The 71,160-nt window shown below is 43.8% G+C and overlaps 1 protein-coding gene across 1 annotated transcript; it reads right to left on the reverse strand.

Annotated features, from left to right (window-relative positions):
* Positions 1-22,356: 22,356 nt before the first annotated feature.
* On the reverse strand, positions 22,357-56,321 carry LOC134360171 (src-like-adapter 2). Its single transcript, XM_063074203.1, has 8 exons — positions 56,086-56,321; positions 43,604-43,729; positions 37,333-37,435; positions 35,911-35,997; positions 34,133-34,236; positions 29,132-29,281; positions 28,155-28,284; positions 22,357-26,557 (listed from the first exon to the last, which is right to left on the reverse strand). Exons 2-8 carry the CDS (start codon positions 43,680-43,682, stop codon positions 26,323-26,325), a joined length of 888 nt encoding a protein of 295 aa, XP_062930273.1. The 5' UTR covers positions 43,683-43,729; positions 56,086-56,321; the 3' UTR covers positions 22,357-26,322.
* Positions 56,322-71,160: the final 14,839 nt, after the last annotated feature.

The raw sequence follows: 71,160 nt of genomic DNA on the forward strand, positions 1-71,160 counted from the left end.
GGAAAACACAGCTGGAGAGGTAGTAATGAGGAACAAGGAAATGACTGATGAATTGAAAAAGTATCTTGCATCAGCCTGCACTGTGGAAGACACTAGCGGTATGGTGGAAGTTCAGGGGTCACAAAGTGTGTGAAATTAGCATAACTAGACAGAAGGTTCTTGGGAAACTGAAAGATCTGAGGGTAGGTAAGTTACCCAGACCTGATGGTGTACATCCCAGAGTCTGAAAAAGGTGGCTAAAGAGATTGTGGAGGCATTAGTAATGATCATTCAAGAATCACTAGATTCTGGAATGGTTCCAGAAGACTGTAAAATTGCAAATGTCACTCCATTATTCAAAAAGAGAGAGAAACTGATGAAAGGAAACTATACGCCAGTTAGTCCAACCTCAGTGGTTGGAAAGATATTGGAGTCTATTATTAAGGATATGGTTTTGGGATACTTGGAGGCACATGATAAAAAAAGGCCGTAGTCAGCTTGGTTTTCTCAAGGGAAAATCTTGCTTGACAAATCTGTTGGAACTCTTTGAAGAAATAACAAGCAGGATAGACAAAGGAGAATCGGTTGATGTTGTGTACTTGGATTTTCAGAATGCCTTTGACAAGGTGCCAGAAATGAGGCTGCTTAATAACTATGATCCTATGGTATTACAGGAAAGATTCCAGCATGGACACAGCAGTGGCTGACTGGCAGGAGGCAAAGAGTGGGAATAAAGGCAGCCTTTTCTGCTTGGCTACCGGTGACTAGTGGTTTTCCCCAGGGATCGATTCTTTCTACATTATACGTTAATGATTTGGATGATGGAATTGATGGCCTTGTTGCAAAATTTGCAGATGATACAAAGATAGGAGGAGGGGGAGGTAGTTTTGAGGAGGTAGAGAGGCTACAGAAGGACTTAGATTAGGAAATGGGCAAAGAATTGATAGATGGAATATAGTGTCAGGAAGTGTATGGTCATGCACTTTGGTAGAAGAAATGGAGAGAAAATACAAAAAAACTGAGGCACAAAGGACTTGTGCAGGATTCCCTAAAGGTTGATTTGTAGGCTGAGTCTGTGGTGAGGAAGGCAAATGTGAAGTTGGCATTCATTTCAAGAGGACTAGAATATAAAAGCAAAGATGTAATGTTGAAACTTTATTGTATAAAGCACCGGTGAAGCCTCACTTGGAGTATTGTGAGCAGTTTTGGGCCACTTCTCTTAGAAAGGATGTGCTGAAACTGGAGAGAGTTCATAGGAGGTTCATGAAAATGATTCCAGGTTTGAACAGCTTGTCATATGAAGAGCATTCGATAGCTTTGGGCATGTATTCACTGGAATTCAGAAGAATAAGGGGTAACCTAATTGAAACCTATTGAATGGTGAAAGGCCTTGATAGAGTGGATGTGGGGATGTGGAAATGTGGAGAGGATGTTTCCAATGGTGGGAGAGTCTAAGACTAGAGGACACAGCCTTAGAATAGAGGGATGTCCATTTAGAATGGAGATGAGGAGGAATTTCGTTAGCCAGAAAATGGTGAATCTCTGGAATTCATTGTCACTGGCAGCTGTGGAGGTCAAGTCATTATATTTAAGGCAGAGGTTGATAGATTCTTGATTGGTCAGGGCATGAAGGGATATGGTGAGAAGACGGGAGACTGGGGCTGAGAGGAAAAATGAGAGGATCAGCCATGATAAAATGGCAGAGCAAAATTGATGGGTCAAATGGCCGCCTATGTCTCCTGCTGATATGGCACTATGCATTGATGATATCTTTATAATGTATACCCAGGAAGTGACATTGGTGCAAGAGGAAGTTCCTGGGCTAGTTGTTCAACAGGCAGACATTGAACAGGAAATGAACACAACTGCTTTAAAACAGGTGCAAGATACATTAATTTTCTTTTCTTTTAAATGTACATGTGAAAAAAGGAACAATTTGGTCCATTTTCAAAAATAGTAGGTGTAATGTCAGAAAGTTATACAGTATAGTCATACATTATGGAAACTGGAGCTTCTGCCCACACTGATGGTCTATCACCCATCTAAATTAATCCCACACTAAATCCCATTTGGTTCTAACCACATTTCCATCACTTCATCCAGATTCTGCCACTCACTCACATGAGGGGCATTTTACATGGTGCATCAACTTGTAACTGGTAATTTCAGGATGTGGGAGGAAACTGGAGCACCCGGAGGAAGGCTACGCAGTCACTGGCAGAGCATGCAAACTCCACACAGAGAGCATCCAAGGTCAGGATTGAACCGGGGTTACTAGTACTGTGAGGCATGTCTCTGCTAGCCGTTCTACACAAATGGTAGAGTGACTAGAATCAATGCCATCCTTGCCATTTGGTTTAAGAACATTACAGGCCCTTCAGCCCAAGGCGTTGTGTCAACCTCTTAACCTACCTTAAGATCAATCTAACCCTTCTCTCCTACATTTAGGAGTTTAGTTCAAACAAGAGGACATGAGTTGACAGTTAAAGGGCAAAAGTTTAGGGGTAACATGAGGGGGAACTTCTTTACTCAGAGAGTGGTGGCTGTGTGGAACAAGCTTCCAGCAGAAGTGGTTGAGGCAGGTTCGATGTTGTCGTTTAAAGTTAAATTGGATAGATATATGGACAGGAAAGGAATGGAGGGTTATGGGCTGAGTGCAGGTCAGTGGGACTAGGTGAGAGTAAGAGTTCGGCACGGACTAGAAGAGCCAAGATGGCCTGTTTCCATGCTGTAATTGTTATATGTTTATGTGGTTATATAGTTTTGTTTTCTATTCTATCCTTGGCAATGGATTCCAGATTTATTTATCATCATCACTGTAGGCACAATATTCCTTGCCTAAAAGCCCCTGGTATCGCCTTATTGTGTGGCAACTACATTTCCAAAGCATGCTCACAATGGAATGTGTGGCAGTGATTATAGAGTGCTAGCAACATACATTATGTAGGAGTAGGAATCAGAATCAGAATTAGGTTTACTATCACCGGCATATGCTGTGAAATTTGTTAACTCTGCAGCAGCAGTACAATGCAATATGTGATAATATAGAAAACGCTGTGAATTACGTTAAGTATATATAAAATAGTTAAATTAAATAAATAGTGCAAAAATGGAAATAAAAAAGTAGTGATGTAGTTTTCATGGGTTCAATGTCCATTTAGAAATCCCTCCTGAATTGACAAGGCTAGAACGAGAGAATTTATCAATGAGACGTACAGTGCCTATAAAAAGTATTCTCCGCCCCCCACCCCCCGGAAGTTTTCATGTTTTGTTGTTTTACAACATTGAAACACAGTGGATTTAATTTGGCTGTTTTTGACACTGGTCAACAGAAAAACTCTTCCGTGTCAAAGTGTAAACAGATTTCTACAAAGTGATCTAAATTAATTACAAATATAAAACACAAAATAATTGATTGCATAAGTATTCATCCCCTTTAATATGACACACCAAATCATCACTGGTGTAGCCAATTGGTTTCAGAAGACACAGAATTAGTTAAATGGAGATCACCTGTTTAAAGTGAAGGTGTTTCAATAGATTGTAGCAAAAATACACCTGTATCTGGGAGGTGCAAATGCTGGTGAGTCAGTATCCTGACGAAAACTACACCATGAAGACAAATCAACACTCCAATCAACTCCACGAAGAGGTTATTGATAAGCACAAGTCAGGAGATGGATACAAGAAAAAGTCACTGAATATCCCTTAGTGTACAGTTAAGTCAATCATCAATAAATGGGAAGAATATGGCACAGCTGTAAATCCGCCTAGAGCAGACCGTCCTCAAAAACTGAGTGATCGTGCAAGAAGGGGACGAGTGATGGAGGCCTCCAAGAGAACTTTGACAACTCTGGAGGAGTTACAAGCTTCAGATAGATAGATAAACACTTAATTGATCCCAAAGGAAATTATAGTGTCACAGTAGCTTTACAAGTGTACAGATATACAAATCTATAAATATTAGAAGACAAGTAAGAAAGAATTAAAAAATTACCTCAAACAGTCTAACAGGATGGGGTCATCACTCCCCCAGCTATAGGTTGACTCATTATAAAGCCTAATTGCCGAGGGTAAGAATGATCTCATATAGTGCTCTTTGGAGCAGTGCAGTTGTCTTAGTCTATTACTAAAAGTGCTCCTCTGTTCCACCAAGGTGGCATTCAGAGGGTGAGAAACATTTTCCAGAATTGCCAGAATTTTCCATAGGGTCCTTTGTTCTACCACAGCCTCCAGTGTGACAAGTTTGACTCCTATAACAGAGCCAGCTTTTCTAATCAGTTTACTGAGCCTGTTGGCATCACCCATGTTGATGCCACTGCCCCAGCGCACCACCACATAGAAGATTGTACTGGCGAAACCAGACTGATAGATCATGTGAAAGAAAGGCCTGCATGCTCTAAAGGACCTCAGTCTCCTCAGGAAGGGGCTCCACTCAAGCCTGTCATTCAGGTGCACCCCCAGGTACTTGTAGGTCCTCACCACATCCATGTCCTCACCATTAATAGTAACAGGGAGCAGTGCAGGCTTAGCCTTCCTAAAGTCCATCACCATCTCCTTTGTCTTACTAGTGCAGAGCTGCAGATAATTCAGTTGGCACAATTTGACAAAGTCCTCCATGAGAGCTCTGTATTCATCCTCCCATCCTCCCTTTATATACCCAACTATTGCTCAGTCATCAGAGAATTTCTGCAGATGACATGACTCAGTGTTGTATCTAAAGTTCGAGGTATACAGGGTAAACAGGAAAGGAGCCAATACAGTCCCCTGTGAGGCTCCATTGCTACTTATAGCCATGTCTGACACACAGCTCCGAAGCTGCACAAACTGTGGTCTGCCAGTCGAGTAGTCCATTATCCAGGATACAATGGAAGTGCCAACCTGCATTGAATGGAGCTTTTCCCCCAGCAATGAGGGCTGCATGGTATTGAAGGCACTTGAGAAATCAAAAAACATGATCCTCACAGTGCTGCTCTGCTTATCCAAATGGGAGTAGGCTCTGTTCAGCAGGTAAATGACAGCATCATCGACTCCAATGTAGGTAAACTGCAGGGGATCGAGAGCTGATCTGACCAGGGTTTGGAGGTGAGGTGAGACCAGACTCTCTAGGGTCTTCGTGATGTGTGAGGTTAAGGCCACTGGACGGTAGTCATTCAAGACTTTCAGTTGGCCCTTCTTGGGTGCTGGGAGCACACATAGTGTTTTCAACACAGTCAGGACCCTTTCTAGGCTGAGACTCAGATTGAAAATGCGCTGGAGAACTCCATACAGCTGCTCAGCATACTCCTTCAGGACCTTGGAGTTCACCCCATCTGGTCCCAATGCTTTGCCTTGTCTGAGTTTCCCCAGAGCCCTTCTCACCTGCTCAGTAGTGCAGGTGAGATGGGAGAGACTGCACATACAACTGTTGTTCGGGTGTTTCACCAGTCGCAGCTTTATGGGAGAGTGGCAAAGAGAAAGCCACTGTTGAAAAAAAACTCACATGAAATTTCAGCTAGAGTTTGCCAGAAGGCATATGGGAGACTCTGAAGTCAGCTGGAAGAAGGTTCTATGGTCTGATGAAACCAAAATTGAGCTTTTTGTCCATCGGACTAAAAACTATGTTTGGTGTAAGCCGAACACCGCACTTCTTCAAAAACACACTATCCCTACCGTAAAGAATGGTGGTGGCTGCATCATGCTGTGGGGATGCTTCACTGCAGCAGGCCCTGGAAGGCTTGTGAAGGTGGAGTGTAAAATGAATGCAGCAAAGTACAGGGAAATCCTAGGGGAAAACCTGATGCTGTCTGCAAGAGAACTGCAACTTGGCAGAAGATTTGTTTTCCAGCAAGACAATGACCCCAAGCATAAAGCCAAAGCTACACAGGAATGGCTTAAAAACAGCAAAGGTAATGTCCTGGAGTGGCCAAGTCAGAGTCCAGACCTCAATCCAATTGAGAATTTGTGGTTGGACTTGAAAAGGGCTGTTCACTCATGATCTCCATGCAATCTGACAGAGCACAAGCAGTTTTGTACAGAAGAAAGGAGAAAGGTAGCAATGTCCAGATGTGCAAAGCTGATAGAGACCTATCCACACAGACTCAAGGCTGTAAAAGGTGCATGTGCTAAATACTGACTTGAAGGGGGTGGGTAATTATGCAACCAATTATTTTGTGTTTAATAATTGTAGTAAAAATTTAGACCAACACCAAAGTGACCACACCACATTGGAAACAGCTGTATCCTCAATTCCCCCATTCCAGGTATAGATCATATCCAGGATAACTCTGCGTAACCCTGCTCAGAATGATGCTCAGAGTGGAGGAGCAACACCTTACAGTTCGTCTGGGTACCCTCCAATCTGATTGCTTTTCCTTCCAGTGAACAAAATCCCATCCCCCCTCCCCCCACTTTTGCTATTTCCAACTCTGATCTTTTACTTCTTCTCACCAGCCTATCACTTCCCCCGGGTCCCCTCCGCCTCCCCTTTCTTCTATTGTCCACTCTCCCTCCTATCAGATTCTTTCTTCTCCAACCTTTGACTTTTCCTATCCACCTGGCTTCACCTAACACCTCCAGCTAGCCTCTTTCCTCTCCCCCCACCTTTTCATTCCGGCATCTTCACCCTTCCTTTCCAGTCCTGAAGAAGGGTCTCGGCCCGAAACGTCAACTGTTTATTCTTTTCCATTGATGCTGCCTGACCTGCTGAGTTCCTTCAGGGTTCTGTGTGCTTTGCCCCAGAGTGATGTTGGTTACTTTCTTCAAAAAGTGAGAAGCTATCAGTGTTCTTTCGTTATTTCTCTTTTCTTTCATAGCCTGTGTGTGGGAGTGGTTAAGCTTATGTTTCTGCCCAGGCTAAACTCCCCTTCTTGCTGCGTTCCATTCGCTCTTGACAGCTGATCTGGGGGCTGGCACACAGGGTGGGTGGTTTAAGGTAAAGCAATCTTCAGCTCAAGATTTCCAGTTGCTGCTGTGCATGAGGGAAAGAGAAAGAACACGGATAGAAATGTCATAGATGATTCATCCTGAAAGTCAAAAATTTTTAAATCAATTTCACATACATTTTTAAGTGGCTTAATTTCTTCTAAACAGGGAGCTTTCATCAGCGATGTTAACCAGTCAGCTAGCTTGTGGCCTACTGCCTTCAGTGGGAAATAGACAGCAGATAAGTTGCAGGGAGCCATGTGGCAAGGAAACAGGCCCTTCAGCCCATCCAGTCTATACTGACCATCAAGTTGTATTGGCCATTGTAAAATGCCCTTACCGTGAGTGATTGGAGAGAATAAAGTGGAATTCAGATTCATTTTGTTTATCACATATCAGTGAAATGCATCTTTGCCCTAACAATGTACAGCTGGGGCAGCCCACAGGTGTTGCCTCACATTTTGTCGCCAACATAGAATGTCCACCATGTTCAGCAGGACAACAGCAACAAAACAAGACCCTTTCCTCCTTCCCGCATCGGAATCACGGGCATTTGCTGATTTTGCGGCAGCAGTAAAATGCCATACATAACAATAAAAACGCTGAATTAGGGTGAGTATGTATACATGTATTCTTTTGCACAGTATGGTGTGTGGATGTGTGTGCGCATGTACTGTGCAAAAGTCTTAGGCACTCCAACTATACATATGTTACTAAGACTTTTGGAGCGTTCTAGTTATCAGTGATATTAAATCTGCTTCTGAAGGCATTTGGCATACCTCGCCGTCATCGGCCAGGGCGTTGAGTACAAGAGTTGGGGATGCCATTTTGCAACTGTGCAAGTCACTGGTTAGGTCATACTGAAAGCACGTGCGGTTCTGGTCACCAGGCTAAAGGAAGGGTGTCATCATGTTGCAAAAGATCTGGAAAAGATTCCGAAGGATTCTGATGGGAATGGAGAGCCTGATTTATAAGGAGAGTCTGGATAGGCTGTGACATTTTCCCTAGCACAAAAGGCTGAGGAGTGACTTTATAAGGGTTTATAAAATCATAAGAGGCGTAGGTAAGGTGGATGGACTAAGATAGGAGTACCTAAACTAGAGGTCATGGATTTAAGGTGAGAGAGGAAAAGTTGAAAGGAGACCTAACTTTTTCACGTAGAGAGTGGAGGGTATATGGGATGAGGGGCCAGAGGAAGCTGTGGAGGTGGGTGGAATAACAATGTTTAAAAGACAGTCCCATACATAGGTAGGAAAGTTTTGAAAGATATGAGGCAAATGGGACTAGCTCGAGAAGGCATGGACAAGTTAGGTTAAGGGGCCTATTTCCCCACTCTGTGAGTTACAGGAAAAAGTTAGTAGGAAATTGGGATTGTTCTGTGAGCTGGCATAGATTCCATGGGCCAAACAGCCTTTTCTACATCAACTGAAAATATAATATTTATCTTATCTTTGACCCTGAGACATTCTTCAGATCATATACCCAGTCTTTGTTCAAAATTCAAAGTAAATTTATTACCAGAGTATGTATATACTGCCCTGGGATTCATTTTCTTGCAGGCATTCATAGTAGAACAAAGAAATACAACATAATTAATGTAAAACTATGCACAGACAAACACTTATAAAAAACCCATGTGCTAAAGAAGACAAGCTGTACACATTTCCAATGGTGAATGAGTCCAGGACTAGAGGACACAGTCTCAGAATAGAGGGGCGTCACTTTAGAATGGAGATGAGGAGGAATTTCTTCAGCCAGAGAGAGATGAGAGGAAAATGGGATCAGCCATAATTCGGCTCCTATATCTTATGGTCTTACGGTCTGTTGAGCAGGGTGAATGAGTCCAAGACCAGAGGACATAGCTTCAGAATAGAGGGACTTCCTTTTAAAATGGAGATGAGGGATTTCTTTAGCCAGGGGGAGATGAATCTGTGGAATTTGCTGCCACAGGAGGCTGTGGAGGCCAGGTCATTGGGTGTATTTAAGGCCAAGCTCTTGATCAGTCAGGGCGTGAAAGGTTATGGGGAGAAGGCAGGAGATTAGGGGTGAGTGGGAGATGGATCAGGCATGATGAAATGGCAGAGCAGACTCGATAGCCCGAATGGCCTAATTCTGCTCCTATGCCATATGGCCTTATGGTCGAAATACAATAAATGCACAAATAAATAAATAATAGACAACATGAGTTGTAGAGTCGTTGAAAGTGAAACAATGGGTCATGCAATGCTTGGATAAGGACATGAATGGCAGGGGTATGGAGGGTTACGGTTCAGGTGCAGGCCAATGGGACTAGGCAGAATAAGTCCCAGCAGGGACTAGATGGGCCGAAGTGCTCTAAGCCTGCAGCTCTCCAGCAGGGTCTGACTTTCCCCGCCTTTGACAGGAGCACCACTGAACCTTGAGTGGGGGCAGGCCTTCACTTTAGATAAACTTCAAAGTTCAACTGTGCGAGAGTAGCTGATCTTCAGATCAGAGCCCTGGCAGAGCTGCGCCTCGGCATTGCCAGTCTTTGGAAGTGGCACATAGTGTGAAGCATGGTTACCCAAAATAAAATGAACAGAATGGAAAGGTTGCAACTTTCTTTACATCCAGACTCCATTCCCTGGAGCGAAGGAGGTGGAGAGAGATTTAGAAGTTAGTTTATTATTGTAGCTTATACTGACACGCAATCAGAAAAAGCTTTGTTTACAGAGCGTTCAGATAGATCATTTCCTTCCTAGGTACATTGAGGTAACTCAAAAGGAATAAACGGTAACAAAAGGCAAAATATAGTGTTACGGTAACGGAGAAAGTTATTGTTCCTCTCCGCACCTTGTGGTGCATCAGGTGGCACTCTTGCTGTTTCTTTGCCTTTTCTCTTGTCTGTTTTTTTTCACGAGGCCGAGTTGCTAGCTCGACGCTCACCCCAGCACGGATGGAAAGCATGCAAGGAGCCGGCCGGATTCGAACCCAGGACCACTCACTGCAAAGTTCGGTGCGGATACCATCACACCACCAGCTGGCTTACAGAGAAAGTTCAAGTAGGCAAATAGAATGCAAGGGCCAATGAAGAAGGTTGAAAGATTAGGATAGATACAAAGGTTCATTTTACATAGAAACATAGAAACAGAGAAGATAGGTGCAGGAGTAGGCCATTCGGCCCTTTGAGCCTGCACTGCCATTCAGTATGATCATGGCTGATCATCCAACTCAGAACCCCGCCCCAGCCTTCCCTTCATACCCCCTGATCCCTTTAGCCACAAGGGCCATATCTAACTCCCTCTTAAATATAGCCAATGAACTGGCCTCAACTGTTTCCTGTGGCAGAGAATTCCACAGATTCACCACTCTCTGTGTGAAGAAGTTTTTCCTAATCTCGGTCCTAAAAGGCTTCCCCTTTATCCTCAAACTGTGACCCCTCGTTCTGGACTTCCCCAACATCGGGAACAATCTTCCTGCATCTAGCCTATCCAATCCCTTTAGGATTCTATACGTTGCAATCAGATCCCCCCTCAATCTTCTAAATTCCAACGAGTATAAGCCTAGTTCATTCAGTTTTTCATCATATGAAAGTCCTGCCATCCCAGGAATCAATCTGGTGAACCTTCTTTGTACTCCCTCTATGGCAAGGATGTCTTTCCTCAGATTAGGGGACCAAAACTGCACACAATACTCCAGGTGTGGTCTCACCAAGGCCTTGTACAACTGCAGTAGTACCTTCCTGCTCCTGTACTCGAATCCTCTCGCTATAACTGCCAGCATACCATTCGCCTTTTTCACCGCCTGCTGTACCTGCATGCCCACTTTCAATGACTGGTGTATAATGACACCCAGGTCTCGTTGCACCTCCCCTTTTCCTAATCGGCCACCATTCAGATTATAATTTTAGTATTATTTTGATCGAAGGATGACTGTACAAGTGGGTAGACATCAGTGACTTAGACTGGCACGAAATTTAAAAGGAGACAGCTTTATAGAGCGGGCAACAGAGTAGGAGGGCTTTGGTTTAAAGGGGCTTTGATGATAGCGGGTCGAGGCCAGGTAGGCTATCTGTGAAGAATAGAAACGGGAAGTACGTCTGAGAGGCTGGTGTTCTGTACTGGGTGTCTGATGTGGGAAGTCCTGGAGAGTCCCAGCCTCCCGACAGGCCGCATTTGCGCCAGGTGGGTCGAGTTGCAGCTCCTTAGGGACTGGGTTAGGGAACTGGAGATGCAGCTCGATGACTTTAGTCTGGTCATGGAGAGTGAGGAGGTGATAGATAGGAGCGAAAGGCAGGTAGTCACACCAGGGCCTGGGGAGACAGGTAAGTGGGTAACAGTAAGGAGACGGAAGGGCACAAGGCAGATTCTAAAGAGCCCCCCCTGTGGCTGTCACCCTTAACAATAAATACTCCTGTTCGAGTACTGTTGGGGGGATGACTTACCTGGGGGAAGCAACAGTGGCCGTGCCTCTGGCACAGAGTCCAGCCCTGGGGCTCAGAAGGGTAGGGAAAGGAAGAGGATGGCAGCAGTGATAAGGGACTCTATAGTTAGGGGGTCAGACAGGCGATTCTGTGGACGCAGAAAAGAAACACAGATGGTAGTTTGCCTCCCAGGTGCCAGGGTCTAGGATGTTTCTGATTGCGTTCATGATATCTTGAAGTGGGAAGGAGAACAGCCAGAGGTCGTGGTACATATTGAAACCAACAACATAGGTAGGAAAAGGGAGGAGGTCCTGAAAACAGACTACAGGGAGTTAGGAAGGAAGTTGAAAAGCAGGACCTCAAAGGTAGTAATCTCGGGATTACAGCCTGTGCCATATGACAGTGAGTATAGAAATAGAGTGAAGTGGAGGATGAATGCGTGGCTGAGGGATTGAAGCAGGGGGCAGGAATTCAGATTTCTGGATCATTGGGACAAAAAGCCTGTACAAAAAGGACAGGTTGCACTTGAATCTGAAGGGGACAAATATCCTGGCAGGGAGGTTTGCTAAGGCTACTGGGGAGAGTTTAAACTAGAATTGCTGAGGGGTGGGAACTGAACTGAAGAGACGGAGGAAGGGGCTGTTGGCTCACAAATAGAGAAAGCTTTGAGACAGTGCAAGGGGGAGGATAGGCAGGTGATAGAGAAGGGATGCACTCAAACCAATGGTTTGAGATGTGTCTATTTTAATGCAAGAAGCATCATGAACAAAGCGGATGAGCTTAGGGTGTGGATCAGTTCTTGGAGCTATGATGTTGTGGCCATTACAGAGACTTGGATGGTTCAGGGGCAGGAATGGCTACTCAGAGTGCCAGGCTATAGATGTTTCAGAAAGGACAGGGAGGGAGACAAAAGAGGTGGGGGCGTGGCACTGTTGATCAGAGATAGTGTCACGGCTGCAGAAAAGGAGGAAGTCATGGAGGGATTGTCCACTGAGTCTCTGTGGGTGGAAGTTAGAAACAAGAAAGGGTCAATAACTCTACTGGGTGTTTTTTATAGACCACCCAATAGTAACAGGGACATAGAGGAGCAGATAGGGAGACAGATTTTGGAAAGGTGTAGTAATAACAGGGTTGTCGTGGTGGGAGATTTTAATTTCCCAAATATTGATTGGCATCTCCCTAGAGCAAGGGGTTTAGATGGGGTTGAGTTTGTTAGGTGTGTTCAGGAAGGTTTCTTGACACAATATGTCGATAAGCCTACAAGAGGAGAGGCTGTACTTGATCTGGTATTGAGAAATGAACCTGGTCAGGTGTCAGTTCTCTCAGTGGGAGAGCATTTTGGAGATAGTGATCACAATTCTATCTCCTTTACCATAGCATTGGAGAGGGATAGGAACAGATAAGTTAGGAAAGTGTTTAATTGGAGTAAGGGGAAATATGAAACTATCAGGCCGAGTTCAGTCAACCTATTCTCATAAGGCATGCTCCCAAATCCAGGCAACATTCTTGTAAATCTCCTCTGCACCCTTTCTATAGTTTCCACATCCTTCCTGTAGTGAGGTGACCAGAACTGAGCACAGTACTCCAAGTTGGGCCTGGCTGGGTCCTACATAGCTGTAACATTACCTCTCTGCTCTTAAACTCAATCCCACGGTTCATGAAGGCCAATGAACCGCATGTCTTCTTAACCACAGAGTCAACTGCGCAGCAGCTTTGATTTTTGCATAGTATTTGTCAATGTGGAATGGAGATTGAGTTGGTAAATCTGGCAGGAGATAGATGTGGAAATATTTGGGCCTTGCAAGGTAACTCAGTTTCAGGACATTCCAAAGCAGAGAGAGCACCTCAGGGATGTGTGCTTAGCCCACCGCTCTTCTCTCTTTACACTTACGACTGTGAGACAAGACACAGCTGAAACACTATCTATAAATTTGCCAATGACCCAGCTGTTTTTGGCAGAGTCTCAGATGGTGACGAGGAGGCGTACAGGAGTGAGATAGATAGACTGGCCGAGTGGTATCACAGCAATAACCTTGCACTCAATGTCAGTAAGACCTGGGAATTGATTGTGGATTTCAGGAAGGGGAAATCGGGAGAACACTCACCATCCACATTGAGGGGTCAGCAGTGGAAAGGGTGAGTAGCTTCACGTTCCTGAGGGTCGACATCACTAAAGATCCAACATACTGATGAAATAATGAAGCAGCCATGCCAGCGGCTATATTTCGTTAGGAGTTTGGTATTTTATTTATTTATTTAGCAATACAGTCTGAGTACTTCCAGCCCTTTGAGCCATGTTGCCCCAGCAACTCCACAATCCCGATTAACACTACCCTAATCACAGGACAATTTACAATGACCAATTAACCTTGGTTCCTTGTCATAGCTGGGGTGGTAGTGGGGCTAAGCTCCCACTACTTATTAAACGCTCCCAATGGCATGCTTCTTAAATAGCCTCTGACAACCAAATCCAGCTCCTGGCCTTCATGTGTGGCTTAGCTGACAGGAGACGGGAAAAGGTGGGTTACTGTCACCTCAAAACCAGTTGCTTTGGCCAGATGGGGCTCGTCAGCCATTATTTGCATCTCATCTAGAGGGAGTTCTCTGATCTCAAACTCATACCCACTCATGGAGAAGGCTTTGGGAATACACCCCGAGGAAAAGTCTGGAACAGGAGTCCCTAAGGCAGTCCTATGTTGAGTTTAAAGCTGCCTATTGCATGGGCAACAGCTTGCTCTCCAAATTGTATTGCCCTGGCTTGTGTATGATGCAACATCCATGACCAACCTTGACCAACAGACGGCCTCCAATGAACCAACCTGGGACATCTTTGGACTGTGGGAGGAAACCGGAAAACCCATGCATTCCGCAGAAAGGACGTACAGAGACTCCTTACAGAACGGCGCCAGAATTGAACTCTCAACTCTGGAATGCCCTCAGCTGCAATAGCATTGTGCTAACCACTACGCTACCGTGGTGTCCAGCAAATTTCTACAAGTGTGCCTTCGAGAGCATTCTAACCGGTTGCATCACTGTCTGATACGGAGTGGCCACTGCACAGGATTGGAGAAAACTGCAGAGTTGTGGACTCGGACAGCTCCATCATGGGCACTAGTCTCCCCAGCATCGAGGACATCTTCAAAAGGCAATGCCTCAAGAAGGTGGCATCTGTTATTAAGGACCCCCACCATCAGGACGTGCCCTCTTACTGCTGCTATCAGGGAAGAGGTACATAAGCCTGAAGACATGCATTCAATGTTTCAGGAACAACTTCTTCCCCTCCACCAACAGATTTCTGAAGAGTCCATGAATCCATGAACAATATCTCAGAGTCAAAGTAAATTTTACTATCAGAGTACCTGTATGTCACCATTTGCAACCCTGAGGTTCATTTTCCTGTGAGCATACTCAATAAATCTATGGAAAAGTAACTACAACAGGATCAATGAAAGATCAACCAGCGTGCAGAAGACAACAAACTGCGCAAATTCAAATATAAATAAATAGCAATAAATAACGAGAACATGAGGTAACGAGATAAAAAGTCCTTAAATTGGTTGTGGGAACATCTCAAGGATGGGCACATGAGTGTAGTTATCCTCTTTTATTCAAGAGCCTGATCATTGAGGGATAGCTTCTTTCCAACTGTGATGAGACTGCTGAACAGATCCTGACCCGGAGCTGGGCCGTACCCTCCAAATAGCTGGACCTGCCTCTCGGTTTTTTTGCACTACCTTACTTTCTGTTTTTCTATTTTCTATTTATGATTTATAATTTAAAATTTTAATATTTACTAATTTTTGCTATTTTTAATATTTTTGATATTTAATATTTGTAATCCAGGGAGTGGGAAGTGCAGAATCAAATATCGCTGTGATGATTGTACATTCCAGTACCAATTGTTTGGTGACAATAAAGTATAAAGTATAAGTATAGTTACTGTTCTTGAACCTGGTGGTGTGAGTCCTGAGGGTCTTGTATCTTCTACCTCATTGCAGCAGCAAGAAGAGAGCAGGGCCTAGGTGGTGAGGATCTCTGATGATGAATGCTACTCTCTTACAACAGCATTGCATGTGGATGTGCTCAATGGTTGGGAGGGCTTTACCCATGATATACTGGGCTGAATCCAGTACATGTAGGATTTTCTGTTCAAGTGCATTGGTGTTTCCATACTGGCCGTGAAGCAGCCAGTCGACACACTCTCCACTACACACTGAGAGAAGTTTGTCAAAGTTTTAGATGTCATGTTGAATCTCTGCCGGCTCCTAAGGAAGTAGAGGTGCTGTTGTGCTTTCTTTGCAATTGCACTTGTGTGCTGGGTCCAAGCCACATGCTCTGAAATAGTAACACCCGGGAATTTAAAGTTGCTGACCCTCTCTACCTCTGATCCTCCAATGAGGACCGGCTCATGGACCTCAGGTTTCCCTCTCCTGACCTCCCACTGTTTTGTTCTAATTTTGCACTATTTATTTATCTCTTACATCTTCTTATTGCAATTTATGACAATTTTTAGACATTGCACTGTACTGCTGCCGCAAAACAACAAATTTCATGACATATGTCAGTGATATTAAACCTGATTCGGGTTCTGCGCCTACAGTGTAATAACTGCACACAGTACACTTCAGTAAGCTGATAAAAGCCTCACTCAGATCTGCTGGCACTGCCTGAGAGATATATCAGCAAGGACAATTACACTTCTCGAAAGAGCGATGCCTGAGATGGTAGATAGAGCCTCAGTTAAACTTCACAATCGTTCACGATGAACTGAGGTACAGGAAGCATACATCTAGCAGTGGTATGGGTTTACTTAGAAGATAGCGCGCTTGTTACTTATATGTTGAGACCTCAAGGTAGTTCTAAATAGAACATCTGTGAACCTGTTTGAGAAGCAGGTTCACAGAATTATATTTGGATTTAGACTGGTTTAGATTCAGCATGACATCTAAAACTTTGACAAACTTCTACAGATGCACTGTGAAGAGTTCCCGGCCTGGTACAGAAACATTAATGCCCAGGAATGGAAAAGCCCACAGAAAACAATGGATTCAGCCCAGTCCAACGCAGACAAAGTCCTCCCCACCAGAGGACACATTTACAAGGAGTGCAGTCACAAGAAAGAAGCATCCATTATCGGGGACCCCACCATCCAGGCTATGCTCTCTTCTTACTACTACCATTGGGCAGGAGGCACGGGAGCCTTAAGTCGCACATTACCAAGTTCTGAAACAATTATTATCCTAGAACCATCCGACTCCTGAACCGGCGTGGAAAACTTCACTCACCTCAACACTGAACTGATTCCACAACCTATGCACTCACTCTCAATGCCTCTACCACACATGTTCTCAATATCATTTATTTGTATTTTTTGTTTATTTATTTATTATTGCATTTGGACAGTTTGCCTTCTTTTGCACATTGCTTGTTTGCCAGTCTTTGTGCAGGCATGGTTTCACATCGATTAAGACCATAAGATATAGGAGCAGAATTAGGCCATTTGAGTCTGCTCTGCTGTTCACCATGGCTGATCCAATTTTTCTCCCATCCTCAAATCCTATTGTATTTCTTTATTTTCCTGTAATCAAAAATGAATCTTTAGGCAGTATATGATGACGTATACTATCTTGAGATTCACTATGGAGTAGCAGGTAGTGTTGAGGAACTTGGGAGTCTGCGGAAGGGCTTAGACAGATTAGGAAAATGGGATAGAAGAGGCAGATGGAATACAGTGTCAAGAAATGTATGATCATGCACATTGGTAGAAGTGCATAAAGGCATAGACCATTTTCTAAGTTGGAAGAAGTTATAAAATCAGAGGTGCAAAGGGACTTGTGAGACCTTGTGCATGATTCCCTAAAGATTAGCTTGCAAGTTGATTCTGTGGTAAGAAAGGTACATGCAATGTTAGCATTCATTCTGAGAGGACTAGAATATGCATTTGCACAGGATGTACTGCTGAGGCTTTATAAGGCATTTGTCAGACCACATGCAGAGTATTGTGAGACATTTGGGACCCCTTATCTAAGAAAAGATGTGCTGGCATATGAGAGAATCCAGAGGAGGTTCACGAGAATGATCTTGAGAATGAAAGGGTTAACATATGAGGAGAGTTTGATGGTTCTGGGTCTGTGCTCAGTGGAGCTTAGAAGGATAATGAGGAATCTCATTGAAACCTATTGAAGGCCTAGATAGAGCAGATGTGGGGAGTCTAGGACCAGTGGGCACAGCCTCAAAATGGAAGGATGTCCCTTTAAAACAGAGATGAGAGTGTGGTGAATCTGTGGAATTCATTACCACATCAGGTGTGAAAGTGAGCCCAAAGGTTGTGGAATCAGTTCAGGTTTGAGGTGAGTGAAGTTATCCACACTGGTTCAGGAGCCTGATAGTTGAAGAGTAATAACTGTTCTTGAATCTGGTTAGCGTGGGACCTAAGGCTCTTGTGTCTCCTTACCTGATGGTAGTAGCGAGAAGAGAGCACGGCCTGGGTCATGGGGGCCCCTGATAATGGATGCTGTTTTCTTGTAGCAGCGTTCCTTGTGGATGTGCTCAGTGGTGGGAGGCTTTTCCCTTCGATGGACTGGGCTGTACTGTGCCCACCACTTTCTGTGGTCTCTTCTGTCCTTGGGCTCAGGGGATTCCATACCAGGCCACCATACATGAAGGAATTACAGAAAGGGTTGTAGGCCTCGGTATTAAGGATGAGGAGTTCAAAACAGTGGCCTGAAGTCAATAGCTATGGAGTGGCCAGAAATTTCTTTTATCTTGGTGGGTGTTTCCAGTAGAACAGTGTGAGCTGCTAGGCCACTTCTGAGGGAAATGTCAATCACAGCGATCTAAGACAGCAACACACACAAAATGCTGGTGAATGCAGCAGGCCAGGCAGCATCCATAGGAAGAAGCATTTTGACTGTGCTTCTTCCTATAGATGCTGCCTGGCCTGCTGCGTTCACCAGCATTTTGTGTGTTGCTTGAATTTCCAGCATCTGCAATTTCCTTGTGTTTGCGGTCTAAGACAGGGGTCGTTTTGTGTGCCAGACCAAATAATGGCAAGCGGTTTCCTTTTAAACTCTTATAAAATGACTTTGTAAGTGTGGCACAGTTGAGTAGTGGCTAATATAATGCTATTACAATGCTAGCTGTGAGATCGGGATTCAACTCCCACCACTGTCTGCAAGGAGTTCGATGCTGTCCAATCACGAGAAGTGCCAGAGCGAGGTAGAACATAGAACATAGAATAGTACAGCACAGTACAGGCCCTTCGGCCCACAATGTTGTGCCGACCCTCAAACCCTGCCTCCCATATAACCCCCCACCTTAGATTCCTCCATATACCTGTCTAGTAGTCTCTTAAATTTCACTAGTGTATCTGCCTCCACCACTGACTCAGGCAGTGCATTCCATGCACCAACCACTCTCTGAGTAAAAAACCTTCCTCTAATATCCCCCTTGAACTTCCCACCCCTTACCTTAAAGCCATGTCCTCTTGTATTGAGCAGTGGTGCCCTGGGGAAGAGGCGCTGGCTATCCACTCTATCTATTCCTCTTATTATCTTGTACACCTCTATCATGTCTCCTCTCATCCTCCTTCTCTCCAAAGAGTAAAGCCCTAGCTCCCTTAATCTCTGATCATAATGCATACTCTCTGAACCAGGCAGCATCCTGGTAAATCTCCTCTGTACCCTTTCCAATGCTTACACATCCTTCCTATAGTGAGGTGACCAGAACTGGACACAGTACTCCAAGTGTGGCCTAACCAGAGTTTTATAGAGCTGCATCATTACACCGCAACTCTTAAATTCTATCCCTCGACTTATGAAAGCTAACACCCCATAAGCTTTCTTAACTACCCTATCCACCTGTGAGGCAACTTTCAGGGATCTGTGGACATGTACCCCCAGATCCCTCTGCTCCTCCACACTACCAAGTATCCTGCCACTTACTTTGTACTCTGCCTCGAAGTTTGTCCTTCCAAAGTGTACCACCTCTGGGTTGAACTCCATCTGCCACTTCTCAGCCCATTTCTGCATCCTGTCAATGTCTCTCTGCAATCTTTGACAATCCTCTACACTATCTACAACACCACCAACCTTTGTGTCATCTGCAAACTTGCCAACCCACCCTTCTACCCCCACATCCAGGTCGTTAATAAAAATCACGAAAAGTAGAGGTCCCAGAACAGATCCTTGTGGGACACCACTAGTCACAATCCTCCAATCTGAATGTACTCCCTCCACCACGACCCTCTGCCTTCTAAAGGCAAGCCAATTCTGAATCCACCTGGCCAAACTACCCTGGATCCCATGCCTTCTAACTTTCTGAATAAGCCTACAGTGTGGAATCTTGTCAAATGCCTTACTAAAATCCATATAGATCACATCCACAGACTAGCTTTCTCCTGCCCTTATATCTTATCTTCTTGCATCTTTCACCTTCCTGTCTGATTAACAGCACGCAGCATCTATAGTGTATTACTATGCCTGATCATGTTTTTTTTAAATTTCTACCTTGCTAATGTTTATTGCCTGGGTTGCTCCTTACTGATGAACTGAGCATTCAAAGCAAAATGTTTTTGATGTTGATTAATCATTTGTTTATGTCAAGTATCACAAAAAAATTCCACCCACGTTTGTTTGAAGCAGTGCAAGAGAAAAGTTCTTTGTGTGTGGGGAGGGGGGAAATTGCATGGTCATCTAAATTATTAAAGCTTGACTTCGTCATATGTGTGGGATGTTAGTGACAGAAACTCTCTATTCTGACCAGAATGATGAAACTGTTATGTTCTTGACACAGGACATGATGGACAGGTGACAGCATTGCACTAGAAATGCAAAACAATTTTTTTTTCCAGAAACAGAATCAGAATCAGGTTTAATATCACCAGCATATGTTGCGAAATTTGTTGTTAAGCAACAAATGTACAATGCAATACATGATAATAAAACTGCAAATTCCAGTAAAATATATAATATATTAAAAGTTGAATTAAATTAGTGCAAAAAAGTAGTGAGATAGTTCCCATGGGTTCAATGTCCATTCAGAAATCGGATGGCAGGGGGGAAGAACTGTTCCTAAATCATTTGAGTGTGTGTCTCAGGCTTCTGTACCTCCTTCCTGATGGTAGCAACGAGAACAAGGCATGACCTGGATGATGGGGATCCTTAATGATGGACGCTGCCTTTTTGAGGCATCTCTCCTCGAAGATGTCTTGAATATAACAGAGCCTAGCGCCCATAATGGAGATGACTGAGTTTACAAGTCTCCATAGCTTATTTTGATCCTGTGCCGTGCCCCCCCCACCGCACCTAACCAGATGGTGATGCAGCCAGTTAGAATGCGCTCCACAGTACACCTATAGAAATTTGTGAGTGTCTTTGGTAACATACCAAATCTTCTCAAGCTCCCAATGAAATATAGCTGCAGTTGTGCCTTTTTAAGCAGGTAAGGGAGCTGTCAGGTCAGCAAAAAAGGTAATTGCCTGCAGTCTGCCATCACTGCAGGCTGTGTACAGTAAATGTCCAGGACAAATATTACGGACATTACCCATCCAGCAAACTGTCTTTTCCAAGAGCTCCTTTCTGAAAAATGCTATTAAAGCAAAAACCTTGTGCCATCTTAAGTTTCTTCCTCCAAGCAATTAATCTGATCAAACCATTCTAGTTAGCCATTCCACCTCCCCCCCCCACCCCCCGACAGTACCATGCAAAAGTCTTAGGCATGTATATATGTATATACAGTAGCTAGGGTGCCTAAAACTTTTGCACAGTCATGTAGTAATTTTATGTATCGTCACAAAAAAAAACAAGTTTCATGACATATGTGAGTGATGATAAACCCAATTCTGATATTGGTCTCTGTTGTGGACTGAGAGTGGGAGGGGGCCTGGGAGAGGGGACTCATGGTTGGGAAAAAGGAAGGAAGAGGGGAGGAAGTGGGAAATAACAGAAAGACATACTGTATTGATCAATAAACCAATTGTTTGGAATTAGGTGACCTTGCCTGGTGTCTCAGGGCTGGGTGCGTCTGCACCTGTACCACCCCGGCCCTCTTTCTCTGCCACCTATCACCGCAGTGCGCCACCCTCGCCATTCCCTTTGCTCCCACCAGATTTACAAACTTGCTCTCTGCTTCATGTTGACAAATACTAGCCCGTTGTAACCAGGACATCTTCAAGGAGCGATGTCTCAAAAAGACGGCGTCAATGATTAAGGCTCCACCATCAATTCATGCCTTGTTCTCATTGCTACCATCAAGGAGGTGGTACAGGAGCCTGAAGGCACACACTGAATAATTCAGGCACAGCTTCTTCCCCTCTGTCACCTGATTTCTGAATGGACATTGAACACTACCTCACTATTTTTTTAAATTTCTATTTTTGCACTGCTTATTTAACACTAGTGTTTCCCTATTTTATTATCTATTGCATTGTACTGCTGCTGCAAAGACAACAAATTTCGGCACATGTGCTGGTGATATTAAACCCGATTCTGATTCTGAAATCAATACATTAAATGTACCATCAAACCAGTATTTTCTACTTACAAATAGTCCCTAGTTTTATATTATCAAAGTCAAGTTCAAAGTAAATTTATCATCAAAGTACATATACTACTCTGAGATTTCATTTTCCAGCAGGCATTTGTAGGAAAGTGCTGACTGGTGGTGTAGTGGCAACAGCACCGGACTTTGAGGTGAATGGTTCTGGGTTCGAATCCAGCCAGCTCCTTGCATGCTTCCCATCCGTGTTGGGTTGAGTGTCGAGCTAGCAACTCGGCCTCATAAAAAACAGACAAAAATGCCAGTCAATGAGCCACAAGGCACAGATGGGAACAGCAATTTACAGGTAAATAAAGGCTGTCTATCCTTGTCTGTCACCCAAGTTTGTTCAACTTTTCCTTATGCCCTCTAATCCAGGCAGCATCCCAGTAAACCTCTTCTGCACTCTTTCTAAAGCCTCTACACCCTTCCTAGAATGGGGCGGCTCAGACTATTTGTAAGTAGAAAATACTGGTGCCAGAGTGCAGTTTTTAACTATTTGTGGAAGCCGAAAGACTTAGAATCACAAGAGAGGCTTTATTACAAAGTTAGCTTTATTTACTGTTGCATTAGTAACAAGTCAACACATGATCATGACATATATGGAAATAAATTACTTAGAACAATCTTGAACACGGTGTAGGAAAGGTTTACAAATTCTGAGTTCTTCATTAAAGTAAGGCATATTCCTGATCCATAATGGCCTACTCCTGCACCTATTTTCTATGTTTCTATGTTTCTATAAGACTTAGGAGCAGAATTAGGCCATTTAGCCCATCAAATCTGCTCCACCATTCCATCATGGCCCTAGACTCTCCCACCGTAGGAAATATCTTCCCCATGTCCACTCTACCTAGGTCTTCCAATATTCAATAAGTCTCAATGAGATTTTCTCCTCAATCTTCTAAGCTGCAGTGGGTATGGACCCACGTTAATCCTTTCAAGCGGAGAATTTGAAGAATCAATTCATCCCTCTTCCCTAGATAAACTTCAACTGAAACAAATTATTCCCTGCCCACTGATATACAATTCCAAAAGGAATACTTCCAATGCCCCAAGCATCATCCTTCATTAATATCCACTTGAGGACATTGGCGGTGTGGGTTGCAGATAGTTGGGAGATCCAGTCTCAGAGGTGTGGATTGGGAAGATCATGAATTCCTTTGTGGAGCTCCCAGGGAGTGCCAGCCCAGTTCCTATGTGTACACCCACAATTCCAAGTCAAACCACTGAAAATTGTTCGAATTAGAATTTCCAATTCTCCGAAGTTGCCGCACAGTCTCTCAGAGTTAAATAATACTTCTTTGGACACTTGAGGTAACTTGGAAGAAAAATGTTAGAGACATTAATTGTTGCAAAATCATTGCATGTAGGTAGAAGAACTGCTGGATGATTAGAGGGACAAGAAACCTTAAAGAATATTTCTGAAAAGTGTTGGCAATCCTGCTGCTAGATATTCAGATATAAAGAAATTGTAGAACATAGAACAGTACTACACAGTGCAGACCCTTTGGCCCAAGATGTTGTGCATACACCTTAACCTACTGCAAGATCTATCTAAGCCTTTCCTCCTACATTGCCCTCCATTTTTTTCATCCATGTGCCTATGTGAAAGTTTCTTAAATGCCCCTAAAGCAGCTACCACTACCCATGACAGGGCATTCTATGCACCTACCACTGTGTGTAAACACCCTACTTCTGACATCTCCCCCTGTACTTTCCTCCAAATAACTTTATACCTCCACTGTATTAGCCATAACATCACAAGCTGAGGAATTTGATAATGATACCAGAAAGGCTGAAACACACCCAAACAAAAGACGACATGCTGTCCCTCCATTGCATTGGACCTCATTATAACGGTGTAGAAGATCATAGCAAGGTTCTGTAGGTCAAAAGAGGAATAGGATGAAGATTTAAAGTGACAGGAAATGGGAGGCTTGGAATCACTCCTAAACACTGAGGGCAAGGTAGTCACCCTACTTGGTTTGCCTAATACACAGGAGATCACATTGTCAACACTGAATGCAGTGCACTACATTGGTAAGGTGGTGGGGTGGAGATACATCTCTACCAAAGGGGGTGTAAGGTGCTCCTTCCCTCTGCTAGCCTGCAGGTCACCCTTGGGCAAGGTGAAGCACCTGCTTAGTCCTCTGATCAGGGTCACGTGAAGCCATGGGAGCAGGTGGTGGATGGTCATATGAGCAGCTGGTGCAGATCACAAGTCCTGATTATGTGATCACTGACACCAGGCAGACAATCTCTGAAGAGAATTGATAACGGCTGGGGTCACCCGTCTTATAAAGACGCTGCCCAGCTGGAAGGTGGTACTGGCAGGACCAATTCTGTATAAAAATTTGTCAAAAACAATCATGGTTATGGAAAGATCATGATCACCCACGTCTTACCAATTGAATAACTGCGGTGTCAAACCTCTGTTGCTATCTGAGTGAGGAATCTATGCAACAATGGCAGTATTGTGCACAGTCAATGCAGTGCCTGGTGTTGAGTTAGCAGTAGAGCTCAGCAAATTTCTGCAGAGTAGGTGGAATACTGACAGGAGATACACTGATGAAATTTTCCATTCAGTGGCTCACTTTTGTCTCACAGGTTCCTGTGAACAAGATCCTGCTGGTTCGACAGGAAGCACCTTTGGGTCACTGATAATGAAAAGATTAATACTACATTGTTCATAGTTTGCTCTGCAGATTATTTTTTTTTAATCAAAGTTGCAATTTGATTCTAGTGGCTGATACCCCAAAATATTTCCTAACTGTCAACAGAAACTGAGAGTAAGCATCAATTGTGTCTCATGGTGTTTGCAAGGGTCCACACTAACCTAAATCTGCTTTGTTTTAGTTAATAAAAATGATCGGGAGCTTGGTGAAGATCTCTCTATACTGTATCAGATCAATTGTAAGAATATGGTAAGTGTACATGTGGCAAATCGATCACACAGTAATCTGATTGGACCTCCTCTGCGTGGTAGGCGCTCTCTTTTGATGGGAGTTTTCAAGTGCGCATGTTTTTTTTCCATTGGTGGGCATTCAATCCCATTGAAGCCCGTGGAGAATAGGGTGTGGATATGACCCAGACATCAACAGAAGTCTCTGGAAGGTGCAGAAGACCTACTGGAATATTTCCAAGGATGAGGGAAAAACTGGGGTTATTCTCCTGGACCAGTGATGGTAAAAAGGAGATTTAATAGAGGTGGACCAGGACATGATGGGCTTCACACAATGGCAACTGCTCCATTGAATATCTCGTGGATATCTTGGGGCTCAGGGAAGGTATAAAATTGAGAGGTACATGATACAGGGAAATTGTGAGGAAAATCTTTATTGCATAAAAGATGATATGAACTAGAACTTCATCCTCATAAAGCTAGAAGGTTATTCAAGATTAAATTGAATAGACACTTGATGGAAAATAATTTGCAGAGCAGAGAAAAGGCAAGAGAATGGGCTTGTGAAGCTGTCATGAACTCAGTGGAGTGAATGGCCTTTTTTAGTGCAAACTCAATTCTATGAAAGGGAAGACTTTCAGACTTGCCATGACTCTATGTTAGACTGTTGGCAGGTGATCTGTGTATTAGTGACAGAAAGTGTAATAGATCCACAGTGACTTTCATTGCAACCTCTTGCAAATGAGTCACATTCCAAAAGGACAGCAAATCGATCCAACCCAAGCTTCTAATTCTGGAGTTACCAGGGAGTATGCTCTTCGGACACCCAAAGAGTAAAGGGAGTTAAAATGGATTCTGGTTTCCCCTTCTCTATAACAATTCTCTATGATGACATGGAGATGGAGTAAAATACACTCAGAGGCCACTTTGTTAGGCATCTCCTGTGGTCTTCTGCTGCTGTTTGACATGCTGTGCATTCAGAGATGTTCTTCTGCACACCATTGTTGTAACACGTGGTTATTTGAGTTACTGTCACCTTCCTGTCAGCTTGAACCAGTCTGGCCATTCTCCTCTGACCTCTCTCATTAACAAGGGGTTTCCACCTACAGAACTGCCACTCAGTGGATTTTTTTTGTTTTCTGCACCATCCTCGCAAACTCTAGAGACGGTTGTGCAATAAAATCCCAGGAGATCAGCAGTTTCTGAGATACTCAAATCACCGATCTGGCACCAACAATTATTCTAAGGTCAAAGTCACTTAGATCACATTTCTTCCCCATTCTGATATTTGGCCTGAACCTCTTGACCATGTCTGCATGCTTTTATGCATTGAGTTGCTGCCACGTGATTGGCTGATTGGATATTTGCATTAGCAAACGGATGTGCCTAATAAAGTGGCTTCTGAGTGTAAAAGGCCACGTAACTGGCCGAGGCAAATTGTCACATGATCATAATACAATGCAGTGGCACAAGTAGGACGTTGGGTCTCTTTCACCGAGAAAAACAATACAGGTAAAATTAACAAGCAGCTCAACTGCTCTGGAATATTAAATGGTAAATAAATTAAAGTGAGCACAATGAAGTCCTTGACAGAAATGATCCATCTTCTTCACACTAGTTATCTGGCAGAGCGGAAATCAAGGACAGCGAAGTTCCCATCCCTGTTCTGACCAGCCTGTCTCTGGCTGCTTCGCAGCCGGGTTTGCAACGTTTTCAACCGAGTTTTTCTGTCACTCATCTCATCCAGTCTCATCTCCTCGGTCATGTACAGGTAAGAGTTGATGGCTTCCCGCAGACCCACACTGACGGGCGACTCTTCTCCCGACTCTTTGTCATTGTCTATCAAGACGGAGCTGAAAAAGAAAATGTAGGGTGGTGAACAGTGGTGAGGAAAGAATATCATCCAGTTATAGTTTGGTCTACAGAGGAGATACAGCAGAACAGAGGAGATACACTCAGTGCCCACTCTATCAGGTGCAAGAGTGGAATCCAGTGTTTTCTTCTGCTACCGTAGCCCATCCACTTCAAGGTTCAACACGTGCATTCAGAGATGCTCTTCTGCACACCACTGTTATAAGCATGGTTATTTGAGTTACTGTCACCTTCCAGTCTAGTCATTCTCCTCTGATCTCTCTCATTAGCAACGTGTTTTTTGCCCACAAACTGCCACTCACTAGATTTTTTTTTTTGTTTTTGCACCATTGTCCGTAACCTCTAGAAACTGTTATGCATGAAAATCCCAGGAGATCAGCAGTTTCTGAAATACTCCAATCACCCCTTCTGGGGCTCCAACAATCATTCCACAGTCAAAAATCACTTGGATCACATTTGTTCCCCATTCTGATATTTGGTCTGAACAACAACTGAACCTCTTGACTATGTTTGCATGCTTTATGAATTGAGTTGCTGCCACATGATTGGCTGATTAGATATTTGTAATAGTGAGCAGGTGTACAGGTGTACCTAATAAAGTGGCTGCTGAGTGTAGAGGCAGGAGATGACCACTTAACCCATTGAAGTTATCCACCATTCAATTAAGATCAAGTTGATCCTTTCCCTCAGCAGCACACACAAAATGCTGGAGGATCCCAGCAAGTCAGGTAGCATCTACGGTGGGGAATAAGGAGCTGACATTTTGGTCTGAGACCTTCATCAGCATCTGCACAATCTTACAAGATCACAAGACAAAGGAGCAGAAGTAGGCCATTCAGCCCATCGAGTCTGCTCCACTCCACCATGAGCTAAACTATTCTCCCATCTAGTTCCAATTTCCTACAAGAAATTTCCTCTCTTTCATTTATTTCTTTTCCTCAAGCCCACTTCCCTTCCTAATCCAGATATATCTTTTATTTCCTCAACACCCTCAAAGACTAAGCATGCACAGCCTTCTGAAGCAAGGGGAAACTAAAATTTCACGGGTATTTACGTTGGGAAATTTTTCTTCAAGCAGCAAAGATGTACAGGGCATTGAGGCCTCCAGTGTTGGCCTCCCTCCTTAACAAGAGATGTGCCTGACTTAGAGGCAATTCAGAGAAAGTTCACAGGGTTGATTCCTGGAATGAAAGCATTGTCCTTTAAGGAATCACTGAGCTGGGGATGGAGGTCAGGAAAATGGAGTGATTTCTTCCTGCAACATGCAAGGCCCTAAAATTGTGACAGGATACAAGTTGTATAGACATTTACTCTCATCAGGGAATCCACAGCTAGACTAGGAGGAATTGCTATTTCTCTGTCGGTGATTGGGAAGTCCAGAAGTTGAAGGCTGGAGGTCAAAGTCCCGTGATTGGCAGGTCCTGAGATCAAGGACCACCACGTTCCTATTGCTCCACTATCGCTAGTCCCAATGACTGAGTTCCTTTTCTTTCTTCTTGGAGAGCTCTGGAGTGTTTTGTCTTTGGATAAGCCTGTGCTGATGAGGGACATTGCCAGTGGTGTGCCTGTGTCTCTTACCTGTCCACCTCACTCCAGTTCAGCTGAGGTTTCCGCACCACGATGGGATCTGGGTGTTGTTGCTGGGAGGCCAGGAGCCCCTGGATGTGACACGGCTCCTTCAAGGTGCAGCACAGTCCTTCGCCACATTCTGCATGGGGGCGGGGGGGGGGGGGTCCAGAGAACAGGACATCAGCAACAGTACCACACAGACAGGCAAGCATCCCTTCCAGACACTGACGAATTTATGCTCCTCATGAGTTTAAACGGTGGCTATATATACAATTGCAACCTTTAAGAGGCATTTAGACAGGCATGAACAGAATGACAGAATGGAGGGATAGAGAATATGCTCTAGTTGATTAGCAACAAGACCAACGCAAATATTGTGAGCTGAAGGGCCCATTCCTGTGTCATACTGTTCTATGTTGTGAATGATCCTGGGAATGAAAGAGTTAAAACACGAGGAACTTCTGATGGCTCTGGGCCTATACTCGGAGTTTAAAAGAAAGGGGGGAAAAGTCATTGAAAACTACTGAATATTGAAAGGCCTAGATAGAGTGGATATGGAGAGAACATTTGCAATAATAGGAGAGTCTAGGACAAGAGGGTACAGCCTCAGAATAGAAGGATTTCCCTTTAGAACAGAGATGAGGAGGTGGTGAATATGTGGAATCCATTGCCATAGATGGCTGTGGAGGGCCAGTCATTGGGTACATTCAAAGTGGAGGTTGATAGGTTCTTCATTGGGAAGGGTGTCAAAGGTTATGGGGAGAAGGCAGAAGAATGGGGTTGAGAGGGAAAATAAATCTGCCATGGCTGAATGGCAGAGCAGACTCAATGGCCCAAATCTGCTCCTATGTCTTACAGTCATAGAAAAGCACAACATAGAAACAGACCCTTCAGCCCATTTAGTCCGTGCCGAGCCATTTAAATTGCCTACTCCCACAGACCTGCACCGGGACCTAGACTTACGGAAGAGCTCAAGCGAAACGCACCTGAGTAATAGTCCACCATGTCGTGCAGAGACGGGACAGTGAGACGCGGGGAGATGTAGAACCAGCCATTGGGCAGGCGGTTAATGCGGTAGTGTTTGATGGAATCCCATGATGCAACATTGGATCTTCTCACAGACAATGAGTAGAAGCCTGCAAAAACAAGAGGAGCACATCAAGATTCAGAACAGTATGTAGGCATTGTACCACCTTCAAAAAGTAAAGAGATTACTCTTCACCCTAGATTTTGATCTAAATTTGGGGGGATAAAAGATCCAGTGAAATGGGATAGAGGCAAGGATGTATGGTGGGAAGATCCATCAAACAACCTGTACAAGTAGAAATAGGCAAAACCAGTGTTCCACAAATATCTGCAGAGAGATTTGAACTCATGATGCTCTGTGATATCGTGGGACAGGAACTCTCAGTTATCAACAACAAGGCATCAGAAACTTTCTGGGTGCTTTAACGTGGATGGGTTATGATACACGGTGAAAGTTTCTGTTCTTTAGAGAATCAAAAGCAAATTCTACCAAGCAAAATGACTAATGAAAAAGTACACGAAATGGTACGCAGATAGGAAAGGTTTGGAGTGCTAGGGGTCATATGTGAGCAAATTGGACTAGCTTAGCTGGTCTGTCCTAGGGTTGGAGGCCTGCTGTGTGTGTGAGTGGATGGGAAAGGGGTTGTTTTGTTTTGCTGTTGTTGTCCTGTTTTCGTTTTGTTGTTCTCTTGCATTGGATTGCTGAATATTGCATGACACGTTGGTGTCAGAATATGTGACAACACTAGTGGGCTGTCCCCAGCACAGCCTTGGGTGTGTTGGTTGTTAACGCAAACGATGCATTTCACTGTATGTTTCGATGTATGTGTAATAAGTAAACCTGAACCATCTCTGCTGGCAGGGAGAATTTGGACTGAAGGGCCTTCTGTGTAGTATTCCATTGCTGTATGGAAACACCAATACCCTTGATTGGAAAATCCTACAAAAAGTAGCGAATATGGGCCCAGTCCTCCCAACCATTTAGCACATCTACATGAAACACTCTTGCAGAAAAGCAGGAGCCATCACCAGGGACTCCCTTCATCCAGGACATGCTGCTGCTGCCATTAGGAAGAAGGCAAGAGATTTGAAAGAAGAGCTAGTAAGAGATCTCTTACTAGCTCTTCTTTCAGTTAGTCCTGACGAAGGGTCTCGGCCTGAACCATCGACTGCACCTCTTCCTAGAGATGCTGCCTGGCCTGCTGCGTTCACCAGCAACTTTTATGTGTGTTGCTAGTTTTAAACCATACTTTTTGAAATCTTCTGGCAGAGTTACCAGGAGAAGACCCTGATTGTTGCATAGGCTGCCAGAGCAGAGACCACATAAAACGTGGTATATACCGTAAGCACAAGAGTTTGCTGAATATGACTTATTTTCAATAAGAGGCACCCCTCCCACGTGCATGGAAATGACACAGCAATCAAAGGGTTACTGGATTGTCTTAGGCACATCGAGTGATGTACTGTGGCAACCGACCCTGCACACCTGAAGCCACAAGAAGGGCTGACAAGGGAAGGGGGTCCGATGGAGCAGTTTCCTGTTACTCGTTCAGGGTTACGTGACCCACCTGTTTGAGAGATTGTGGTCTCACAGGTGTGGCCTCCTAGAGCTGATAAGGTTCTAGCAATTTGCATCTTTGCTGACAGGAAGCTTGTATCTCATTTTCTCCCTTCATCTGTCACTCTTGGGGGAAAAAAATACTTCTCGTGCCTTCAAGAATACGAGGAGCATTTGATAGCTCTAGCCCTGTACTTGCCGGAGTTTAGAAGAATGAGGGGAGGGATCTCATTGAACCCTATTTAATTTTGAAAGGCCTAGATAGAGTGGACATGGAGAGGATGTTTCCTACAGTGGGGGAGTCTAGGAACGGAAGGCAGGAGAGTGAGGTTGAAAGGGATATTCAAATCAACGACGTTGGAATGGCAGAGCAGACTCGATGGGCTGAATGGCCTAATTCTGCTTCTGTGTCTTATGGTCTTATCTGCCTCAATCACCCTCTGCCAGCTCAGTCCAGAAAGTCACCATCCTCCAGTGTGTGAAGAATTCTACCCCTCAAATCTCCTTAAAACCCAGTTCTGATGAAGGGTGTCAGCGTGAAACAGCGACTGTTTGTCGCTCTACATAGATGCTGCCTGGCTTGCTGAGTTCTTCTAGCGTTCTTTAAGATTTCAAGCATTTGCAGAATCTCTTAAAACCTTAAAATTTTCTCTCCTCTCACCTTAAACCTCTGCCCTCTAGTTCCCCTGCTGTGGAGGGGAGAAAAAAAACTCTAAATTAATGTTGCTGGGATTGGATGATCTGAGTTATAAGGAAAGGTTGAATAGGTTAGAACTTCATTCCTTGGAAGGTAGAGTATTGAGCAGAGATTTGATAGAGGTATACAAAATTAGGAGGGGTATAGATCGGGTAAATGCATACAGGCTTTTTCCACTGAGGTTAGGTGGGATGACAACTAGACGTTATGGGTCAAGGGTTTAGGGGGAACATGAGGGGAATCTTCTTCACTCAGAGGGTCATAAGAGTGTGGAATGAGCTTCCAGCACAGGTGGTGCCTGCGAGCTCAATTTCAAAATTTAAGAGAAGTTTGGACTTAACAGAGGTTTGTGGATGGTAGGGGTGTGGAGAGCTATGGTCCCAGTGCAGGTTGATGGGAGCAGGCAGTTTAAATGGTTTCAGCACAGACTAGATGGGCCAAAGGGCCTGTTTCTGTCCTGTACTTTTCTGTGACTATCCATCCTATCTCCACCCGCACAATTTGATAAATCTCCAAAAGATCATCTCTCAAACCTTACATCCCAGCCTGTTCAATCCAATATTAATGTGGAGTTTCAGCTAATTCCTGAGAATAGGAATTTCTCACTGTGTAATTTATGTACAGTACTTGGGTAAGGACTTGAGCAGCCACTGGGTTACATTTTCAGCAGAGCAGGGACAGTTCTGTGTAACAATGTGGTTGAAGGTGATTCAGTCGGGTGAAGTAATTGTTCATTAATTCAGCAAAGTACATATTCATAGTGAGTGAGAGATGATTAATGTCTTCACAGTGAGTGAGAGGTGATTAATGTCCTCACAGTGAAACTGACCACAACAGTGAGAGCTGCACAATTAATTCAACACAAGATTCACATGTTGAGTTATTTCCAGCAACTCTGCCTTAGGCAATCTATTTATAGAGGGCAGTCATAAGATTATTTTATCAAAATTTATGCATTAAAGACAGCTCGAGGACAGAGATATTTATGATATCACCACCCCTCTTGCATGCAAATATGGTTTAACTTTAGATGATACGGAGATTGGTGATAGCCTAGAAGACTGGCAGAAAAAATACAATGGCATATAGATCAGTTGCATATATGGGCAAAGAAATGGCAGATGGAGTTTAATCCGACCAAACGTGAAGTAATGCACTTAGGTAGGTCAAATGTAAAGAGACAGTACACTGTTAAGGGAAGATCTTTAACAGTGTTCCATTAAGGGAAAGACCCTTAACAGTGCTGATAAGCAGAGGGATTGTGGGGTTCATGTTCATAGCTCCCTGAAAGTGGCTAACCAGACTGATAGGGTGGTTAAGAAGGTAAATGGCATACCTGCCTTTATGAGTCAAGGCAATATATATCTACTAATAAAGGCAGTATGCCATATGCCTTCTTCAAAAGTTAGGAAGTTATGCTGCAGTTTTATAAAAGTTAAGCCACATCTGTAGTATCGCATACATTTCTGGTTGCCCCATTATTTATGGAGATACAGCACTGAATAGGTCCTTTGAGCTGTGCCACCCAGCAACACACCGATTTAACCCTAGCCTAATCAAAGGACAATTTACAATGACCAATTAACCTAGTAACTGGTGGGAGGAAACCGGACCACTCAGAGGAAATCCAGTCGGCCATGGGAAACTCCTTACAGCCGGAGCTGAGCTCCAGACTCCGACGTCCCAAGATGCAATCATGTCGTGCTAACCGCTACGTTACTGTGGCAAAAGATGTTGAGGCTTGGAGAGGGTGCACAAGAGGTTCGCCTGGATTGGTGGTCATGTGCTATAATGAAAGGCTGGACAAACTTTGGTTGTCTTCTCTGGAGTGGTGTAGGCTGAAAGGATTATAAGATTATGAGAGGCATAGACAGACTAGACAGACGATATCTTTTCCCTGGGGTTGAAATGTCCAATACCAGAGGGCATGCATTTAACGTGAGAGGGGGTAAGTTTAAAGGAAATGTGAGGGGCCAGTTCCCCCCCCCAACAGGAAATGGTGGGTGCCTGGGATGGTGGTGGAGGCAGATACATTAGGGACTTCTAAGAGACATTTGAATAGGCACATGAATGTGAGGAAAATGGAAGGATATGGACATTGTTTAGGTAGAAGGGATTAGTTTGGTTGGGCATTTGATTGCCAATTTAATTGGCTTGGCACAACATTGTGGTCCGAAGGGCCAGTTACTGTTCTATGTGGAACCCAGTGTGGTCCTCTACTGCTGTAGCCCATTGACTTCAAGGTTTGATATCTGCATTCAGAGATGCACTTCTTCCCACGACTGCTGTAACGTGGTTATTTGAGCAATTGTTGTCTTCCTGTCAGCTGGAACCAGTCTGGCCATTCTCCTCTGATCTCTTTCATTAACAAGGCATTTTTCACCCACAGAACTGCTGCACACTGGATTTTTTTTTTGTAAATTCTAGAGACTATTGTGCATGAAAATCCCAGGAGATCAGCAGTTTCTGAGATACTCAAACCACCCTGTCTGGCACCTACAATCATTCCACAGTCAAAGTCACTTAGATCACATTTCTTCCCCATCCTGGCATTTGGTCTGAACAACAACTGTACTTATCTACTTGCTTTTATGCACTGAGTTGCTGGCACATAATCGGCTGGTTAGATATCTGCATCACCGAGCAGGTGTACAGGTATAAAAGTGGTCACTGAGTGTGGGTGCTTATTTGTCTTCCACTGCTTACCTTTCCTGGTTTGACTTTCTCTAATCATGAAAGAGCCAGACCGGTTGCTGGGTAACAAGAGAAGCTCCTCTGCCTTCTCTCTGGTAATGCCTTCAAACAGCCACCTATGGACGGCAGGGGTGAGAGGGAGGGGGAGGGGAAACAAAGCACAAACAAAAATGAGCAACATTAGAGGGATCATAGTGGTTTTGTCAGCCCTGACCACCTCTGTAATCTCCCCATAAGTGTGAAGCTGTAAACATGATGCATCAGCACCCACGCAGGAATGTCCCTGTCCACCCTCACACCTCATATAACACTGACGTGCAAGGAAGGACAAGACTGGAGCACAAGGGTGTAAGCGTGTTGCCAAGTGTCTGGTGGTGCTGCTCAAATACCAACACAGCAGTTATAAAATTGAACCTAAATTCACTGGATTTTTAAAAATGCCAGTCATCATATCGAAGAACATACAATTTGCCACAAGTTCCACTTCAGGGGAGGAGATCTGCTGACATTTATTCCAGACCTACGGCTGTGCATTGGTTCCTACATGACCTAGTTTTCTGTTCAGTCACATCATAGTACTCAATAAAACAGAATAAGTACATTTACCAGAAGGCAGTTGAATAAGATGGTTATCTTACCATCTTCTCAATGGCATTGAAATTCACTGCCCTAATGGTTCTTGTATCACAAAGAAGGAACAGGACCTTCACTTTGGGACATCTATCAAGACCTTGGGATATTTTGGATGTGGGAAGCCCATTTGTATGAAGCCAACGTGCCCCAAATCAGGTTAATTACCATATAGTCAGGACACCTCATCATCTAGATTCATAGAGATCTACAGTACTGAGGGGATCAGTTGAAAGATGGCTAATACTGGTATCCTTGCCCTAGGGCAGAGCCTTGCAGGCTACGCCTCTCCAAGTTCCTCAACCACCTATCAGGCAGTGAGACACAGATCACATTGTTTCTTAGGTGAAGAAGAATTTCTTTCAAGCTCCTTGTAATCTTCTGCCAATACCCTTAAGTCAGCATCCCCTGGACAGTGACCTCCTTTTCAAGGGACATAGATCCTCCCTTCATTCCTGCCCCTTGGACTTCTTCTAAAGAGCGACATGGGATTGTTTGCTATCCTCAGGGAGCAGATGGGTCCTCCTCCTTCCCTTTATCCCAAGGTCCACTGTGCTCTCCTATCAAATTCCTACTACTTCAGCCTTTCAACTCTTCCACCTATCACATCAAAGCTTCTTATTTCATCCCTTCCTCCTCACCTGGTTTCATCTATCACCCACCACATTATACTCCTTCCACTCCTCCTATCTTCTTAGTATGGCCTCACCCCCTTCCTTTCCAGGACTGAAACATCGACTCTTGATTTCCCTTCCATAAGTGCTGCCTGACCTGCTGGGTTCCTCCAGCGATGTGTGTGTGTGTTGCTCTGGATTTCCAGCACCTGCACAATCCCCTGTGCTTACTGAGATTATAGTGTGAACCCAGAGAATGGACCCATGTTTCTGGAGTTGAAACTTGAGAGTGGAAGATTAAGGGAACAAAATAATCGATTTTGAACAGTGTGAGCTACAGTGGAAGCTGGATAGGACAGTCGTTACTGTTGTTTGTATTGACATGTCTGGAACCATTCATTTGGAAACTGCTGAGTATCAGCGAAAGGTATTAACATAACACAACACAGACTAGGTGGGCTGAAAGATCTGTTTTGTGGTGTAGTGCTCCATAATTCTGTACCTGCAGCCTAGAATACGTAAAGGATGACTGAGATTTTTTTTTACCTGTGATACACCTTTGCCACGTAATTGCAAGGAATGTGACATTCTTTGCCAGTTGCCATGGACACCACTTTCCACCAATCACCTTCCCTAGAAGTTAAGAGAAAATATATTAATTTGCTTATGACCTTTAGAAGAGAGAACTCAATGCTTCCTCCAAGCTGAACTTCTCTCAAACATCTCCAGAAATTAAAAAAGACACTAATGAAGAAAATGATTCCAAGCATGTGGAAGAAATACAGATTCCACAAAGGCCCTATGTACTCTAGCTGGGATTGGGGTTTTATTTTGTTTTGAGATATAGCTCGGTAACAGGCCCAATGTGTGCGGCCGCCCAGTTACACCCATATGACTAATTAACCTACTAACCCATATATCGCAGGAACGCGGATGGAAACTGGAGTATCTGGAGGAGACCCACGTGGTCACAGGATGAACGTACAAACGCCTTAGCGGGAATTAAACCTGGGTCACTGGTGCTATAATAGCGTTACGACCTCATGCTGCCCCATGACGTACCATACTGTGCCGGCATCTGATATTGTGGCTAATATCACGCAATAGCCTCAACCCAATGAGTCTATGGTAGGTCAGATCAGCAGGAAATCCTTGCTGGTTCCTTTATGAGGCACTTTACAAGACATTGAAGGGAAGGGAACAGTTGGGAATTAACTGCATATTTCACTGGTGAGGGGATTGCCCATGGGAGTTCCTGCCCCAACCTCTAATTGAATCTCCGCTTGAGGTATTACTCAAGGCAGAGCCTGTATAGGACAACAGATTAATGAAATTATTCATTCAGGTACGACACATTCAGTGGCCACTTTATTAGGTACCTCCTATACCTCCACTGAGTGTACGTTCATGGTCTTCTGCTGCTGAAGCCCATCCACTTCGAGGTTTGATGTGCTGTGTATTCAGAGATGCTCTTCTGCACACCGCTGTTGTAACACGTGGTTATTTGAGTTACTGTTGCTTTCCTGTCAGCTTGAACCAGTCTGGCCATTCTCCTCTGACCTCTCTCACTAACAGGGCATTTTTGCCCACAGAACTGCTGCTCACTATATGTTTTTTGAACCATTCTCTATAAACTCTAAACTGTAGTGAAAATCCCAGGAGATCAGCAGTTTCTGAGATACTCAAACCAGCCTGTCTGGCACCAATCCACAGTCAAAGTCATTTCGATCACACTCCACCCTCCCACCCCTATGCCCCCATTCTGATGTCAGAACATCAACTGAACCTCTTGACCATTGTCTGCATTGAGTTATATTGTTTTTATGTATTGAGTTGCTGCCACAAGATTAGCAGATTAGATGTTTGCATTAATGAGCAGGTGTAAAGGACACGGCCACTGAATGCATGTTCAAAGGCCAAACTCAATGCCAGAAAATTGCTACTATCTTCCCAGAGAGGAATACTTACTCATGAAGAACGTTCAACCTCTCGCCCACATTAATAACAGGTTCAACGTCAGACGATGATGGGTAATTATACAATGCCACCACCACCATAATTTGGCTCATATCTGGGAAAAAAAAGAAAACATTTTTGTTTGGAAAGGTTCAGAAGATTTCTCTGGAGAACTCATAACCAAGCACCTTCCATATTGAAACAGAATAAACTTGCTCCACACTCACCATTTTCATAACATTACAGGAAAGAGGAACCAACAAATGGGTTTTGATTGCAGCTAGAGTCAAATATGAACAGACAACGAACTGATGGACACTAGCTCACTATTTTTGCTCTCTTACTGAACTGATTTTTTTTAAACAGATATATATGTATTTCTTATCAAAATCAAGTTTAATATCACCGGCATATATCATGAAATTTTTTTGTAATGTGGCAGCAGAACATTATGATACAAAAACTGTGAATTAGAGTAAATTAAAAAGTTAAATTGAATAAGTAGTGTAAAAAAAGTAGAGGTGGTGTTCATGGGCTCAATGTCCATTCAGAAATCGAATGGGAGAGGGAAAGAAGCTATTCCTGAATTGTTGAATGTGTGTCGTCAGGCTTCTGTACCTCCTCCTTGATGGTAGCAATGAGAAGAGGGCATGTCTGGGGTGATGGAGGTCCCTAATGATGGTTGCCACCTTCTTGAGGCATCACCCCTTGAAGGTGTCCTGGATACTACGGAGGTTAGTGCCCATGATGGAGCTGAGTAAGTTTACAACTCTTTGCAGCTTATTTTGATCCTCCACACCCGCCCCCCCATACCAGTTGGTGATGCAGCCAGTTAGAATGCTCTCCATAATAAACCTGATTCTAATATTTAAGGCAGTTATCTTACATAGATAAATCCATATAACGCGTTTCCTGTTGCCATCACTGATATCTTTTTTTTACAATAATATGCACATTTATGTGGCTAACTGATCATAGCTTGCAACTTCAGCAGTAGCTACAATGATATCCTGCAATGGTTGTTGTTATATTATTAACTTGCAGTTAAGCATTTCTATCTGTCCAAATGCATTGGCCATCTGAGTAAATTGAGAGAGAAGCCATTTTAGGAACTCACTCTTAGCTGAAGAGATTACATCTATTAACAAGTGCGATTCCAGTCAATAGAAGTGGAAAGTATTTAGCAGCATCATGTACCACATTGTCTACAGTCAATTTAGAAACTATACAAGAAGCGAGGGCCATTTAGCATCTCACGACCAGACCGTAGCTAATCTGTGACCTGAATCTATAAATGTGTCATTATAAAATGAACACAAGGTACACAGGATCATAAGATACTGGAGTAAGTTTGCTCCGCCAGTTCATCATGACTGATCCATTTCCCTCTCAGCCCCAATCTCCTGCCTTCTCCCCATATCCCATTATGCCTTGACCAATCAAGAATCTGTCAGCCTCTGCCTTAAATATACCCAGTGACTTGCCCTCCACAGCCACCCGTGGCAATGACTTCTATGGATTTACCACTCTCTGGCTAAAGAAATTCCACCCCAACTCCATTCTAAATGGACATCCATAGTCTGAGGTTGTGTCCTCTGGCCTTAGACTCCTCCATAGTAGGAAACATCCTCTCCACATACACTCTATTGAGGCCTTTCACCATTTGACAGGTTTTAATGAGGTCACTCCTCATTCTTCTGAATTCCAGTGAGTACAGGCCCAGAGCCATCAAATGTACCTCAGATGACAAGCCTTTCAATCCCTCCTTTGAACCCACTACAGCAAATCCTTTCATAGATAAGGGGCCCAAAACTACTCACAATGCTCCAAGTGAGGGATCACCAGCACCTTATAAAATCTCAACATTACATCCTTACTTTTATTTCCTAGTCACGGATTATCAGCTGCTGCGTGTTAAGGAGTTCCAAACTTCATCAAAAAAATGGTGACTAACTTTTTCCAGAAACCTCTGCTCTGATTTTCACACTATGCCCCCACTAGTATCTAGCAATCTGGTGTTCCCAGCAGGTTACCGGATGTCAGTGTAGACACAGTATCAGTCTGGGTGTTTATAATAGAACATCAGTGTTCACAGTGCCCTGGACCATGACAGCCTAGCTGAGCACATTACTGAAGTCAAGCTGAATGGTTTGCCTCCTGTGTCCTCTGTCAGAGATCAACACTAATGCACGCACAGCACAGTGAATTCTTTTTTCTGCTTTTAGAGTTTTAGAGCTCTACAGCACAAAATAGACCATTCAGATGATGTAGTCCGTGCTGAACTGTTAATCTGCCTCGTCCCATTGACCATAGCCCTCCCATCCATTCTGAAAACAATTCCTGGTTGGGTCAGGTGCCCAGGTTCAAGATGAGCATGGATCTGCCGAAGCAGATCTGTAGTCTCCGAGCGCTAAACTCGGAGAGCTAGACATCTATTGCAAGCCAATGGAAATACTTTTTTCCTCAATCCATCACATTAGTTCCCTCAATATCTTGTCACAGCACAAAGCTGTAACATAGATGATTACTGACCAGGTATAATTTGTCCAGTTACTGCAGATTTGTAGAGAATCATCAAGTGTGCTGAGGCTTGTGCAAGAAACTTCAACCTCAGGCTGTAATGTGTCTCCACTTTACTGACCTGCTGAATTCTTTCTGTCCCAGGTAGGACAGACATTTTTTTTTAAACAGCGGCTGATGATGGGTGATCTGGGCATTCTAAAATCTGACCAGTGTATGGATTCAGGTCACAGATCAGCTGAACAATAATCAGTTATTACCCTTCAACCATCAAGTTCCTGAACCAGCGTGGATAACTTCACTCACCTCAACAAGGAACGGATTCCACAACCTATGGGCTTGCTTTCAAGAACTTTACAATTCATGTTCCTGCCTCCCTCCCCTCCTTTCTTCCTCAGCACCCTCTCCAAGGCCTCTATATCCTTCCTATAATGAGGTGACCAGAACGATTAGCGGTTAGCACAACACTTTACAGAAACCAGTTATAAAATTGGGGTTTGGTTCCTGATAACTCTCTAAGGAGATTCTACATTCTCCCCGTGACAACATAGATTTCCTCCAAGTGTCCTGGTTTCCTTGCACATTCCAAAAATGTTCAGTTACAGTTAGAGATTTGTGGTGACACTTGCCGGCTGCCCAGCTCAATCTTGGCTGATTCTATTTGATGCAAAACGATGCATTTCACTGTAGGTTTCAATATACTTTACACATGACAAATAAAGCTAATAAGATAAAAGATTTATGAGAATGTTGCCAGGTCTCAAGTATCTGAGTTAGAGGGAGAGAATGGGCAGACTAGGCCTTTATATACTGGAGCATGGGAAACTGAGGGATGACCATGTCGTTCGTTCGATGTGTGCCCATCATATTACGTGGGTAATCATGGTCTTTCCGTGACCAGGACTGTTCTTGGCAAATTTTTCCACATAAGTGGTTTGGCATTGCCTTCTCCTGGGCGACATCTTTACAAGACGGGTGACCCCAGCCATTATCAATACTCCTCAGAGACTGTCTGCCTGATGTCAGTGGTCACACAACCAGGACTTGTGATCTGCACCAGCTGCTCATATGACCATCCATCACCTGATCCCATAGCTTCACGTGACCCTGATCGAGTGGCTAAGCAGGTGCTACACCTTGCCCAAGGGTGACCCGCAGGCTAGCTGAGGGAAGGAGAACCTTACACCTCCTTTGGTGGAGATGTATCTCCACCCTGCCATCCCATTGACTTGATAGAATCATGAGTGAAATAGATGGTGTGACTGCGTTCTTCCCAGGGAAATGGAATTAAAATCTGGAGGGTATAGGTTAAAGGTTGGAGGTGAAAGATTTCAAAGGGGCCTTCTTCTTTTAGAGGGTGGTAGGTATATGGAACAAGCTGCCAGAGGAAGTGGTTGAGACAGATACGATAACATCATTTCAGATAAGAGGAATTTGGGCCAAACACACGCAGTTGGAAATAGCTTTTATGGGCATCTTGGTCAACATCGATGAGTTGGGCCGAAGGGCCTGTTTCTATGTTGTATTCCTATGACACTGAGCTGAAGGCACTTTGCATGACCTGTATTCTTTCACAATACATGTCCTACCTATGTTGCTAAGAATGCCCCATGTCTCTAGAGTGTAAGATTTACACTACAACACATTACAGGCTTTTCAGACCATTATGTTGTGCCAACTTTTAAACCCACCCCGAAATCAATCTAACCCTCCGTTCCCACATAGACCTCCAGTGCCTATCTAAGAGTTCCTTAAATGCCTCTAATCTATCTGCCTCTACCACCACCCCGGTAGAGTGTTCCACGCACTCACTACGTAAAAAAAACTTACTTCTCATATCCCCGCTATACTTTACGCCAATCACCTCAGAATTATGCCCACTTGTATTAGCCATTTCCATCCTGGGAAAAAGTCTCTGGCTGTTGACTTGATCTGTGCTTCTACATCCTTCCTATAATGAGGAGACTAGGATTGCACACAATACTTCAAATGTGGTCTGTCCCGGGCTTTATAGAGCTGCACCATTACCTTGTGGCTCCTAAACTCAATGCTTCATAACACTGGCAAAGTTTTTAAACAAGCGTTTCACTGCTGTGTCCAACATCGTAACTTCAAGTATTTTGTGGTAAGAAAGAAAACTGCTGGGGCGGATTGAGCTTCGCTCAGCCCATTCATTAGTAGGTATTGCGGCAGATCGATACTGAACTAGTAATGCAATGTCATGGGAAATGTCAAAAAATGCCCATGCAGGGTAAGCCACTGCATCTGGTTGTCTTTGCTTTTGTTATTTCATATCTACGGTGAGAGTTAGTTAGCCTTTCAAAGCTCAGGCCTCACTTCTGCCAGAGGATTGGTTACCCAGCAAAATCACCTTGTGAGATGTTTCATTTCAGTAGTGTGAAGTGTGTAATCTGTTAATGGAAAATCTGACTGTAGTAAATTGAATCACAGATTGGCTACAGCACAGAGAGAGAGGTGAATTTAAGTGAGCTCTCAGTAGGAGAGTCCCATTGGTTTCATCCCCCTGTTCTTTCCTTCATCGGCCTGGAAATTATTAACTCTTAATTGTCCATCCAATTCCTTTCTGGAAGCCACCACACCAATAAGCAGTGAATTCCAGGTAATATCAGTGACAGTTTCTGAGTAACTGCTCTTCTGGTATCTATCCCCCTCCGTTCCCTGCTACACTCTTCACCCCATCCCATTTACCACATTCACCATTCACTATGTGGACTCCCTTGCACTGGAGATAGCAAACCCAGATTGGGTGATCGTTCTGTGGAGCATTGTGCTCAGTCCACACGAGTGGCCCGGGGCTTCAAGGTGATTACTGATGCTGGAGTCAAAGCAAAACAAGAGCTGGACAAACTCAGCTGGCCTGGCAGCATCTGTGGAGGGAAGTGGACAGTCGATGTTTTGAGTTGAGACCAGTCCAGATGAAGAATCTCGACCCGAAACATTAGCTGTCCAAAGCTTTAGGTTGTATTTTAATTGCCCATTAAAATCCCGACTCTGACTTTTCCATCTGTGACCTAGAAGACCCAATACAAGGCTGAGGAAAATCACCTCATCTTCTGTCACAGCATGTTGCAGCCTTCAGGACTTATTACCAACTTCACCAACTTTAGGCAACTTGGTCTTTCTTTCTCTGTGTATCAGAATTGGACAATTCTGTGTGTTTTTCTTAATTTTTCCTTTTCCAACTGGCATAAACAGGCTTGATAAGCATATCCCACTACCTCACTATTAACCACACATTACACACACACGCACACACACACACACACAATAGCTTTATCTCTATTCTGCTATATTAAATCATTTGGTCTTACCCCCATTAGAAATATCCCTTTGTTCTACTCAATTTCTCAACCACTGAAAACAAACCCCTTTTCTCTTTCTCAATTCTGATGAAAGGTCTCAGCCCTGAAATGTTAATGATTAGGATTGGAATTGATTTTAAATCGTTACATGGATTGAGAGAAAAGTTTGTCTTGCATACTTCTCATACAGATCAGCTCGTACACTGTGCATTGAGCCAGAACAAGTTAAAAATTAGCAATCCAGAATAAAGCGTAAAGGCTACAGAGAAAGAGCAGTGCAGGTAAACAACAAGGTGCAAGATCATAACGAGGTGGATTGTGAGGTCAAGAATCCATTTTATTGTACTCGGGAACCATTTAATCATCTTTCCCTTTTCAACATAATGCTGTCTGGCCTGTTGTGGATTTGCACCATTTTCTGATTTTACTTTTTGTCTTACCTGTTGTTGGTTGGTTGTTCAGGTTTGATGGAACCACGGTACTGGTGAAGCGCCTTGACTTGCTCGGTCTACTTCCCATGACTTCCAGGCCACCGAGCTGTTTTTCAGAGTGTTAAATCAGTGCAGCTGCAAGGCAAAGTCAATGCAAATATAATATCAAAGTACATACTTTGACATTCATATTCTTACAGGTATTTACAGGAAAATCAAGAAATACATAGAGTTTATGTAAACTATACATAAGCATAATGAGTATAGGTTCAAAGTAAATCCAAAAGTCAAAATAAATTTTATTATTGGAGGACATGTATAACATATACAACCCCAAGATTCATTTTCTTGTGGGCATATTCAACAGATCTATAGAATAATAACAGAATCATTGAAAGGGTATTCAACCAGAGCGCAGAAGATCACAAAATGTGCAAATACAAAAAGAAGAAATAATAATAATAATAAAAAATAAATAAGCAATAAATAAAGAGAAGTTGAGTGAAGCTATCCACTTGGTTCAAGAACCTGATGGTTGAGGGGTAGTAACTATTCCTGAACCTGGTGGTGTGAGTCCTGAGGCTCTTGTACCTTCTTCCTAATGGCAACAGCAAGAGTCAGTGAGAACAATTTTCAAAAACAAGTGCAGGTGTGGATAAATAAGCCTGATTCAGATTTAGATGGATGAACTAGAATGGAGCAAGTGGTTTCCATCAACCATATCTTGTGCCTTTGTGAACGTGTTGGATTTCAGAGTCCACTTTTAATTTATTTTCTATCAAATCAGCATGAGCAAAAGACAATTCTAGTTACAACTGCACAGAATTCAGAGAGTAATTCTATCAGAGCAGAAGTTCAAAGAGATAACTAGAATGAGGAAAGTTTTGCTACTTTTGGTGAGATCACTGAGAATATCTTTAATCATCTGGACAACATTGAAAGTGACTGAATTCTTCCACCTCTCGTTTAATATATGGCATTGTATATTGCACTCACTATAGACACATGAATATCTAGATCTTTTACTACAGGGGACACTCAGTAACAACAAAGACATACATTTATAATGCTCCTTTAACATGGCAAAATGTTCTGAAGCAATTCACAGGAAGACAATTAAACAGAAATTCACCTCAAGCAACCTAAAAAGATCAGATTCAGATTAAAATGTTGGACAAAAATCTAAGTCTTGGTCAACCTACTGACAATCAAGGAAATACAAAGTGTACAAAGGGCGCAAAGCATTGTTGAGGATCCCTACCACTGTCTCACTATCTCTTTGACCCACTACTGTCAGGAAGGAGGTACAGGAGCATCAGGGACTCGGACTGACAGACTGGGCTCTGAGAGTAATGAATACCCTGCCACCTCCGAGGTCTTGTCACTAGGATAGCAAGCTGTCTACTGTACTGTGTACTTGTGCCACACACCACATGCATTTTGAATTATATTTTATTAAGTTATTATAGGAATATTTTATTTTATGTGCTGTGTGTGATATATGCATTGTGGCTGTACTGTGGTCCGAAGGAATATTGTACAGTCAGATGGCAACAAATTGAACGTGATATATACAGAAAGGTGCCAGAAAAAGGCCAACAATATCATGAAGGATCCCTCCTACTTTGCTCATGGCCTATTTGTTCCACTCCCATCAGGGAAGAGGCCACATAGCAACCGCACCAAGACCACCAGACTCAAAAACAGTTACTTCCCGCAAACGGTCAGGCTGATCTTCACCTCCACCCATTAGCCACACACACACACACACACACACACACACACACATACCACCCTGCGTCACTTTATGTACATACAATCCATCTAGAACACTTACTTGTACATTGTTTTATAGGATTGTTTTTATATTTATTGTGTTCTTTATGCTTGTGTTTTTTAAAATGCTGTATCTGATCTGGAATAACAATCATTTCATTCTCCTTTACACTCATGTTCTGAAGAATGACAAGAAACTACCTTGAATCTTGAATTTGAATCTCACAAAGCAGCCTTTAAGACCATTTTAGACAGAGGTAGAGAGACAGAGAACTTTGAGAGAATCTACCATTTCTACAGATGGCTTTGTACTAGTTTTTGATTAAGAGCATATCTTGTGAGATTAGTACAGAAAACAGCCAGACAACTTAAGAGAAGTTTTGATAGGATGGCAGAGGTATGGAGGGCTATGGTCCAGATGCAGGTCGATGGGACTAGGCAGATTAAATGGTTCAGCATGGATTAGATGGGTTGAAAGGCCTTTTACTGTGCTGTACTTTTCTATGACTCTACGACAGTCATTCCTACATACTTAGCAAAGAGATAAACAAGAACCTTTTTTTTTGGTCTGTCAACGTATTGCATGTTCTGTTAAAACCAAGGAGACAGAATTCAGCAAATCTGATTTGTCCTTGTTGTTCCATGCACAGAGATACTTTCTTAGAAATTTATTCACATTCTTACGCAATGTGGCTGCAATATTTAGAGATATTCCATTGCTCAACATGAATGACATTTAGTTCTAAACATCGCCAACACTAGTGAAAGATCACGATAGTTTTCCCAGTTCTCTGCTTTAGTGGACTTCCTTCTAAGAAACCAGGCAGTTTAATACAATGACCAAGCATCATCTTTGGAGTGAGATAGAGCTAACATTTCAGCTCCATGACTTCACATCTAAACTAAGAACTTCCCTCCACAGATGCTGCCTGACCTGCTGGGCATTTCTAGCACTTGCTTTCCAATTTAAGGCAGTTATAGTTTTTTTTTGTTTTTCAACTTACGGGTGTTGGTGCTCAGTGAAGACAGTATAACATATTATATGACAAAATGCTCCCCTTATGATTATGAATTTTGGCAATGGCAGCTGGCATAATTGTGTTTGCAAATTTATTTTTTATTTAGAGATACAGTGCAAAGTTGGCCCTTTCAGCCATGCTGCCCTAACAACCCTTGACAACCCTGAATGAATCCTAACCTAATCCCACAGTCCAAAGATGTTCTGAGTAGGTTAATTAGTCATTGTAAATTGTCCGGTTATGGTGTTTTGTTTTTAAAATTACAACCACTTCATTCAGACTTGTTTGAATCCTCAATGCAAGTAGGAACAAAAGTTAAATAGAATTTTCTGATTCCTTGTGAGCACCTTCTGTAATTCCAACTATCTTGTGATTTCAATTGCTTGGCCTTTAAATTATGCTGGAAGTTTTATCTAGTAAAGGATAAATGAAACTGCCTGATCTAGGTCAGAAGCTCCCCATTTCAGATCAGACATTAAAGTGTTGTCAGATCTCATTTTGGCTGAAACAAAAATCATGTGTCAGTATTTCGAAGAGTAAAGAATTATCTTAGTCACCAAAATTATTCCTCAACAATGTCTCACTTTCCAAAGGATTACCCAGTGACTCTGCCATATTGTGTGCGGGAACATACAGTGCACAACTGGGCCATCACGTCCCCTACATTCCTACTATGGCTCAAAGATGATTTCATATGAATTGTGTGCCATGAATGAAAATGAAAAATAAAATCAAACACAGGTGACGAAAGCATAAAATAAAAACATTAAATGCCGGAAACACACAGAGATCAGGCAGCATCTGCGGAAAGAGGAACGGAGTGAAAATTTTTGGTTGGAGAGCCTACTGTCCGAACAATTCTAACGAAGTATTGGAGGAAAGAAACATAGATCAAGTGGAAAGTCAGAGATTTTTTCCCCCAGGGAGGAAATGATTAATACAGGAGGGCATGCTTATAAGGCAGTTGGAGGAAAGTATGGGGGGAGAGGATGTCAAAGGTAAGTTTTTACACACAGAATGGAGGGAGCATGGAATGCCCTGCCATTGGGTGATAGTAGAGGCAAATACTTAGAGAATAGTGGGTTTTCCCCCCTATATATAAAATTATAAAAGTCTCTTTATCTTTTTTCTCTTTTTATGAAATGATGAGTTTTTTTTATTATATACTATTAGATTAATACGATGTATGATCTTGATAATGCTTACCTTACCTTTCATATGTGTTGTTATCGATATAGATATCCGAGCTAATCCTCTTGTTCGTATATATGTACTTTTCAAAACATTAATAAAAAGATTGAGAAAGGAAAAAAAGAAAGATAGTAGAAGCAAATACACTGGGGACATTTAAAAAACTCTTAGACCAGTACATGGATGAACGAAAACTGGAGGGCTACTGCAGGTGGGAGGTAAGTGTTAGGTTGACCTTAGAGTAGGTTAAAAGGTCAACAGAATATTGTGGGCTGAGGGGACTGTATTGTGCTCTACTGTGATAAAAGTAGGAGTTCCCAACCCTTTTTATGCCATGGACTAATACCATTAAGCAAGAAGTCTGTGGGTCCCAGGCTGGGAACCCCTGTTTTAAAGGGTCTCTGACCTGAATTGTTAACTACGTTTCAATTGCGGCCTAACCTCAGAAGCAGCATGAGAATCAGGTTTATCATCACTGAATTATGTCATAAAATTTGTTGTTTTGTAGCAGCAGTACAGCGCGAAACACAAAAAATTACTATAAATAGCAAAAATAAATAAATATTACAAGAGGTGAATAATGAGGTAGTGATCACAGCCTGTCTCTCAAGCTGATAGCAAAGGGAAAGAAGCTGAGCATGTGTGTTCAGGCTCCTGTACCTCCTCCCTGATGGGAGTAATGAAAAGAGAGGACGGGGAGGGTCCTTAACGATGGATGCCACCTTCTTGCGGCAGAAACTCTCGAAGATGCCCTTGGTTGTGGGAAGGGTTGTGCCCATGATTGATCTGCTGAGCTTTGCCGTGACTCTGTGCAGTGGAGGCTCCTAACCAGGCCGTGATGCAGCCAGTCGGAATGCACTCCGCACCCGCTGTGCGTTTCCAGCATTTTCCGTTTTTAAGTGCATGGCATGACAATCTTCCTTACCCTCTCCTGGCACTCTGTGGCTGATTCAACGTGGCTGTGTGTTCTGGAATGACCACTCCCCGCACAACACACCGGCCACTGGAGAATACTGTCTACTGACAGATGTGCCATGACACAGGGAGTGATATTTACCACATTACAAACCATGTCCAATGACCACCATTCATGTGGACAGTGACAGCGTGTAACATGGTGGGTCTGTACTGGGTGGGAATACCTCAGGCACCTCATTGGCACTGGTCAACTGCACGGAGGCCTTTGGCCCATTAGGTGTTTCACAGCCTACAGTTGATGAGTTACCAGATTGGAAATGTGTAAAGTTGTCTTGCCCATTCACACTGCCATCAGTCTCTGGAAGGTACTGAGTCCACAGCAAAGTGTCGATACTTTCCAGAGAACAAGGGGCTGCATACAGCCTGGCAAGAAGAGATTCTTCTTGGAGTAGACAGAAGATGATGATGCACAAGGGTACTGAAGGGTCTCCAGTCATTTTGCATTGAATCCTGACCCTGATCTGTCAAGGACCACATGGTGGCTGTTCATGTATCAGCCTCCCCACATTAAACAAAGTCACACACAGGCATCCTCCTCTTATGTAGATTTTAGATTGGCCTCAATAGATGGAGGAAACTGGATCACACAGACAGTCAAGGGGAGAACGTACAAACTCCTTACAGACAGCGGTGAGATAATTGGCACTGTCAAGTATTACGCTACTGCGTCACCCTAATGGTGCCTCCAGCGCACAGGATCATAAGCCGCTGTAGAGATTATCATGGGGAGAGGTCCCAATGAACTAATATTCAAGGTTTCCCAATGATATGGTAAAAGTGGAGGCTCTGTAGGAGGGAAGGGTTAGAATGATCTAAAAGGGCAACACAGCATCAGGAGCTGAAGGCAGACCTGTGCTGTAATGTTCTATGGTCTTCGTTAATATGTTTATACTTTTAATCAGAACACACCACGGTTACATTGGAGTAAACTTAAAGGTGATGTACTGTACATACAAGATTGCTTTCTTAGCAATCAAAGCACAGGTAAAATACGACAGAGAGAATAAAATACACCACAGCACAGACTGATACACAAAAAACATCCAAGAGATTGAAAGTCTTGTTGAAGACATACACGCCCACACATACACTTGCTTATTGGTCTGAGAACCCAAAGGAAACCATACATTTGCACTCGGACAAATGTTAAACACCAATGGGCTGACATCAATACGAAGACTGATACTTGTGTACATTCACAATTACTGAGTTACCAAGGGCGGAGGACCACAAGACACAAGACATAGGAGCAGAATTAGGCCATTTGGCCCATCGAGTCTGCTTCACCATTTCATCATGGCTGATCCATTTTCCCTCTCAGCCCCAGTCTCCTGCCTTCTCTCCATCTCCCTTTATGCCCTGATTGATCAAGAATCTATCAAACTCTGCCTTAAATATACCCAATGACTTGCCCCTACAGCCACCTGTGGCAATGAATTCCACAGATTCACCACTCTCTGGCTAAAGAAATTCCTCCTCATCTCCATTCTGAAAGAGAGATAAAGGATCCATGAGGGACATTCCTGAGGGAAGTATCAGCCATAATATCTTACTTATGCACTTAAGCCTTGGAGGATAGGTTGGTTGAAAATTACTACTTAATTTATCATTTTTCATTCAAAAAGTTTGTTGGGAAAGAAAAGCTTCTCAGAGAAAAATAATTCATCCATCCTTCATGTTAAAAGGATGACCCCTCATTTTTAAACCCTTGGTTCTGGATTCTCCCACAAGCTGACACGTCCTCTCCTCATCCATACCGTGAAAACCCGTCAGCGAAAGTTCTTTCTGCAGAGGGGAATGGGAATTGGGACTCAAGAAGTTTATTGTTCGATCTGTACGATGGAGGGGTGCCACAGTAGCTCAGTGGTTGGTAGGATGCTATTAGAGCTCAGGAAATCAGAGTTCAATTCCAGCACTGTCTGTAAGGAGTTCGTACGTTCTCCCCATGACTGTGTGGGTTTCCTCTGGGTGCTCTGGTTTCCTCCCACTGTCCAAAGTTAGTAGGTGAATTTGTCACTGTAAATTGTCCTGTGATTAGGCCCGTGTTAAATAGGTGGGTTGCTGGGCAGTGTGGCTGGGTCTGTTCCGCTCTTCCTTCAGAAGTCACCTGGCCCACGTGATTCAAACCAGCCAGAAACGGGTGGCTTATATATAGTTCTTATTTCCTTAAAACATGGAAGATCTTTTGGCCCATCGAGCCTATGCCATCTCTCAGGCAGCAATTACACCCTCTCTAGAGCTTCCATTCTTTCCTCGTCCAGAGAAAAGTATCTCAGCCTAGGCAGTCACCCCTCAACTAGAACTTCCCATCTCTGGCCTAACCTCCTCTGCACCCTTACTCGTGGTAGCTAGAGAGCCGAGGCAAGTAGCCCGAGGGCTCTAAAGGGAGAAGCTGGTGAGGGAGAAAGGAACATATGGAATGAGGGAACCCTTGTGGGATTTACACACTGCACCACTAATTTATTTTGCATTAGCCTTCCTCTTTTGCACTATTTACTCATTTTTATGTCTGTTGAAAAACAACCACCACCTGGAACATGCCTTCTACACATTACAACCACCGGGGACGAGGTACAGAAGACTGAAGGCTCACATTCAACGTTTCAGGAACAGTTATTTATCTGTTTGTTGAGATACAGAACAGAACAGGCCCTCCCAGCCCTTCGAGCTGCGCCACCCAGCAATGCTCAATTTAACCCTAGCCTGATCACCAGACAATTTACAATGACCAATTAACTTACCAGTAGCTACATCTTTGGACTGTGGGAGGAAAGCCACGCAGTCACGGGAAGAATGCACAAACTCCTTACAGACAACGGTGGGAACTGACCCTGGGTCGCTGGTACTGTCAGGCATTGTGCTAACCACTACACTACTGTGTCACCCCTACCTCTCTTACCGTGCCAGCTTCTTCCCCTCCGCTATCAGATTTCTGAATGGTCCACGAACACTACCGCACCATCCATCTTTTGCAATATCTGTCTACCTAATTATTCATCCATTAGGCTATTGATCTAGTTATTTATTGTTGTAACATAGCTTTTTGATGTATTATGCTGTACAGCTGCCACAAAATAACAAATTCCACGATAATAAGCCCGATTCTGATTCTACTGTTCCTTACTCCATTGTGAAATAATGTTTTAACCAGTGAAAATATTTTCTTTCTCTCTGCTCCTTCTTCAGATTTCTTGAACAAGTTCAGTACACACTGTGGAGGATATATCTAACCGCAGTTTATTGTTCGACCAGACCAAGTTTCCAACCGCAGAGAGCTGCAAAGTACTTCAGCTCCGACAGGTGCAATAAGAGCGACCCGATTACAAAGTTCGGGTGGCGTGCGATCGGGAGGGTGGAGAGGGGAGGCAGGGGCCTCTCCTTCCATTAGTAAGCACACCCTCCCCTTCCCCAGTCCAAGCCGCTCTGTCTAATATTCCTGTCACTAACTGCGCTGCTAAGGAGGAGCGCAGAGACACTCTCTAAGAGAAATTGCATAAAAGGCACAATGTTCTCCTTCTGCAGATCATCAGGGAGAAGAAACTCAGCTGTTCCTATAACCATGACATAGATGTGTGTGTGTGAGTAGCAATTCATCTCAAACTAACACGCTACAGAGCACAGACAAAGGAAGATGTTAAAAATCATGCTTATGCTTAAAGTCCCTTGATGGTGGGTGCTGCTTTCTCGTGGCAGTGCTCCTCCTTGGGGGGGGGGGGGGGAGTTTTTCTTGTGGTAGACTGGGCTGTATCCAGCACTTTTTTCTGTTCATGGACATTGGTGTCTCCAAGCCAGGCTGCCATACATCACGGTTTCAGAGTGTACTAAGAGAGTGCATTTATAGAAATGCACTGAAATGCTCATTCCTGAAGGAAACACATCTGATGTAAGTGAGGGATGAGGGGCCAACCCTCTTCATTCCAATTTTCTCCCACTGTTTAACCCCCAACAGTAAATAGAAAGTGGGGAGGGAGTGACTTCCCCTTTATGTTGTGGGAAAGGTAACACAGCACAGGTGAAGTCCCGAAGAAGGGTCTCCGCCTGAAACTGTTCATAATTCTCCATAGATGCTGCCCGACTTGCCAAGTTCCTCCAGCACTTTGGGGGAGTTGGTCGAGACATGAGAGACTGCAGATGCTGGAATCTGGAGAGAAAAAGAACAATCTGCTGGAGGGACTGGACGGGCTGAGCAGCATCTGTGGAAGGGGACAGCAACTGTTGACATTTCAGGTCAACACCCTGTATCCACGCAGGAAAAGATATCGACATTTCTTCATTGTCACCGGGACTTCCCACTCATCAACACTGTGAGAGCACTTTCTCTAGAAGGGCTAGATGGTTCATGAAGGCGGTCACCACCATCATCTGAAGGACATCGAGGGTGTCATTAGAAATCTGCCTTACACCCCCTCTATTGCTATCACTGGACGGCTGAGGCAGATACCATGGGTGCACATACAACCAGAAGACTATAAGAGATCGGGAAAGAATTAGGCCATTTAGCCCACGAAGTCTGCTCCACCATTCAATCAGGGCTGATTTATTTTTTCCTCTCAACCCCATTCTTCCCGTAAGCCTTGACACCCTCACAAATCAAGAAACTATCAATCTCTGCTTTAAGTATACCCAATGACTTGGCCTTCACAGCCACCTGTGGCAATGAATTCCACAGATTCAGCTCCGTCTGGCAAAAGAAATTCTTTCTCATCTCTGTTCCAAAGGGACGTCCTTCTTTTCTGAGGCTGTGCCCGCTGGTTCTGGACTCTCCTAGTATTTCTCTCCAAATCCACTCTATCTACGCCTATATGAGGGGAAGCTTGATTAGAAGGCGAGGGAGAAAAGAGTATGCAGATGTGTTCTGATCAAGCAGAGAGGAAGGAGGCCCATTGCTGTGCATTGCCGATATATCTGGGTGCCTTCATGTCAGTCAAGGAAAGTAGCATACCAGTAGAGTGTAGAGCAAAAATTTGCCAAGTCCCCAAGTTGAAAGCGAGATGAGGAAGAGGTTTGAAGCTTAGTTTTGACCTGGAGGTAACAATGGAAGGAGGATGTTCTAAAGTATAAGTGAATTCATGTCAAGCAACAAGACTTCATTTATGTCTTGGGTTAAAGATACTCTATAATTGCATAGAACATCGAAATGGCAAAGTCTTCATCAAGAAACAATGTCAAACGCAGGGAAAGGTTTAAACTTGTATCAGCTGACAGGGGCACTCTTCAAAAACCCCAGAATGACTTAGTAAAATACATGACAAAACCCAATACCTTGATATAATGCAAAGCTTTGCTAAAAGTGAAATGAATTTTTTGGGTTACAAGATCAGCGTAGCATTGAGAAATGAAACATTTCACCTCTGTCAGCAATTCTTTTCTGCCTGTACTCCGGAGCCCCAGTGACATGAAATATCTTTTACAAGAAGTCACACTGTAGGGGCAGAGTAATGGTGAGGTTTGCCCCATTTATTTCTCTGAAGAGTACACAATTTTTTAAGGGACTTGGCGAGGAAGATGCAGAGCTCTTGTTTTCCCCTGGCTGGGGTGTCTCGCACTGTTGGATCCTGATACACTTGTGATCCAAAGGTTCTTCGGAAGCCAAGATTGAGCCATAAAGCCTGTTCCTTTATCATTTTATTAAATATTACATGAATAGAAAATGAACAAGGAAGAGGAGCCAAGAGAACAAGAAGACAAAGAAGTAGTGTGATCGTCTCAGACTAGAGATAACCAAGAATTTCAACAGTAACAATTAACTATAAAACAGCCAGATTCAAGTAGTGTGAAAATTAATCTGTCGAGAGAAATACACAAGCAACTGCCGGAAAATTGTGAACAATTACACGTATAAATGCGATTATATAAAAATACAAGCAAGCATGGGAAACAAACTACAAGAAAAGTAACAATTCTACACTGCCAATCCAACAGCATTGTGTCAAACGCTCAGCCTTTCTGGGACTGAAATGAGGAGAAATTTCTTCTCCAAGAGGGCAGAGAGACAAAGGAATTCCTACGATTACTCAGGCAGAGCTGTGCAGGCTCATTCACTGAGTATTTCAGGCAGAGAATTGGTGGATTTTTAGAGAATCAACAGGTATGTGGCTGCTCCAAGAAAATGGTGCTGAGGTAAAAGATTAGCCACAATTGGTGGATCAACTATAACGAAACAAATGGTTTACCTTTGGTTCTATTTCTTATGATTTTATGCTTATAATCAGGACCAAGTGGTCAGTTAAATCACAGAGGAATTATAGCAGAGGGGGCCTTTCATCTCTATGCAGTCTAATACTTTCTATTTCTCAAACAACAAGCAAACTGCTGTAGGAAGTCAACGTGTTGAGCAGAATCTGTGGGGAGGAATTACCTCTAATTTCTATTTCTTGGTGACTAGTAACACATTTTGGCGCGCATTTGAAGCCATCTGGAATTATTTTATAGCCATTTGCTGTAAAATAGCATAGGTATGGCTGTTATGGACACAGTGGATCCAGGGCCTGTTTTTCATACACATGAATCTGTAATTCTATGATATTGTACATGCTCGAGCACACCATAAAGGTTTCTGCTCCCTACCCTGACAGTGAGCTCCACAGGAACATGCCATGGCACCATAAGACATGGGAGCAGAATTTGGCCATTTAGCCCATCAAATCTGCTTCACCATGGCTGGTCTATTATCCCTCTCAACCCCATTTTCCTGCCTTCTCCCCATAACCTCGGGCACCTTTACTAATCAACAACTTAGCAGCCTCCACTTCAAATATACTCAATGACTTGGCCTCCACAACAGTCTGAGGTGCTGAGTTCCACAGAGTCACGTCCTCTGGCTAAAGAAGTTCCTCCTCGTCTCTGTTCTAAAGGGGTGTCCTTCTCTTTCTGAGGCTGTGTCCTCTGTTCCTGGACCCCCTCCTTCCCACACGGCTATCGGAGACGTCCTCCCCACATCCATTCTATCTAGGTTTTATCAGCCTCACTTTTACGCAACTTTGTCCATTTGTATTGTCACTGACCACCCCACAAAGGGAAATTGCTTCTTCCAACATCTCTCATTGCTTTGAAGAGCTCAGTTCAACCTTCTCTCTTGCCAAAAGAGGCAACTGCAGTCCAGCTAATATTAAAAATCTGAAATATCACAAATCACAAAGTTCTGCTTTGGGAGTAAGACATGTCTGGAATGGGAACAATTCTGCACACTCCTGACATTTCACCTGTGTATCAGTAGCACAAAAAAAAGTTCAAATGAAATTTACTATCAAGGTATGTATATGTTACCATATACAACCCTGAGATTCATTGTATTACCAGCATTCACAATTGAACAAAGAAATACAATAGAATCAATGAAACACTGCACACAAGGACTGACAACCGATCTGCAAAAGACAAACTGCAGATACAAAAACCATGTAATAGATAACACTAAGAACATGAGTCCTTGAAAGTGAAATATACTCAAAAAAATAGCAACCCCTGTACCAGTTTTTCCCTCAATTCTAATCCACTTCTGTGAAACATAAAAATGGTAATACTCACAGCATTGTATCTCCGGACCTTGAAGCAAGAGTTACTTTCCACCAAATGTGTGCTTTCCAAACCGTGACACCAGCTCGAAGATTCGGCGCCCACTAACCGGTTAATCCGATACAGCCCTTGCTGGGTTTAGGTTGACTGGGCGCTCCGGTTTTCTGAAGTGTGAAGTCAGCCTGCGAGCGGCGTGTACTTTGAGTGGAGAGGCTGGAGGATATTACGCAGTCGCTGCCGAAGTTGCCTACAAGACGTGCAGAGTGTGTGACGACGTGCTGAGCCTGAACCCCGGTTTTTATACCTCTGGCAGCTGGTTCACGCTCCCTGCTGGATCTCTGACTTGCGTCCGTCAGTCAGACCGGCGGTTCCTGTTTACGTTGTTTGTTTGCCCAATACCCCAACAACGGAATTTTCACACCACATCACAAGCCCCGCTTTCTAGTGTAAACAAATCGAAGAACACAGCTGTTTATTTGGCTGGGACAGGAAATATTTAAAACGTTTAACATGTTCCTTGTTCTTCCCTAGTCCGTGAGAATGACCCACCTGGGCATTTTCTTTGCGAAGTTCAAATTAATTGTTTTTTTTAATCAGAGTACATATATATCACCATATACAACTCTAAGATGCGTTCTCTTGCGAACATAGTAAATCCAATACCTGTAGAATCAATGAAAGACCACACCCAAAAGAGCGGGTAACAAATTGAACAAATGAAAAAAGGAAATAATAAATATATTAATAAATAAATAAGCAATAAATATTGAGAATATCTCTCTTCACTTCTCCATCCGGAGGGATATTAAGCAGTAACATCATGCTCAGCGACAGCTTCTGCCCTGCTGGTATAAGACTAGTAAATAATTCTTCCCTGGTACAGGTGTGCAGATATGTCTCTACCACAAGAGGTGTAAGGTGCTCCTTCCCTCTGCCAGCCTGCAGGTCACCCTCGGGTGAGGTGTAGCACCTGCTGAGCTCCCTGATCAGGGTCACATGAAGCTGGCCGAGCAGGTGGTGGATGGTCGTATGAGCAGCTGGAGCATATCACAAGTCCTGGTTATGTGACCACTGACACCAGGCAGACAATCTCTGAAGGGTATTGATAATGGCTGGGGTCACCTGTCTTGTAAAGACACTGCCCAGAAGGCGGCAATGACAAACCAATTATGTAGAAAAGTTTGCCAAGAACAATCATGGTCATGGACAGACCATGATCGCCCACATCATACGACATGACACATAATGAACAAATGAACAATAAGCTGGAGTCTTGACCTCAAAATCTTGCACCTTCTTGCTTGCCTACACTGCACTTTCTCTGCAGATGTTACACTTTATTCTGCATTGTTTTTGTTTTACCTTGTTCTACCTCACTGCAATGGGAAGTGATCTGATCTGTATGACCAGTATATAAGACAAGCTTTTCACAGTGTCTCAGTACATGTGACACCAGTAAACCAATTCCAGTTCCCGCTGTCAGCTGGGATACAACTGTCAGCACATGAATACTCATTTGTCTAATAAGATTGAAGAATTGTCATTCTTTGGTACATAAATGTAAAGGAGAACAAAATTATTGTTACTCTGCATCCAATGTAGCATTAAAAACAGAATAAGCATAGTAGTAGTAGTAGTCATACTTTATTGATCCCAGGGGAAATTGGTTTTCATTACAGTTGCACCATAAATAATTAAATAGTAATAAAACCATAAATAATTAAATAGTGATATGTAAATTATGCCTGGAAATAAGTCCAGGACCAGCCTATTGGCTCAGGGTGTCTGACCCTCCAAGGGAGGAGTTGTAAAGTTTGATGGCCACAGGCAGGAATGACTTCCTATGACGCTCAGTGCTGCATCTCGGTGGAATGAGTCTCCGGCTGAATGTACTCCTGTGCCCAACCAGTACATTATGTAGTGGATGGGAGACATTGTCCAAGGTGGCATGCAACTTAGACAGCATCCTCCTTTCAGACACCACCGTGAGAGAGTCCAGTTCCATCCCCACAACATCACTGGCCTTATGAATGAGTTTGTTGATTCTGTTGGTGTCTGCCACCCTTAGCCTGCTGCCCCAGCACACCACGGCAAACATGATAAAGAACACAATAGAAAAACAAAAGAAAGCACAATAAATATAAACATAAAAGCAATCCTACAAAAACACAATGAACACATGACTTATTTTATAAAGACAAGAGTTTCTACGGATGCTGAAAATCCACACACACAAAATGCTGGTCCTGAAGAAGGGTCTTGGCCTGAAACATTGACGGTTTATTCATTTCCATTGATGCTGCCTGGCCTGCTGACCTCCAGCATTGTGTGTGTGTTGTTAAATGCGTAGACTGTATGTACATAAATGGACGCTAGGTGGGGTGTTATATAGTGGTGATGGGGGAGGAGACGCTGATCACCCAAGTAATATTATTTTAAGACAGGCAGGAGCCTGAATGTTATTGTCAATTCCGGCTGTTGAACTGTGAGGGCATCACAGTTTAGATCTTTTCCTCTTTAGTAGCTGTGACTGGTAAATGATCTTCTTCTTCTTCTTGGCCTCTGTTGGTCAGAGTCGACCATGGACATTGTTTCCTAGCTGTCTAGATATGCAAGCCTGGGCAGCAAGCTATTGTCCATGCAGCAAGCTCTCCTTCCCACGCATCTGATAAACCCAAAGGAACGGCAGAGACAGACACAGTTTGGTACCAGCAGTGTCACAGGAGTTACCAGTCAGCACTGAACTCAACGTAGGACTGTCTTAGGGATTCCAGCTCTGGACTTTTCCCTCAGGGTTCACTCCCGAAGCCTTCCCCATGAGTGGGTGTAGCTGCAAGGCATTGGAGGTTTGAGATCAGAGTTTCCCTTCACCTAGATGAGCTGCCAACCATGGCTGATGAACCCCATCTGCCTGAGGTAAATGATCAAGACTGGGAAATATTAGGATCTGGGATATCCACCATGGAGGACATCTGGACATCATGCCCAGCATGTACATGAAATGACGAAGGAAGCCTGGCGGTGTATCTACTTAAGCAACTCACACAAAATGCTGGTGGAATGCAGCAGGCCAGGCAGCGTCCATAGGAAGAAGTACAGTCAATTTATTTGTGAAAATTCGGCATGACATCTAAAATGGTGACAAACTTCTATAGATGTGTGGTGGAGAGTGGTTGCATCACAGCCTGGTATGGAAACACCAATGCCCTTGAATGGAAAATTCTCCAAAAAGTAGTGGATACAGCCCAATTCATCACATGTAAAGCCCTCCCCCACCACTGAGCACACCTACATGCAGCTCTGTTGGAGGAAAGCAGTATGCATCACCAGGACCACCACTACCCAGCCCATGCTCTCTTCTCACTGCTGCCATTAAGTAGAAGATACAGGAGCCTCAGGACCCACACCACCAGGTTCAGGAACAGATATGATCCCTCAACCATTAGGCTCTTGAACCAGTGGGGCTAACTTCACTCAACCTATCACTGAACTGTTCCCACAACCTATCGACCCACTCTTAAGGACTCTTCATCCCATGTTCTAGATATTTATTGCTTATTTGTTTGTTATTATTATTTCTTTTTTTTCTTTTGTACTTGCGCAGTTTGTTCTCTTTTGCGCACTGGTTCTCTGAATCCTTTTGCATCAGCTTATATATATCTGATTCTAATTATTCCATTCCACCAAAGTCGCTGGTAGTTCCACTTTCTCTACACTCTGCTTACATCAGCCACTCTCACTTGATATCATAAGACAATAGGAAAAAAATTAGACCATTCAACCCATTGAATCTGTTCTGCCATTCCATCATGGCTGATTTAGTTTCCTTCTCAACCCATTTTCCTGCCTTCTCACTGTAACCTTTGACACCCTGACTAATCAAGGATCTATCAACCTCTGCTTTACCCAATGACGTGGCCTCCACAACCAACTGTAGCAATGAGTTCTGTAGATTCACCATCTTCTGGCAAAAGAAATTCCTTCTCATCTCTGCTCTAACCGTGCATCCCTCTGTTCTGAGCCTGTGCCCTCTGGTCCGAGACTTTCCCATCCTCCCATATCCACTCTATTTAGGCCTTTCAATATTCAATAGGTTTCAATGAGATCCCCCACCACCTCATTCCTCTAAACACCAGTGAGTACAGACCCAGAGCCATCAAATGCTTCTCAGTCATGAACCTTTTCATTGCTGGAATCATAATTAAGTTCATGTGCAGGTGAAATATCGAGCAATTATTCGAGGATGATGCTCTCTTAGGGGATTGTCTAGTGGTGAGTCCTCATGTGGCTGTACAGGCCAATCAAAACCCACATATTCCGGAATGTTAGGGTGGATTCTGTAAATGGAGAATGCCTGTGTGTGACTATGTTTAACATGGGGAGGCTGATGTATGGGCAGCCACCACCCGGTCCTTGACAGATCGGGGTCAGTGTCCAGTGGCAGGGAATGCAAGATGACTGTGGGGACCCTCCAGTGCTACAGTCTTCATCTGCCTTCACTGGCACTGTGATGTGTCATCATCTTCCACCAGTTCCACCATTGAGGTCATGGTTGGATCGTTCTGTGTATGGAAATGCAAAGCACCCCCCCCCCCACCTTGACCTTACCACCATGGGTCACCCTACCAGGAGCTATGCTCCAGACAGCAACGCTCCCAGGATCTCAGGAACTCAGAAGCCTCTCCACCACGATAAGATGACGATCCTCAGAGAAGAGCTGAATGGCCACTTTATTAGGTACACCTGTGTACTTGCTCATTAATGCAAATATATAATCAGCCAATCATGTGACAGCAACTTAATGTGTACAAGCATGAAGACTTGGTCAAGAGGTTTAGATGTTGTTCCTCATATCAGAATGGGGAAAAAATGGGGAACTTGGTGTCTTTGACTGTGGAATGACTGTTGGTGCCAGAAGGGGTGGATTGAGTATCTCAGAAACTGCTGATCTCTTGGGATTTTCATGCATAACAGTCTCTACAGTGTAGAGTGTAGAGTTTTACAGAGAGTTGTGTGACAAACAAAAATACATCCAGCAAGTGGCAGTTCTGTGGGTGAAACACCTTTTAATGAGAGAGGTCAGAGGAGAATGGCCTCCCTGGTTCATACTGACAGGAAAGTGACAGTAACACAAATAATCACGTGTCACAACAGTGGTGTGCAGAAGAGCACCTCCGAACATACAACACTTTGAACCTTGAAATGGATGGGCTACCCCAGCAGAAGACCATGAACATAAACCCAGTGACCACTTTATCAGGTCTCTCCTGTACCTAATAAAGTGGCCACTGAGTGTGTAGCTTGTTGTAAGCCAGTACTTTTAAAGTCAATTTAAAATCCTCTTTGGTAGCATTCCAACGGCGAGCAGAGGCAGGTTGCCTCAAATGCTGATTCTGTGACTCATGTCAAAATAACGGTCTGTGTATTAAATGACCACCGCATCATTTCTGTGAGTTTTCCCTGGGAGATGGCCAAGCAGTAGTGCAGAAAAGTTCTCAACGTCACCCTCCCACTCAGTTGGATGGATACCAGCACTTAGTCAGAGATAAGGTCAATAAGTTGGTAAATTCATGTCCATCTGATTGGCAGCCCATACAGTGGCTCAAACATTCACCCACTCCACCACCGATCAGTCAAGGCTACAGTGTATACTATCCATTGAATGAGAGGTATCGTTGCAACTTGTTGGATCCTGATGCTTCTGCGATCCAAAGGTTTTTCGGAACTTACAACGAGGCATAAAGCTTGTTGCTTACGATAATTTTATTAACCGTTAACCGAACAAAGGAAAGCAGGGGAAAGGAAGAGAAACAGAAAGCAAGAAACAAAGAGTCTCTGATCACCTCACTACAGGAAGGATGTGGAAACCATAGAAAGGGTGCAGAGGAGATTTACAAGGATGTTGCCTGGATTGGGGAGCATGCCTTATGAGAATAGGTTGAGTGAACTTGGCCTTTTCTCCTTGGAGCGACGGAGGATGAGAGGTGACCTGATAGCGGTGTATAAGATGATGAGAGTCATTGATTGTGTGGATAGTCAGAGACTTTTTCCCAGGGCTGAAATGGCTAGCATGAGAGGGCACAGTTTTAAGGTGCTTGGAAGTAGGTACAGAGGCGATGTCAGGGGTAAGTTTTTTACGTTGAGAGTGGTGAGTGCGTGGAAAGGGCTGCCGGCAACGGTGGTGGAGGTGAATACGAAAGGGTCTTTTAAGAGATTCCTGGACAGATACATGGAGCTTAAAAAATAGAGGGTTATGGGTAACCCTAGGTACTTTCTAAGGTAAGGACATGTTCGGCACAGATTTGTGGGCTGAAGGGCCTGTTTTGTGCTGTAGGTTTTTTATGTTTCTTTGTTTCTAAGAGACCAAGAAAATGTGGTCTGGTCTTCTTATGCTTGACCACTAATGCCACTGAAATTCCATGGATAACAGTTAGCCAATAAGATAGCCCCTGTTGAACTAAATGCAATACCTGCCACAGAAGCTAGAAAGTTATTGTCCAAAGGCAAATGCAATCACTAGGAAGCTCTGGGCAATTACATGTATACATGCAATTATATAAAAATGCAAAGAAGCATAAGAAAGTTAAACTAACAAGGAAAATTACAACTCTACAGTCCAATCCAACAAACTCATTAAGGTGAATAAGCTCTTCTCGGGCTACCAGCTAGAGGGCATGAGTTTGAAGTGAGAGAGAAAAGATTTAAAAGAGATCCGAGGACAAGCTCCTCATACAGGGGTGGAGGATATATGAAACAAGCTTCCAGAGAAAGGAGTTGAGTCAGGGACAACATTTAAAAGCCATTTGATGTGGAGATAGGAAAGGCTTTGTGGGATATCGGTCAAACGTATGCAAGTCGGATTAGTTTATGTTGACGTCTTTTTTAGCATGGATGAGATGGGCCGAAGGATCTGTTTTCATGTTGTATTGCTCAATGACTATGATTCTACTTCCTAACTTTAACATGGGAACAAATCCTACAGTCTGCTGTGTTTGCACCATTTTAGGGCGTATTCTGGAGATATGGAATATAACAAATATTAATTTCAATAGCAACCAGTCTTCAGATCTGAATGTGGATTGTACACTGGTTTAAAATGCAGCTCAGAACAATAGTCTTCCTGGAACTGCAGACTGAAGTCGATTGACCTGAGATGTCTGCATATGCATGAATGCAGCTGGAAAAACAATGGTGATTTACATCCAATCCAGGGTGTCTGGAATGTTGGTCTGAAGATCTAGGTGTTTGAAGATAATATGTAACTTAAATGAAGCATTATCAACCCAAAGAATTGAAATAAATTCATTATAACCATTGAAACTGTATGGAGTTGCTTTGGTCCTAAGGGTATAAAAATGTGATGTACTTTGAGTTTAGGGGCCTCTTCTTCTAAGAGTGCCTCCAGTATGATTCTTGCTTGTTTTGCTGAATAAAGATTTCTCTATTCACCACCTTCAGTGTCTCTCTGGTGACTTCATTCACAGTCACAACACACCAAATATTATGTAGAACATAGAATAGTACAGCACAGTACAGGCCCTTCGGCCCACAATGTTGTGCCGACCCTCAAACCCTGCCTCCCATATAAGACCCCACCTTAAATTTCTCCATATACCTGTCTAGTAGTTTCTTAAACTTCACTAGTGTATCTGCCTCCACCACTGACTCAGGCAGTGCATTCCACGCACCAACCACTCTCTGAGTAAAAAACCTTCCTCTAATATCCCCCTTGAACTTCCCACCCCTTACCTTAAAGCCATGTCCTCTTGTATTGAGCAGTGGTGCCCTGGGGAAGAGGCGCTGGCTATCCACTCTATCTATTCCTCTTATCATCTTGTACACCTCTATCATGTCTCCTCTCATCCTCCTTCTCTCCAAAGAGTAAAGCCCTAGCTCCCTTAATCTCTGATCATAATGCATACTCTCTAAACCAGGCAGCATCCTGGTAAGTGTCCACTGTACCCTTTCCAATGCTTCTACATCCTTCCTATAGTGAGGTGACCAGAACTGGACACAATACTCCAAGTGTGGCCTAACCAGAGTTTTATAGAGCTGCATCATTACATCGTGACTCTTAAACTCTATCCCTCGACTTATGAAAGCTAACACCCCATAAGCTTTCTTAACTACCCTATCCACCTGTGAGGCAACCTTCGGGGATCTGTGGACATGTACCCCGAGATCCCTCTGCTCCTCCACACTACATTATCTTGAGTTTTTTTTTCCTCTTGATTCCCATCAAACCCTTACCTACCTACACTAGCAGGTACTTCAGAGTAGCCGATCAACCAACCAACCAGCAGGTTGTTGGTATGCAGGAGCTCCAGCTGACAAGCCAATGATTGGGTACAAATGCAGACAGAACAAAGAGTTAGATTGTACCACAGAGGCAAAATTCAAAAGGGTGAAGGAAGCAGGACTGAAGGTGCATTATTTAAATATGCGTAACATTCGCAATAAGGTGGGTGAACTTGTGGAGCAATTAGAGATTGGTCGGTATGACAGTGTGGGCATCACTGACCATTGTGGCTGAAAGAAGGCCATAGTTGGGAGCTTGACACCAGAGGATATACTTTGTATCGAAAGGCCAGGCAGGAAGGCATGTCTCTGTTTGTAAGAGATGGAATTACATCTTTAGAAAGAGGTGACATAGGGTCCGAGAATGTTGAATCTTTGTGGGCAGAGTTAGGAATCAACATGGTGAAAATATCATTATGAGAATCATATATAGGCCTCCAGATAGTAGCCAAGGTGTGGGGTTGAGATTGCAAAGGCTCTTCGAGGAAGTAACAAGGTGGGTGTACAAAGGAGAGGCAGTGGATGTCATTTACTTGGATTTTCAGAAGGCATTTGATAAGGTGCCACACATGAGGTTGCTTAACAAGATAAAATCATATGGTGTTACAGAAAAGATACTGGATAGTTGAATGGCTGACAGGCAGGAGGCAGTGAGTAGGAATAAAGGGGGTCTTTTCTGGTTAGCTGCAAGTGACTAATGGTGTTCCTCAGGGGTCAATATTAGGACCACTATTTTTCAAATTGGTCGTCAATGACTTGGATAATGGAATTGTTGGCTTTGTGGCAAGGTTTGCAGATGATACAAAGATAGGTGGAGGAGTAGGTAGTGCTGAGGAAGCAATGCGATTGCAGCAGGACTTAGACAAATTGAAAGAATGGACAAACAATTGTTACATGGAATTCAGTGTTCGGAAATGTATGATGATGCATTTTGGTAAAAGGAACAATAGTACAGACTATTATCTAAATGGGGAGAAGGTTCAAACATCAGAGGTGCAGAAAGACTTAGGAGGCCTTGTGCAAAACTCCCAGAAGGTTAATTTACAGGTCGAGTCTGTGGTAAAGAAGGCAAATACAATGTTGGCATTTATTTCAAGGGTAATAGAATATAAAATCAAGGAGATAATGCCGACCCTTTATAAGACCACCCTTAGAGTATTGTCAACAGTTTCAGGTCCCATATCTCAGAATGGATGTGTTGTCATTGGAGAGAGTCCAGAGGAGGTTCACGAGGATGATTCCAGGAATGAAGGGGTTAACATATGAGGAGCGTTTGGCCGTTTCACTGGAATTTAGAAGAACGCGTGGGGATCTCATTGAAACCTAACGAATATTGAAAGGACCAGACAGGATGGATGTGGAGAGGTTGTTTCCTATGGTGTGGGAATCCAGAACTAGAGGGCACAGCCTCAAAATTGAGGGGCAACCTTTTAGAACAGAGGTAAGGAGGCTTTTTTTTTAGCCAGAGAGCAGTGAATCTGTGGAATGCTCTGCCACAGTCTGCGGTAGAAACCAAGTCCGTGTGTATACTTGAGACAGGAATTGATCGCTTCCCGATCAGTCAGCGCATCAAAGGAAATGGCGAAAAGGCAAGTGTGTGGGGTTGAGTGGGATCCAGGATCAGACATGATGGAATGGCGGAGAAGACTCGATGGGCTGAATGGCCTAATTCCGCTCCTATGTCTTATAGTCTCCCAGGAAAACCCAGACAGTCTCAGGGAGAAAGTGCAAACTCCACCAAGAAAGTATTGAAGGTCAGGATTGAACCCCAGGGCTGGAATGGGAGTCAGTGTTAAGAAAAATGATGATGCAACTTCTCATTAGAACTTTGCTGGTGGTGCTGTTAATAAAAGCTTTAAGTCAGATGGAGATAGTGCATGTTGCTTAGAAAAGAACACACATAACATCTTCCTGCTTTGCATCTGTTTCGCTTGTGGCAGTCAGGAGGCTGGGAGATGATGGTGAGATAAACTTGGTGATTTAGAATCAAAATCAGGTTGATTATCACTGACATATGTTGTAAAATTTGTTGTTTTGTGGCAGCAGTACAGTGCAAGACATAAAAGCCCGCTTACGAGCAACCACAAAGCAGGAAACCTGAAAGACCCCAGTTAAAATAAATAAAGACCAACCCCCAATGCACAGAGAACAAGAAAAAGAACGCAAATCATGCCAATAATGGAAGTGAACAACATCATTCTGAACCAAATTGAGTCCTTAGATCCAAATCCCCAGAACATTCTGGAGTAGGCCCAAAGCCTCGGTATCAGTTCATCATATTAGCGGGACAAATCACCGCAAAGCTCTCAGACATGAAGCACAGCAGCTGGGGTCAGTCTCAGTGCCACAGAGAGAGAGAGAGGTGAACGTCGCGGGACAGCGATGACATCGACCTGACTCTTGCCTCCAATCCTGACACGCTGCCTTTCCAGTCTATCTGGACCAGCGTTTAACTGTATGCGTCTATATATGTATGTGGTGTCCAGGGAGGCCAGTGCCTCTGGTGGAGGGGCTTGTCACGTCCAGTCTGGGGCAGTTCGCTCACCTTGGGTTTCCACTGGACACTCAGCTCTCACCTGTGGCTCCAAGTGGCTGTTTTGATGCGAACAGCGGCCACGTCCCAGTACACCACTAAACCAGGTGAGAGTAAATGGCAGACTCATACCCCGGTGAGGTAGGGACATGCCTGTCCTAGCACGTGAAGTCAGCTCCAGCGGACTAGGCAGATGAGACCTACAGTGAGATCCAACAGCTATGAAGGTGGTTGCTCCATGGAGAGTCAAGGGCATAATGTGGCACGGAAGACGTCATGGTCATCCACTGCAACCAGGGAAGACCCCAGTTTGTGACACTTGCTCGTACCACTGGACCCAGACTTCTGACGTCAAGAGAGTGGAACTGCCCCATTGCAAAGGCTTTTCCACGTTACAACCTCTCCTTCACAGGTTTCCTGTCATTGCTGGACAACCAACACACTTCTATATAAATTTAAAAAGTAGTGCAAAAGAGATCAAAAATAGTGAGGTGGTGTTCATTGTCCGTTCAGAAACCTGGTGGTGGAGGGGAAACAGCTGTTCCAACACACATTGAGTGTGTGCCTTTAAGCTCCTGCACCTCCTCTAATAATACGAAGAGAGGGTGATGGGGGTCCTTAATGACGGAAGTCACCTTTTTGATGCTTCGCAATTTGAAGGTGTCCTCACTGCTGGAGAGGTTAGTGTCCAGGATGGAAATGGCTGAGTTTTCAACTTTCTGCAGTTTTTTTCCCAACCCCTGTGCAGTGGCCTGTCCATACTACACGGTGCTGTTCAATCTCTGCATCCTGGAGGCAGGTCACAATCTAAACAGGCTCTGCAAGAGACAGGATGGAAATTGAGTTACAGTACCGTGCAAAAGCTTTGGGCATAGATATAGAGCCCAAGACTTTTGCACAGTGCTGTATTTGTCAATGTGGAGCGGAGAGTGAGTTCGTCAATCTGGCGGGAGCAAAGGATGCTGGGAATGGCGAGGGTGGAGAGCCGTGGGAGGGGTGTGGACAGGTGGCTGAGAAGGAGCACCAGGGGCAGGGGGTTGATGCAAGTGTAGACACACCCAGCACTGAGACACCAGACAAGGTCATTTGATTTCAAACAATTGGTTTATTGATCAATACAGAATGTCTCTCTGGTGCTTCCCACTCCCTGCCCTCTCCCTTCCCCCTTTCCCAAACATGGTTCCCCTCTCCCTGCCCCCTTCCCACTCTCAGTCCACAATAGAGACCTGTATCAGAATTGGGTTTATCATCACTCACATATGTCATGAAATTAGTTGTTTATCATGGCAGCGGTACAGTACAATACATAAAATTACTACAGTACTGAGGAAAAGTCTCAGGCACCCCAGCTGTATATATGTGCCTAAGACTTTTGCACAGTACTGTAATTGAGAAGGGCATTGATCCAGTGGATTATCTTACCCCGACAGCACTGAGTTTCTTGAGTGATATCATGGCTGTCCACCTACAGCTGATTGTAAGTGTTTGGCCTCATGTCTGTCTTGGGAAGAGCAAGTGACAGACCAACAGTCAGTGACTATTACAAAATACCAAACATCAGTCTCTTTCGTGACTAGAGTGTTGATTCTGAATCCGGTCCAGAGTCAAAATCAGGTTTATCATCACTGACGTATGTTGTCAGATTTGTTGTTATGTACAGTAATAAAATCTAAGATTTAAGAGTTAGCTTTATTTACTAAATGTGTGAGAAATATTTGGAAGCTCTGGGCCTGTACTCGGTGGAATTTAAAAAAATGAGGGGGGATTTCATTGAAACTTATTGAATATTGAATGGTCTAGAGAGAGTGGATGTGGAGACGATGTTTCCTATAGTGGGGGAGTGTAGGACAAGAGGGCACAGCCACAGAATAGAGGTATGTCCCTTTAGAATGGAGATGGGAAGGATTTTCTTCAGCCAGAGGGTGGTGAATCTCTGGAATTCATTGCCATGGGCAGCTGTGGAGGTCAAATCTATTTAAAGCAGAGGGTATATTTAAAGTGAAGGTTGATAGGTTCTTGATGAGTAAGGGCATCAAAGGTTATGGGGAGAAGGCAGGAGAATGGGGGTGAGAGGGACCATCTGCGCAAAATCATCAAGGCAGCGAAACAACAATACAGAGACAAGATTCAGACTCAACTTCCCACCAACAACACATGCAGCTTATGGCAAGGTCTGCACACCATCACAGACCAACGCCATGGAGTTTCCAACATCGATGCCTCTCTCCCAGACGAGCTAAATCTTTTTTATGCTCGACTTGAAGTCACCAACATTGAGCCCCTGAGGAGGCCTGCAGATGATGCCACCGGCAGCTTGGTCATCTCCGAGGCTAAAGTACACAAGTGTTTCCAACGATTAGACAGTGGCAAGGCCGCGGGACTGGACGGCATCCCAGGGCAAGTACTCAGGATGTGCATGGCACAACTGGCTGGTGTGTTTACAGTCATTTTAATCTCTCCCTCTCCCAGTGTAGAGATCCCTGTTGCTTAAAAATATCCAACATTGTCCCTGTACCAAAAAAGATGAAGGTAACACGTCTGAACGACAGGCGTCCTGTTGCACTCACCTCAATAATAAGCAAATGCTTTGAAGGCCTGGTCAAGCACTACATCCGAAACACGCTAGACCCCCTACAAATCACCTACTGACACAACCGATTGACAGATGACGCAATAGCCACAGCTCTACACCGTCCTTACATATCTGGAGAAGAGGGATGCTTATGTGAAAATGTTGTTCTTGGACTACAGTTCAGTATTCAACACCATAATTCCCTCCAGGCTCGACAAGAAGCTCAGAGACCTCGGCCTTCACCCTGCTTTGTGTAGCTGGATCCTGGACTTCCTGTCAGATCGCTGGCAGGTGGTAAGAGTGGGCTCCCTCACTTCTGCCCCTCTGACCCTCAACACAGGTGTCCCTCAGGGCTGTGTCCTAAGCCCCCTCCTTTACTCTGTACACCCACAGCTCCAATCTGCTAATTAAATTTGCTGACGATGCTACACTGATTGGCCCAATTTCAAATATTCAAAAAATAATGAGGCAGCCTACAGAGAGGAAGTCATCACATTGACACAACGGTGTCAAGAAAACAACCTCTCACTCAATGTCGAAAAACAAAGGAGCTGGTTGTGGATTACAGGAGGAATGGAGATGGTCTAACCCCTATAGACATCAATGGATCTGGGGTTGAGAGGGTGAACAACTTTAAGTTCCTCGGCATAAACATCACCGAGGATCTCACATGGTCTGTACATACTGGCTGTGTGATGAAAAAGGCACCAGAACGTCTCTTTCACCTCAGACAGTAGAAAAGGTTTGGTGTGGCCCCCAAATTCTAAGAACTTTCTATATGGGCACGATTGAGAGCATCCTGACTGGCTACATCACTGCCCGGTATAGGAACTGTACTTCCCTCTATCGCAAGACTCCGTAGAGAGTGGTGCGGACAGCCCAGCGCATCTGTAGATGTGAACTTCCCACTATTTAGGACATTTACAAAAACAGGTGTGAAAAGGGCCCAAAGGATCACTGGGGACCTGAGTCATCCCAACCACAAACTGTTCCAGCTGCAACCATCCGGGAAATGGTACCGCAGCATAAAAGCCAGGACCAACAGGCTCTGGGACAGCTTCTTCCACCAGGCCATCAGACAGCTTAATTCGTGCTGATGCAACTGTATTTCTATGTTATATTGACTATCCTGTAGTACATAATATTTATTATAAATCACTATGATTGCACATTGCACATTTAGACAGAGATGTAACGTAAAGATTTTTACTCCTCATGTATATGAAGGATGTAAGTAATAAAGTTAATTCAATTCAATTCAAAATCAGCCATGATGAACTAGCAGAGCAGACTCAATGGGCCAAATGGTCTAATTCTGCTCCTATATCTTATGGTCTAAAACATATACTGTATGTGTCACTCTAGATGTCTAGCATCTGCATAATCTATTGTGTTTATGATTTTCTCTCTGTAAACATCTACCTCCTGGTTCTGGTGGAATACATAAGCCACAAGCCATTGCTTCATGTCCAGTCTCCAGCTACAGTTTTGTTACTCCAGATGATTCAGGTGTATTAATACCTTTGTTTTGGGTGGTGGGGCATAGATCCATCTCTCCAAAAGGAGGTGTAGGGTGCTCCTTCCCTCCACTAGCCTACAGGTCACCCTTTGCCAATGTGTAGCACCTACTTAGCCCCCTGATCAGGGTCACGTGAAGTGATGGGAGCAGGTGGTGGATGGTCGT

Source organism: Mobula hypostoma, chromosome 2, assembly GCF_963921235.1.
Source record: "Mobula hypostoma chromosome 2, sMobHyp1.1, whole genome shotgun sequence".
Taxonomy (NCBI): Eukaryota; Metazoa; Chordata; class Chondrichthyes; order Myliobatiformes; family Myliobatidae; genus Mobula; species Mobula hypostoma.

Excerpts from the sequence above, each read along its gene's own strand:
- LOC134360171 (XM_063074203.1), bottom strand. The coding sequence starts at position 43,682 with ATGGGAAGTAGACCGAGCAAGTCAAGGCGCTTCACCAGTACCGTGGTT. Across the intron at positions 35,998-37,332 it reads AGGTTGAACGTTCTTCATGA|GGAAGGTGATTGGTGGAAAG; the intron begins GTAAGTATTCCT and ends CTTAACTTCTAG. Across the intron at positions 29,282-34,132 it reads AGAAAGTCAAACCAGGAAAG|GCTTCTACTCATTGTCTGTG; the intron begins GTAAGCAGTGGA and ends TTGTTTTTGCAG.